At 39.1% G+C, this 72089-nt stretch overlaps 1 pseudogene; it reads right to left on the reverse strand.

Moving 5' to 3' along the window:
• Positions 1 to 24719: 24719 nt before the first annotated feature.
• Positions 24720 to 27313, reverse strand: LOC104098026 (pectin acetylesterase 8-like; annotated as a pseudogene).
• Between the last annotated feature and the right edge of the window lie 44776 nt (positions 27314 to 72089).

The raw sequence follows: 72089 nt of genomic DNA on the forward strand, positions 1-72089 counted from the left end.
TCAAATTGAGCCATGGAAGGGCGCTTAAGGTGCACTAAAATTGTGAAACAATGTCACTAGCCGATGAACCTTAATATATGGAGTGTGTGGAGAAAAGAAAAAAAGGGGAGAAAGAGAAAAATTGCAAGAGAAAAAATAGTAGTTCAAATAATGTAGTATAACACACACCTCCTAATCCTTTGAATCCGTGCTAGTGGGAATATATAGGTGCTTAATTAAAAATAGGGCTATGTTATATATGGTGTATGACAAGTGAATTGGTTGAAAAGAAGATGTGCTCGATGTGTGAGTGTAGTTTATTAAAGTGCTTAGGAGGGTTAGTCACTATTCCTAAATGTACCCTACCCGTCCCTTAGCCTACATTACAACCTTAAAGTCCTAATTGATCCTAGATTTGGCTGCCTCAAATTAGTAGAGGTATACACTACAGAAAATCTTATGGTACGACCACGGGATGTACATGAATTCTTTGTGAGAGTGAGTGAATTTTGTTCAATAGTGTGATGTCCTTAATTTATGTTCAATAGCATATTTGAAGGTATGGGCCACCTTTATATTCACTCTTTTGATTGTGGTGAGGGCACTTGGTCTCATGACGGATTGGTGATATTGTACACTCTTTTTATTGGGTGAGTGCGTAAGTTGAGGATGCTTAGTGGTAACGAGTCATCTCTTGAGGTAGGGTCATTATGGAGAGGTTGCTTGAGTGGGTTGAATAGCATCGTATATACTTGGGCTAGTTTAAAAATTGGAAGAATGTGAATTTCACGTGTTCATGCTTAATTGTCGGTATTGTCCATAGTCAAAAGGTAGAGTGTGTGATTGAGTTCAATGGGAAGTGCTATAAATACATGAAAAAATATTATTTTGGGAATTTTGACACAACTAAGACCTAAGGAGGCTAAAGAGGAGGTGGAGAAGCAAAAGCACAAGGAATTCATTATTCAATCCTCACTCAAGACAAGAGTTTGGATCATTTTATGTATTTCTTTATATTTGTGATGAATCACTCCATATCTATGGAGTGGTTCTCTTTAGGGATTGATAGATCTGGTGTATTGATATTTGTTTGTAGATATTAACTCTAGTTTTTATGTATTGAATCATTTTGGGTGTTTTAATTGTTGCATCCATATTCACACGTTCATATAATCGAGAGAGACATAACTTGTGATATCTTTGCATTATCTTGTTGGTTGAATTCATTGATTCTTCTTAGTAATCGAACAAGGCTAGTTGAATTATTGTTTAGACCTAGTTAGGAGGATATTTGATAGAGGTTCTCCTAAAGACCAATCCACTACGAATTCGTGCATATCTTTACCGAACTTAATTTGGTTCATATTGTGAGGTTGAGACTTAATCGAGAGAGGCGTTTCTACTTAACGTTTGAACTAATAATTGAATAAATTCAAGAGACTAACTTGAACATTAGAAGTGAATTATCTAGAGTTAAATCCAAGACAATTATCTTGCACCTATCCAATCAACCCTTGTTTTCCCCATTGGTGTCTTCCTTGCTTACTTTTGTTGCGATTGTCATAGTCAATTAGCTTTAGATTCTTCATTAATTTTATTATTTAATCATATAAATCTTGATTGTTGATTCTCCTAGATAGCAATCAAACTAGAAACTACGAAAATACTATTTAACTCTAATCTATGTGGATACGATATTATATTATACTATCTTTGACTAGCGAGCATATTTAGGTGTATGTTTTAAGCTAGTCAAATTTTGGCGTCGCTGCCGGGGATTAGCAATTAATAGTGTTTAAATTAGTTTGTAGTGCTAATTCCAGATTTTTTTTCTTTTTATATTATTTTATTTTTTCCTTTTTACGGTGGGTGTTCTTTGACTGTGCGCAAGTTATAGGTAAGAGTGGTGCATGACTCGATCTTCTCGGAAGGAATTATTACCATACGAGTCAGAAATTGAAAAACAACTACGACAGATGAGGAAGGAATGAAATCTCACTGAGATGTTAGAAAAGGTTGGGAAATCCTCAACCATATATATGGCCGGAAACGGTGATGATAATGTGGATTTGGCTGCAAGAGAGGCAGAAAAACAAAGAGAAACAGTTGCACGGGATGCTGAAGAAGCAGTTATTAGAGATGCGTAGTGCATTTATGAAGAAGAGAGGGGTCATGGACTTAATCAAAATCAACTTTTGGATGCATGCTACTTCAGAAACATAGCTTCCGGTGCTGGGAGACCACTTGGTGATTACGCTAGACCGGTCTACAACCAAGGTTTGCCAAGTATTCAACCACCTCCAGTTACAACAAACAATTTTGAATTGAAGCAATGGTTGCTCAAAACACTTCAAAACTACTGTGTCTTAAGAGGAAAGATGAACGAAGATCCAAACAACCACCTAATGGACTTCAAGGAGATTATGACACCTTTCAATACAATGGTGTTTCAGAAGATGCAGTTTACTTAAGGGCATTCCCCTTCACACTTAAAGATGATGCGAAGCAGTGGCTTCTAAGCTTGCTCGAGGAATAAATTAGAACATGGGAGGAGATGACCAGAAAATTCCATGATAAATATTTCTCCTCAGCTAAAACGAGCTATTTTAGAAGAGAAATCCATAACATCTGCCGGAAATATACGGAAAATATTTTAAGCATGGAAGAGATTTAAGAAGATAGTCACAAAGTGTCAACGTAGTGAAATCGAACTCCGGATGCAACTTGTCGAGCCCCGTTTTCTCGCGAAAGCGGGCCTCGACGTTGTACTCCTTTTGAATAGGAGATAGAGTGCTAAAAGAAGAAGATTCGCCACCTAACGATTTTTGAGGTGCGTTAGGGCACCTATTATGTAGATAACTCTGTTTGACTTTTCAACGCCACCAAAGATTGGGGAAGGGCTCAAATTACCTCAAAGAGAAGGTGTTAGGCACTCTTCGAGGTCTACAACTGTGGGTCCCGGCCGAACATAAGATTATGTGGATTATAATTAGGCAAGATAAACAAAGATAGGTATGGTCATAGAAATTTATTATAACACAATGAGAAATAAGGATTACAAGGATATAACTATGACGGTCTATATTAGACGGCTAAATATATAAAGAAGAGGGGGGTGCTAAGCTTTTTTAGCCTAAAGGATCACCCCGTACAACATAAATAATACTTCGCTACTCCCTTGAGGTAGGGAATTACTCATATTATTCAGCGGGCACAGACTATCATCTCCTGCTACCCGATTACTATGTTAAAGTTGTTTTCCTAAGCGCTCCAATTCAATTCTAAGTCGTGCCCTATGCGTGCACTGCCCGTCCCGTACCTATGGTCCAAGAGACATTGGACCTCTATTTAGGGTGGTTCTCGACTTTACTTAGGCTGCTAAAAATTATAAAATAGGCGACATACAAAATAAGTTGGACTTCATGTAAGGACAGTTAGGGGCTCAGGTTAGCCTCCACACTTAAACAACAAATGCACGCATAACAGGTTCTCAAATTAGGCGCTAGACAGTTTCAGAACTGAGACAAATTAAAGACATTTAAGCCCTATAGACATGGTTTCTATATGACCTTGGATTCAAACGTGTAGGCAGTTTCAGATGTAAGATGCCACTTTAAGGTTATAGACGTGATCTCTAGGTGATTTACGCAGTAGGGGGCAGTGAGAACCATCAGAAATATTCAGAATTACTCGTGTTTGATCCTATGGTCATGCTCTCTAATAGTTACATGGCTAAGCAATGAAATAACGTTTGATAGTTCAGTATTAACAGTTTAAATAGAGTGGTAATACCCTATAGGCAGGATTTATAGCGATTAACAATTGAAATTTATTTTTTTTACTTAGCCCTGATAGGCATGTTTTCTAGGTGCGTAGTATAATAACAATAGCAAATTAACCAATTAAAGTCCTATAGGCATGATTTCTAGATGAAGATAAATAGAACATAAGCTAGTATAACCCTATAGGCATGGTATCTAATAAATATGTTGTAGTTATTAAAGGAATAGTTATTGACATTTGTTTCCTATAGGATTGTTGTCTAGTAACACAGGAGTAGATAAGAACAAATAAAGCACTTATGCCTTGATAGTAGACAAGTTGTGTGAGTGTGTGATTCTCCTAATGGCATGATTTCTACCACTGTACATGGAAATTGAATAGCATATATGACAGATTGGATAACATAACAAGTAGATCATACGAACCCTATAGGCATGTTTTCTACCCTTTCATGCAAACATTAAAGTATGCCTATTTCCTCGATTTCACTAACACCTCAATTGTTTATTACAAAATTATTATAGACCAAATGATGAATGTAATTACAAAATATTATACAAGCAAAAGGAGATACCCAGTATTGCATGGGCCTTCAACAAACGCCTTCTTCACAAATAGCATACCCAGATCCCAACAGGGGACTATATTCATCAGCACAACCCAGAAACCATAGAGGAACTCAAACCAAACCAAACGGTCACATATTGATCATACGACCCAAATATTAAATCACACAAAAATCACTTAAACAAACCAGTTTGCATATTCAGTAGATAGAATGAGGAAAGAACTGAGTGTCAGAGACAGCTAAGGTCTCAGTAGTAAAGAGAGTGGCAAAAGAACCCCAAATCCTAGTGTGTCAGAGTTCACAGGGGTCTTAAATGGACCCCGAGCAGTGCTCACACTAGGGAGGTCAATAGAGAGAGTCTTAGTGGCCTTGGCTTTCAGCCCGCCAAGAGTGATAGATTCAAAATAGTATAGGTAACCTATGAGAGTGAGAGAACAGTGATTAAGGGACAGAATTTGGAGAGATGCACTTGTATTTTAGAAAACAGACATAGCAAAGTTGGCTAAAACATAGAACACGCTAGTTAAGAGGGTCAACAAAACTTAGAGGCAGGTTGCTATTACAGGTTTAACACTTAGCAAGAAGTAACATATTGGCAAAAACACATTGAGAGAGTTTGAGGAGAATCAAGTTCCCAGAGATTACAAGATTAACATACAAAGGTGCATAATACCAAAAAAGTCTAAGTAGGACACTAACTTAGAAAGTTTAAAGCTTAAGGGTCCAAATTATGCTAAGTATCCATCACAAATCAAAAGACAGAGATATTAACTTACATGGTAAAGCAAAACAGTATGAAACATGGTAGGGAAACACAAATTAAGATAGCTACACTAAAGTCTCAAATAATCACTAAAGTGATACGGAATCAAGTAAGCCATAGACATGCTGAGTGACACAATAGCAGGGGAGCACGTCAGAGATTATAACACATTACAGATATGAGGCAGTCATTGCAGGAATTTAAAGTAGAGTGGGAAATTATTCAAGGAAAGCATATTCAAGTAATGTGGACATTTAGGTAACAATACATTAGGCTAAATGAACTTAAGAGGGTCTAAATTATTCAAGGAAAGCATATTCAAATAACATCTCTCAAAACTGAAAATTTTAGGTAAAAATCAAGTGCTAAAGAGGTTCAGATCATAAGGCAAGTTTAATCCTAGCAAATTTACACACGGAGATGGTCTAAGAAAACATTAGGTCATGAAATTCAGAGGCATGAATATGCAGGACAAAAACACAGAAGAATGAAATCGTAAAGCCAAGAGACTTACCAGTTATAAGTTGAATAAACAGACAACAAGAAAGAATAAATTTCACAATGCTCTGAATGTCAACAAAGAGCAGAAACCCAGATTGGGACTGGATTGGGGATAAAAGGGTCGTTTGGATTGGGCTTGGGGATTGGGCCAAGGATTTGGGGCTTGTCTGGTCCGAAAGTAATCCTAATTTTTGGCCATATTTTAAAAATATGAAATTAAGGAAACAATAATTTAAATAAAATAATTAAATAAATTATAAAAAATGCTATTTATACAAAGTAATATTTAAAATAATAGTAGAAGACTATAAGAATGTAACATATTATTTTGACCTTAAATAAAATGACAAATGCAATAAAATTTTAAAATACAAGCTACTATTGCAAGATTGTGCAAATGGCCTAAAATTACTAATGTAATTTTAAAAAATAGAGTAAAATATCTGAAGAAAGTATTATAGATGTAAAATAATAATTTTAGGTAATTAAGTCATCACAAAATAATTGAAAGGAGTAATTAATAAATATTCAAGTAATTTAAATGCAGGAAAATCAAATTTAAAGCTCTAAAATTATGGAAAACTATAGAAAAATGCTAGTATACATTTGTAACTAAATAATGATGCCAAATGATGTTTTAAAAGTATATGTACTATTTGAGAAAATATGAGGGCAAAATTAGGTATCAACACAACTCCAGAATTTTTGGGATGGGTTGACACCGGCCTCACAGAGACATTGCAACTGGAGTTCCGTTGATGAAAAATACACCAAAGGAGATAGTCACTATTCTCGATGAATTGTCTGAAGATACAAATAAGTGGCCCTCTGAAAATGTTGAAAGAAGAAGAGCGACTAGAGTTCACCAAGTTGATGCTAACACATATGTGCATGTATAACTGGATGCCATGGCCAAGGAGATAAGGAAGCTGGCCTTAGCTTCAATACAGAGTGAGATTCACGCAACTTGTGATATATGTGGTAGACGACACCCTACTCATGAGTGTCAGGCCTCAACTGAGGAAGTGAATGATGTGGGAAATTATAACTTTAATGCAATGGGTCAGAGGCACCCCAGCTTTTCATGGAGTTCGCTTGGGGGTATAGCAAATGCATGGCAGCAAAATAGCTCTAGACCTTAGGGACAAGGAGCTCCAGCATACCAAAATCAGTAGAGACAGCAATTTTAGCCTCAACAGCCCGTTCAGCCTCGTCTAGAAGATCTAATGAAGGCTTTCATTTTCATGACAGATGAGAGGAGGGACGCTCATGGGGAATCTATCAAAGAATTGGGCACTGGTCTTTGAAATCTAGATAGACAAGTGGGATAGATTGCTACAATATTATCTGAAAGGATCCAAGGTACTCTGCGCGCTGACACTGAAAAGAATCCCAAGAAAACGGTGAATACTGTGACTCTGAGAAGATGGCAAGTGTTAGAAGATCCCACCCCAGTCCAAAAAGATGTGATACCTAAAAAAGAAAGTGGGGAGTAACTGAAAAATAAAGTTGATAAAAAAAGAAAGGCAAAAAGAAAACTGAGAAAAAAAAGAAGGAAGAGAATTCGAGTAAGGAGGATCATGAAAAGAGCAAGCACATGCCTGCTTTACCTTTTCCCCAAAAGTTGTATAGAGAAAAGCTGGACAAGCAATTTGAGAAATTTTTGGATATGCTGAAATAGGTTAATGTAAACTTGTCATTCACATAGGTGCTCTCACAAATACCAGCTTATGCAAAATTCTTGAAGGAGATCCTTACAAAGAAAAGAAAGATAGAATAGACCTTAGGAGTCAAGCTCACAGAGCATTGCAGTGCAATCTTGCAAAACAAAGTCCCACAAAAGTGTGGAGATCCATGGAGTTTTACTATAACTTACTCTTTAGGATTTATTAATTTGGATAAGTCGCTATGTGATTCTGGTGCCTCAGTTAATCTAATGCCTTTATCTATTTACAGAAAAATGGAGAATGAGATTAGAGAGATAAGGTCAGGACCAATATCTTTGCAGCTGGCCGATCAAATGACTCTGATACCCGAGGGGATAGTAGAAGATGTTTTAGTTCGGGTAGATAAGTTTATGTTTACTGTAGGCTTTATAGTGGTGAATATGGAGGAGAAGACGGAGGTCCCTCTCATCTTAGGAAGACCATTCTGAGAAACGGGTAGAGTGATCTTAGATATACACGAGAGAATACTCATGACTAGAGTGGGTGAGGAGACTATGACTTTTGAGATGAATGTAGAAACGAGGGTGAAACAGGAGAAGCCAATTGGAAGTGTTTAGTGGAAAGTGAAGAGCTCAAAAAAGAAAGTTGTAACGAGTGGAAAAGATAAGTGTGGGGTGCATCCCAAGAAGGCTGAGAAGAAGTTGTTTGCATGTATTTGTGCATTGGTTTGGGCGCGTGTAATGGAGCCCGACTTTGACTCAAACTCCGACTAGATATTCAGGGAAGTTACCTTAAAGTGTGGGGTAGGGGGGATAATTGTATGTTGTATGTATATGTGTCAGTTTTTGTTGTTTTAGTAGTTAGAGATAGTAAAAAATAATTTGGAAAAACCATAAAGATTGAAAAAAATTTTGATTGTTCCCGACGATAGATATCATTCGACGGGTTTCTTAAGGGATTAAATTCAAAAGAAAAAGACAAAAAAAAATTTTTGTTAGGTAGTGTAATAATTTACCCTTGCTTTTTCTTTGTGCCGCGGTTCTTTTCCAAAGGTTTTATTTGAACCGGGTGTAGTTTGTTTTTGTTTTGTAGAATAGTAGGAAACCTTGTGTCATGGTTTGAATTAGAAGACAATGTTTCTTAGTTGTATTATGCCTTGAGATTAGTGAGTACTTTAGTTATAACGCTTAGGCTAAGTTTTTGACTCTTGTATAAGTACCTTAAACTGTATGATCTAAACTTTGCTTAACTGTTTTGACTAGAGTGTCTTGATGGTCCAATCTTGAGTGAGTCATGTGCCGTATGTGTGAGAGTTTTTGGTGTATTCTATGCAATGTATTTGATGTCTAGAACTTGCCCCGTGTGTTTATAAAGCAAAATAGTAGTTTTATTCAGTCTTGGAAGTGATATAGGTATTTCTTTGTTGAGCCAGTTATATGATTTTACCCACCTAATTGTTATGTATCGTAGTTAACCCCTTTGAGCTTGTAATCCTGTTTCTTTGACAACCACATTATAAGCCTTAACCAGTATTCGAATTGACCATCTATTTGAATCTTGTACCTCTCGTGAGCTCTTGAATTGATTACGAACTTTGTAAAAGTTGAAGTGTGGGGTGGTTGGTATGACATTTGAGTGAAACTAATGAAATTACGATAAAGGTGCAATATATTGAAAAAGAAAGAGCCCCTTGAATTGAAAAGAAGAAGAAAAATTAATAATTGTATGATTGTGAAAAATATTCCTTGATAATGGTAACTCTTGATGTAATTGTGCTTAAAGAAGAGGGGGTTAATGTACATTGATGTGAAAGTGGAGTTATGATCTTACATAAGTATGGGGTTTTGAACAATCAAATGTTTGTATTAAAGTTTTTAGGGGGGTGTAGTCACTCTTATATCTAAATGTATCATACCCATCCCGCAGCCTACATTACAACCAATTAAAGTCCTACTTGATCCTTGAATGAATGAGCTCAATTAGTTGAGTAGTACACTACGGCCAAGCCTTTGGATCATTTTTTGTAGCATATGAATGTTATTTCTGAGAGTGAGTGAATTCGTTCTATCTTGAGTTCCTAATTGTTCTTAAATTTATGGTGTGTGGAACTACTCTATATTGTTGTAAGGGAACTTGATTCATGAAGAAAATGTAATGTCATTGACCTCTGTGTTAGAGAAAGTGAGTGGGTTATAAATAATGCATGGTGCTTTTGAGTCAAATCTTGAGGCTAGGATGTTACAGTATTATACTTAATCTATTTTAAATATTCTTGGTGTGATGAGTTATGATAGTTGTTTAAAAAGGATCTATATGAAGTGTAGTTTGATTGCTCGAGAACGAGGAATGGTTTAAGTGTGGGGTATTGATGGTAGGCTATAATCTCGTATTTTTGTCGGTTATTGCAGTTTAATTTACTGTACTTTGATTGAGTTTGAGCTTTAATCGCTAGTGTTTTGCACTAATTGTGTATTTTATGCCTTGTAGGAGGATTCCGAGCTATGTCAATATTACGGAATAAATTCGAGCGATTTAAAATTTTGAAGTCTGAGAAAGCCCAAAGGATTAAGCCAGGATCGCGTTCGGGGGTCAAACACCACGTCTGGATATTAGAAAGTCAAGAAAAAGCCGGACTCTGAGAATTGTAACGACCCGACCGGTCGTTTTGAGCATTTACGCTCCTTTCAACTATTTGAAGTCTTGAATAAATTCCTACGAGGTATTATGACTTGTGTGAATTGTTGGTTTAGGTTTTAAGTTATTTCGGAGTTAGCTTAGAAGCTTAAGTTGAAATAGTTGGCCGGATATTGACTTATGTGTAAACGACCTCGGAATTTAATTCAGATGATTCCAATAGCTCCGTATGGTAATTTTGGGCTTAGGAGCGTATCCGAAATATTATTTGGAGATCCATAGTGGAATTAGACTTGAAATGCCGAAAGTTGAATTTTTGAGAAGTTTCACCGGGGAGTTGACTTTTTGATATCGGGGTCGAAATTTGATTCTGAAAATTTGAGTACATCTGTTATGTCATTTATGACTTGTGCGCAATATTTGAGGTAAATCGGACGTGATTTGATAGGTTCCGGAGTCGTTTGTAGAAATTAGAAATTTCAAAGTTCATTAGGCTTGAATTGGAGTGTAATTCATGGTTTTAGCGTTGTTTGAGGTGATTTGAGGGTTCTCAAAATATTGACCGCAGTCAAACATAGCACTTTAAGGCCAACTTAAAGAATCAAGTATTCCGGTTTCAATCCAAACACTTCCAAATCCAGAATTAACCATCCCCGCAAGTCATAAATTATTAAAAGCACATGCGAAAAGTTTTATTTTAGGGAACGGGATTCTAAAAGTCAAAACGACCGGTTGGGTCATTACACTTAGAGTCTTTTCATTTCATTGTACTGTTAATTTTTAACCAAACAGTATTATATATTCGGTCCCCGTGATCATTCCATGTATTCAGTTAGAGTTCGTGACTCAGTACTACCAGTCTTGGGAGGTTGTATATTGTATTTATTTCCGCTGTTGGTTTATATTAAAAAAAATTACTTCAAAATGTAATTGAAATCGGCTTACCTAGTCTTAGAGACTAGGTGCCATCACGACGTCCGTGGTGGGATTTTGGGTCGTGACACATGTTTAATTTATGTTGTTTGATAGTTGGTTGTTTCATTAGTTATTTGAATTGTTATAAATATTATTGTTCGTTTTGTAGTAGGTATTGGATTTTGAATTATTATATTAGATTTTTGGTTAATTGTTAGGTGTTTGGTTGGCTGTTTTATTTGGCAGGTGGTGTAATTAAAAATACAGCAGGATTCTGCTTAAAAATGCCAAGATTTGTGACTGGTCCGACACAAATTTCACTAGGAATTAGCCAGATTTGCGACTGATTCACTCGCAAATTGAAAATTTCTAAGAATATTTAATTAATATTTGCGACTAAATCAATCACAAATGGAGAATTTCCGATATTTTTCATTAATTAATAATCAATATTTACGTCTGTTTCAATCGAATTAATTAAAAATTAATTTAAGTTTTAGTTTTTCGACATAATCAATCGAAACTTTTTATTTATATTTATTTTTTTAACTCTGGTCAGTGACTGAATCAGTCGCTAAATTTGCGACTGATTCGGTCGCAAATTGCTTAATTTCAAATGTCCCCACATATTTTAATTTGCGACTGAATCCGTCGTAATTTTTCGACTGATTCAGTCGCAAATATATTGCGACCACGTGTTTTCCGACTGACACTTATCAGTCGCAAATCGATCGAAAAAACACGATTTTCGACTGATTTGACGGTCGCAAATTTGTTATTTTTTAGTAGTGAAATCGATCACTTATTGGGTGCTATCTTTGTGAAATTATGTGTTAATGTATTATTTTATGACCCTGTTAAAAACGTTGGGTCAGATTAAGTGGGTCGAAAATAAGGTCAATGTTTTGTTTCAGCCCGAAATTGTTACGTGGCCCAATGAGAAACTGCCACATCACTAAATTGAATGCCCCCAAATTCCGTCGTTAGATGCTGGGGCAATTTTGTTAATATAATTAACGTCGTGTGCTTGAGATTTTCTCAAGGTAATATCATTTCCTTCAAGATGAAAGAGGCTGAAAAATCTGTAGTAGAAGACTAAGCTCCGCTCTCTTACAAAACTTTGGTGATTGGGGAAGAAGAAGGAAGTGAGGAGGGGTGGGTCTGATCTTGAAGACATGGTTGGGGAAGGGGGGAGTGAAAAAGTAAAAGAAAAGGGAAAAGGTGATAAAAAAATGAAAAAAAGAAAAAATATTTAAAAATAGGTTTTTATATTACATTGACACATGGCAATGATTTTAGATTTTTTTATTTTTTTTTTTATAACTTCATTAGCTGAAATTAAAAGTAAGGACAAAAATGATATATTATTTGTCAAGGCAGGGGCAAATAAATGCCCAACTATTAACGGCAATTTTGACCATTTTCCATAATATCAAAGAAAATGATCTCCGGCGCCTGCTTAAAACTAGAATGGAAGAAAATAACCTTCTAAAGATCTCTCGTAATTTATTTATAAATATTGTGTGTTATTTTTTTACCGATCTTATGTGAACAAGTTTCTATAAGAAAATATAATATTTATAATTAATTACAAGATTAGTTCTCCATCAATTTCACATGGCATAAATCTTTCTCCCCTTCTGCATTTTTCATTAATTTGTTCTTGAGTAAGGTTCTTAGTATAGTCCCATCCATAAATCCTCCAGTTTTCCCTGTATACCAAATAGCAAATTAACTCTGTTTCTTCAGGAGTTCTACAGTTTATCATTATCTGAAATAAAACTAAGAGAAAAATGCAAATTTCCAACACCACCATAATTTGCTTACAACACATTCTTTTGGTGATATATATGTCCTGCAAAATAATACTTTTATTAGTACCAATAAATATTCTGGTAACCATCTTTTCTGAAATATAAACTAATTGGCAGCTTATTAGAAGATATCATTTTTGAAGTGTAACCCACATAAAAAGGTAAAAATATCTATTGGAATTTAGGGGAGGCCTATTCTTGCGCATCCAGCAAATATCGAGTAATTACACTTGTGAATTTATAATCCACATGCCCAAATCCTTCCATTCAAAGCAAATAAGCATTCATATATTTGCTGCGGATAGTATAATAAAATAAAATATAACATCTGTCCAGAATACAAATTAGACAGGAAAATATAATAACTCTGAAAGAAACTCTGTTAGTTGCAGATCGTAATATAGAATGCTGATGAAAGTAACAGGGAGTCAAAGATAATCTGAAGATACGCTCACTTGCTTATACTGAATCAACTCTCTCAATATAGTAAGTAATATAGTTGTCCGGCCTTATAAGGCTCGATATATATAACTGCTATGCCGTAGTAGGCTCGCTCATAGGCGCTCGGCCATACAAAGCTCTGTATCTCAGCCAACTGGGCTTGCTCGTTGGCTCTCGGCCACAGTAGCCTTGATATATAACTTACCATGTGATCAGAGGTTGCCCAATAGGGGTCTGCCCACCGATTATAGCTCGATGGTGGTGAAAATTATATAATACTGTATAACCTCTGCTCTCTTGACTGGAAAAAGATAATACTCAATTGAATATAAAGTCCTGATAAGGGAGAATAATGTAACTTATGAGACTAGGATAATATATATAAATTCGGCAGTATGAACTTTTCTTTATTCATCATATTCAAACTCATGTAGTTACGAGATCATGCCAAAATAAAGGAAGGGCTTAGGCTTGACATACCTAAATCGATTCTCTTGACAATCCCTCTAACACCCGTTGATTGTGACAACACGTAACAGCGGATCGAAGTTGGGGAAAATCTGTATGCTTATAATCTCCAAATAATCTCATTCCCGAACTGATGTCGATTAGCTTATGACGAAATTGTAATGTACAAAAATGCAAAATGTAACATCTCATTTCCGAGCTTATATCAATTTACTTATGACGTACTTCCATGTACGAAAACATGGGGTGTAACAATACCGCCTTAAAATGTGCAGCAAGTGTAATATGAGTACGAAAATAACGTGTACCTAATAAGTATCAAGCCTAATCTCGAAGTGGTAGAGACGAGATAGCCGACTTTGACACTCACTATGGGTCAATAATAATAATTGGAATAAATTATAATTATTCAAATCAGCATGGTTCACAGAGTTAACAATAATTTTATTCAATTAGCAGAAATAATAAGAATCCTTCAAATGCAATAATTTTTCAATTTATTAATTAAATCATGTAATTTCAATAAAACTTCCAATTTATAAAATAGTTTTACAATCTACAATTCAATTTCAACAAATTTTTAATTTATCAATTAGTCTCATTTACAGGAATAACAATAATTCCTTAACGAGCAGGAATAATAACTCATTAAATTTTAAAGATTTTTAATTTATCAATTAACTTCGCAAGCTGAAATAAACTATTAAGGTATCGTGTAATTATTATTATTAAGAACGATTTCTGCCGAGGACGTACGGACCGATCCAGAGTGTCGTGTACACTGTCGAGGGACGTGCGGCACGATCCATAGATGCATCTATCCTGCCGAGGCATTTGGCCCGCTCCACAAGAAAGGAGGATGTTTTATTATGTACCTCCGAAAAAAGAGTATATTTTTTAAAGATAAATTCGGGAGGAAGAACAATTTCTTTTAACAAATAATTAATTTAAACAGAAAATCAAGCATATGAGATTTCCATCCTTTAATATCTTTATCTGATAATTCACAATATATTCATATATATCAATTAATATTAATTAAACAAAGAATACAATTTACACAAATAATTCATGCTTTGAGTCCTATACTACCCGGACTTTAACATTAATAGTAACTACGCACGGACTCTCGTCACCTCGTGCGTACGTAGCCCCCGCAATTAGCAACAATTATTCAATTTAATCCCTATGGGGTAATTTTTCCCTCACAAGATTAGACAAGAGAATTACCTCATCTTGCTCCAATTTAATCCACTAGAAGGCACTTTCCACGATTATCCAACTCTGTCTTACTCAAATCTAACCAAAATAATTCGATATAATCATTAAAAATTATAGGAATCAGTTCTATAAGAAAATACTATATTTTTAATAAAAAATCCGAAATAAATTAAAAATTTATTCGTGGGACCCACGTCTCGGAATTCAGAAAAAATTACGAAATATAAACATCCACTCAACCACGAGTCTACCCATACCAAAATTACTAAATTCCGATAATAATTCGGCCCTCAAATCCTCAAATCTATCCAAGAAAGTTTTCAAACTTTTCCAACTTAATTCACCAATTAAATGATAAAAATAGTGATGGATTCGGGTAATTTAACCAATATTGAGTTAAGAATACTTACCCCATTATTTTCTCTGAAAATCTCCCAAAAATCGCCTAAATTCGAGTACCAAATAGTTAAAATAGAAAATGGGACGAAGTCCCATTTTTAGAACTTAAACTCTTTGCCCAGTGATTTCTTCTACGCGATCGCGTAGCACGAATTTTACTGCCCAAACATTAACCCTACGCGATCGCGAAAAATCTCATGCGATCGCGAAGCACAGTCTCCGCAAGCCTACGCGATTGCGAGCCTCCTCACACGATCGCGAAGCATTAAGCGTGTGATCAGCTTCTGCTTCGTTTCATCTTCGCGAACGCAGCCTTAGCCGCGCGTTCACATAGCACAACTGAATCCAACCTACGTGATCGCGGACTTGCCCACGCGATCGAATAGAACAAAGTCTCAGCTGCCAAATTAAGCCTACGCAATCGCAACCTAATCCACGCGATCGCGTATAAGGAAATCAGAAGAAAATTTCCAGCAGCTATCAGCAATGTTCCAAAAGCCAAAAATGATCCGTTAGCCGTCCGAAACTCACCCGAGCCCCTCGGGACCTCAACCAATTATGCCAACAAGTCTTAAAATATCACACGAATTTATTCGAAACCTCAAATCATATCAAACAACGCTAAAACCATGAATCATTCTCCAATTCAAGCTTAATAAAACTTAAAATTTTCAACTTCTTCATTCTTTACCGAAACATATCAAAACAAGTCCGATTGACCTCAAATTTTGCACACAAGTCATAAATGACATAACGAAGCTATGAAAATTTTCAGTACTGGATTCCGACTCCGATATCAAAAAGTCAACTCCCCGGTCAAACTTCCAAACTTAAATTCCTATTTTAGCCATTTCAAGCCTAATTTAACTACGGACTTTCAAATAAAATTCCGAACACGCTACTAAGTCCAAAATTATCATACGGAACTGTTGGAATCGTCAAAATCCTATTCCGGGGTCGTTTTCTCAAAATGTTGACCGAAGTCAAACTTAGCACTTTAAGGCCAACTTAAAGAACCAAGTATTCCGGTTTCAACCCAAACACTTCCAAATCCAGAACTAACTATCCCCGCAAGTCATAAATCATTAAAAGCACATGCGAGAAATTTTATTTTAGGGAACGGGATTCTAAAAGTCAAAATGACTGGTTGGGTCGTTACATTTAGAGTCTTTTCATTTCGTTGTACTGTTAATTTTTAATCAAATAGTATTGTATATTCGGTCCCCATGATCATTCCATGTATTCAGTTAGAGTTCGTGACTCAGTACTACCAGTCTTGGAAGGTTGTATATTGCAATTATTTCCGCTGTTGGTTTACATTAAAAATAATGGCTTCAAAATGTAATTGAAATCGGCTTACCTAGTCTTAGAGACTAGGTGCTATCACGATGCCTGTGGTGGGATTTTGGGTCGTGACACATGTTTAATTTATGTTGTTTGATAGTTGGTTGTTTCATTAGTTACTTGAATTGTTATAAATATTACTGTTCGTTTTGTAGTAGGTATTGGATTTTGGATTGTTATATTAGTTTTTTATTTAATTGTTAGGTGTTTGGTTGGCTGTTTTATTTGGCAGGTAGTGTAATTAGAAATACAGCTGGATTCTCCTTAAAAATGCCAAGATTTGTGACTGATCCGACACAAATTTCACTAGGAATTACCTAGATTTGCGACTGATTCAGTCGCAAATTAAAAATTTCTAACAATATTTAATTAATATTTGTGACTAAATTAATCACAAATGAAGAATTTTTGATATTTTTAACTAATTAATAATCAATATTTACATCTGTTTCAATCGAATTAATTAATTAAAAATTAATTTTAGTTTTAGTTTTTCGATAGAATCAATCGAAACTTTTTATTTATATTTATTTTTTTAACTCTGGTCAGCGACCGAATTAGTCGCTAAATTTGCGACTGATTCGGTCGCAAATTGCTTAATTTCAAATGTCCCTGCATTTTTCAATTTGCGACTGAATTCTTTGCAATTGTTCGACTAATTCAGTCGCAAATAGGTTGCGACCACGTGTTTTTCGGCTGACACTTTTCAGTCACAAATCGGTCGAAAAAATACGATTTTTGACCGATTTGCGACTGATTTGACGGTCGCAAATTTGTTATTTTTTAGTAGTGAAATTCGATCACTTATTGGGTGCTATCTTTTTGAAATTATGTGTTAATGTATTATTTTATGACCCTGTTAAAAACGTTGGGTCGGATTAAGTGAATCAAAAATAAGGTCAATTTTTTGTTTCAGCCCGAGATTGCCACGTGGCCCAATGAGAAGCTGCCACATCACTAAATTGAATGCCCCTAAATTTCGTTGTTAGACGCGGGGGCAATTTTGTTAATATAATTAACGTCGTGTGCTTTTTTGGACAGATAGGTGGACAGAGGGTATCTGTAAACCATTTAGCAAACGATAAGGATAGCTTAAGGGATTTTATCAAGGTAATATCATTTCCTTCAAGATGAAAGAGGCTGAAAAATCTGGAGTAGAGCTCTCTTACAAAAATTTGGTGATTGGGGAAGAAGAAGGAAGTGAGGAGGGGTGGGTCTGATCTTGAAGACATGGTTGGGGGAGGGGGGAGTGAAAAAGTAAAAGAAAAGGGAAAAGGTGATTAAAAAATGAAAAAAAGAAAAAATATTTAAAAATAGGTTTTTATATTACATTGACACATGGCAATGATTTTAGATTTTTTATTTTTTTTAATAACTTCATTAGCTGAAATTAAAAGTAAGGACAAAAATGATATATTATTTGTCAAGGCAGGGGCAAATAAATGCCCAACTATTAACGGCAATTTTGACCATTTTTCATAATATCAAAGAAAATGATCTCCTGCGCCTGCTTAAAACTTGAATGGAAGAAAATAATCTTCTAAAGATCTCTCGTAATTTATTTGTAAATATTGTGTGTTATTTTTTTACCGATCTTATGTGAACAAGTTTCTATAAGAAAATATAATATTTATAATTAATTACAAGATCAGTTCTCCATCAATTTCACATGGCATAAATCATTCTCCCCTTCTGCATTTTTCATTAATTTGTTCTTGAGTAAGGTTCTTAGTATAGTCCCATCCATAAACCCCCCAGTCTTCCCTGTATACCAAATAGCAAATTAACTCTGTTTTTTCAGGAGTTCTACAGTTTATGATTATCTGAAATAAAACTAAGAAAAAAATACAAATTTCCAACACCACCATAATTTGCTTACAACACATTTTTTGGGGGATATATATGTCCTGCAAAATAATACTTTTGTTAGTACCAATAAATATTCTGGTAACCATCTTTTCTGAAATATAAACTAATTGGCAGCTTATTAGAAGATATCATTTTTGAAGTGTAATCCACATAAAAAGGTAAAAATATCTACTGGAATTTAGGGGAGGCCTATTCTTGCGCATCCTGCAAATATCTAGTAATTACACTTGTGAATTTAAAATCCACATGCCCATATCCTTCCATTCAAATGCAAATAAGCATTCATATATTTGATGCGGATAGTATAATAAAATAAAATACAACATATGTCCAGAATACAAATTAGACAGGAAAATATAATAACTCTGAAAGAGACTCTATTATTTGCGGATCGTAATATAGAATGCTGCTCACCCATGTCCCCCACAATTATTAACCACACCTCTGCGCCCACAAGGCCGCTATACATATATATATATCTGCATAATAAAATGTGCAGCAAGTGTAGTATGAGTACGAAAACAATGTGTACCTAATAAGTATCAAGCCTAATCTCGAAGTGGTAGAGACGAGATAACCGACTTTGACACTCACTATGGGTCAATAATAATAATTGGAATAAATTATAATTATTCAAATCAGCATGGTTCACAGAGTTAACAATAATTTTATTCAATTAGCAGAAATAATAAGAATCCTTCAAATGCAATAATTTTCCAATTTATTAATTAAATCATGTAATTTCAATAAAACTTCCAATTTATCAAATAGTTTTACAAGCTGCAATTCAATTTCAACAAATTTTTAATTTATCAATTAGTCTCATTTACAGGAATAACAATAATTCCTTAAGGAGCAGGAATAATAACTCATTAAATTTCAAAGATTTTCAATTTATCAATTAGCTTCGCAAGCTGAAATAAACTATTAAGGTATCGTGTAATTATTATTATTAAGAACGATTTCTGCCGAGGACGTACGGCCCGATCCAGAGTGTCGTGTACACTGCCGAGGGACGTGTGACACGATCCATAGATGGATCTATCCTGCCGAGGCATTCGGCTCGCTCCACAAGAAAGGAGGATATTTTCTTATGTACCTCCGGAAAAAGAGTATATTTTTTAAAGATAAATTCGGGAGGAAGAACAATTTCTTTTAACAATTAATTAATTTAAACAGAAAATCAATTATATGAGATTTCCATCCTTTAATATCTTTATCTGACAATTCACAATATATTCATATATATCAATTAATATTAATTAAATAAAGAATACAATTTACACAAATAATGCATGCTTTGAGTCCTATACTACCCGGACTTTAACATTAATAGTAACTCCGCACAGACTCTCGTCACCTCATGCGTACGTAACCCCCGCAATTAGCAACAATTATTCAATTTAATCCCTATCGGGTAATTTTCCCCTCACAAGATTAGACAAGAGAATTACCTCGTCTTGCTCCAATTTAATCCACTAGAAGGTCCTTTCCACGATTATCCAACTCTGTCTGGCTCGAATCTAGCCAAAATAATTTGATACAATCACTAAAAATTATAGGAATCAGTTCTATAAGAAAATACTACATTTGTAATAAAAATTCCGAAATTAATTAAAACTTTGTCCGTGGGACCCACATCTCGGAATCCAGAGAAAGTTTTGAAATATGAACACCCACTCAACCACGAGTCTACCCATACCAAAATCACTAAATTCCGATAACAATTCAGCCCTCAAATCCTCTAATCTATCCAAGAAGGTTTTCAAACTTTTCCAACTCAATTCACCAATTAAATGATAAAAATAGTGATGGATTCGGGTAATTTAACCAATATTGAGTTAAGAACACTTACCCCATTATTTTCTCTGAAAATCTCCCAAAAATCGCCTAAATTCGAGTTCCAAATCGTTAAAAATAGAAAATGGGACGAATCGTTAAAAATAGACTTAAACTCTCTGCCCAGTGATTTCTTCTACGCGGTCACATAGCACGAATTTTACTGCCCAAACATTAACCCTACGCGATCGCGAAAAATTCCACACGATCGCGAAGCACAGTCTCTACAAGCCTACGCGATCGCGAGCCTCCTCACGCGACCGCGAAGCATTAAGTGCGTGGTCAGCTTCTGCTTCGTTTCATCTTCGCGAACGCAGCCTTAGCCGCGCGTTCGCATAGCACAACTAAATCCAACCTACACGATCGCGGATTTGCCCACGCGATCGCATAGAACAAAGTATCAGCTGCCAAATTAAGCCTACGCAATCGCAACCCAATCCACGCGATCGCGTATAAGAAAATCAGAAGAAAATTTCCAGCAGTTATCAGCAATGTTGCATAAGCCAAAAATGATCTGTTAGCCATCCGAAACTCACCCGAACCCCTCGGGACCTTAACCAGTTATACCAACAAGTCCTAAAATATCACACGAACTTAGTCGAAACCTCAAATCACATCAAACAACGCTAAAACCACGAATCATTCTCCAATTCAAGCTTAATGAAACTTAAAATTTTCAACTTCTGCATTTGGTACCGAAACCTATCAAAACAAGTCCGATTGACCTCAAACTTTGCACACAAGTCATAAATGACATAACGAAGCTATGAAAATTTTCAGTATTGGATTCCGACTCCGATATCAAAAAGTCAACTCCCCGGTCAAACTTCCAATTTTAAATTCCTATTTTAGCCATTTCAAGCCTGATTTAACTACGGACTTTCAAATAAAATTTCGAACACGCTACTAAGTCCAAAATCATCATACGGAGCTGTTGGAATCGTCAAAATCCTATTCCGAGGTCGTTTTCTCCAAATGTTGACCGAAGTCAAACTTAGCACTTTAAGGCCAACTTAAAGAACCAAATATTCCGGTTTCAACCCAAACACTTCCAAATCCCGAACCAACCATCCCCGCAAGTCATAAATCATTAAAAACACATGCGGGAAGTTTTATTTTAGGGAACGGAATTCTAAAAGTCAAAACGACCGGTTGGATCGTTACACTTACAGTCTTTTCATTTTATTATACTGTTAATTTTTAATCAAACAGTATTGTATATTCAGTCCCCGTGATCATTTCATGTATTCAGTTAGAGTTCGTGACTCAGTACTACCAGTCTTGGGAGTTTGTATATTGTAATTATTTCCGCTGTTGGTTTATATTAAAAGAAATGGCTTCAAAATGTAATTGAAATTGGCTTACCTAGTCTTAGAGACTAGGTGCCATCACGACGCCTGTGGTGGGATTTTGGGTCGTGAAACATGTTTAATTTATGTTGTTTGATAGTTGGTTGTTTCATTAGCTATTTGAATTGTTATAAATATTACTGTTCGTTTTGTAGTAGGTATTGGATTTTGAATTGTTATATTAGGTTTTTGGTTAATTGTTAGGTGTTTGGTTGGTTGTTTTATTTGGCAGGTGGTGTAATTAGAAATGCAGCTGGATTCTGCTTAAAAATGCCAAGATTTGTGACTGATCCGACACAAATTTCACTAGAAATTACCCAGATTTGCGACTGATTCAGTCACAAATTAAAATTTTTTAACAATATTTAATTAATATTTGCGACTAAATCAATCACAAATGGAGAATTTCTGATTCTTTTAATTAATTAATAATCAATATTTACGTCTGTTTCAATCGAATTAATTAATTAAAAATTAATTTTATTTTTAGTTTTTCGATAGAATCAATCGAAACTTTTTATTTATATTTATTTTTTTAACTCTGGTCAGCGACTGAATCAGTCGCTAAATTTGCGACTGATTCGGTCGCAAATTGCTTAATTTCAAATGTCCTCGCATTTTTTAATTTGCAACTGAATCCGTCGCAATTTTTTGACTGATTCAGTTGCAAATATATTGCGACCACGTGTTTTCCGGCTGACACTTTTCAGTCGCAAATCAGTCAAAAAAATACGATTTTTGACCGATTTGCGACTGATTTGACTGTCTCAAATTTGTTATTTTTTAGTAGTGAAATTCCATCACTTATTGGGTGCTATCTTTGTGAAATTATGTGTTAATGTATTATTTTATGACCCTGTTAAAAATGTTGGGTCAGATTAAGTGGGTCAAAAATAAGGTCAATTTTTTTGTTTCAGCCCGAGATTGCCACGTGCCTCAATGAGAAACTGCCACATTACTAAATTGAATGCCCCCAAATTCCGTCGTTAGACGCGGGGGCAATTTTGTTAATATAATTAACATCGTGTGCTTTTTTGGACGGATAGGTGGACGGAGGGTATCTGTAAACTATTTAGCAAACGATAGGGATTGTTTAGGGGATTTTCTCAAGGTAATATCATTTCCTTCAAGATTAAAGAGGCTGAAAAATCTGGAGTAGAAGACTAAGCTCCGCTCTCTTACAAAACTTTGGTGATTGGGGAAGAAGAAGGAAGTGAGGAGGGATGGGTCTGATCTTGAAGACATGGTTGGGGATGGGGGAGTGAAAAAGTAAAAGAAAAGGGAAAAGGTGATAAAAAAAAAGAAAAAAAGAAAAAATATTTAAAAATACGTTTTTATATTACATTGACACATGGCAATGATTTTAGATTTTTTATTTTTTTTAATAACTTCATTAGCTGAAATTAAAAGTAAGGACAAAAATGATATATTATTTGTCAAGGCAGGGGCAAATAAATGCCCAACTATTAACGGCAATTTTGACCATTTTCCATAATATCAAAGAAAATGATATCCTACGCCTGCTTAAAACTTGAATGGAAGAAAATAACCTTCTAAAGATCTCTCGTAATTTATTTATAAATATTGTGTGTTATTTTTAACCGATCTTATGTGAACAAGTTTCTATAAGAAAATATAATATTTATAATTAATTACAAGATAAGTTCTCCATCAATTTCACATGGCATAAATCTTTCTCCCCTTCTGCATTTTTCATTAATTTGTTCTTGAGTAAGGTTCTTAGTATAGTCCCATCCATAAACCCCCCAGTCTTCCCTGCATACCAAATAGCAAATTAACTCTGTTTCTTCAGGAGTTCTACAGTTTACCATCGTCTCAGGAAATAAAACTAAGACAAAAATGCAAATTTCCAACACCACCATGATTTGCTTACAACACATTTTTTCGGGATATATATGTCCTGCAAAATAATACTTTTGTTAGTACCAATAAATATTATGGTAACCATCTTTTCTGAAATATAAACTAATTGGCAGCTTATTAGAAGATATCATTTTTGAAGTGTAATCCACATAAAAAGGTAAAAATATCTACTGGAATTTAGGGGAGGCCTATTCTTGCGCATCAAGCAAATATCGAGTAATTACACTTGTGAATTTAAAATCCACATGCCTAAATCCTTCCATTCAAATGCAAATAAGCATTCATATATATAATTAGAATGAAATGAAACGTAAATGTGATTTTTAATTACGTATATATAAAAAAACCTAGCTTATTGAGAACAATAATTTTGGATGAAAAATATTATCCATAAATATTACCTAGTTATATAAGTTGATTCTCAGATAAAATACCACAAAAGTTTTTCATTTAACTGGATTTATACTACAATACTGAATAAAATAAGAATATATAAAGTCATGTAGATGAAATGAAAAAAGGAACTAATGGATAGATGTTCTTTTTACTTTTCACCACTAATTATCCAATGTTTTCTTTAGTTACATTTACACTTCATTCACTTGATTTTTACGATTTTGCTTTTTAATCTATTTATTTATTTGCAAAATCATAAAATAATTCATTTTGTGAGGGTTAACAGAGGAAGTAAGTAATGAAGAAAATAAAGGTTAGAAGGGGAGGGAAAAATCTATCAAAATGGACCTTTTACGAACTTTCTCCATCGTTAGTGCTTGCTCTTATTTCCTAACGATGAGAATTATTAAGGTAAATCATAAAAAGGACAGGTTAAATAAAAATTATTACATACGTTAGGGGTACGAAATAAAAAAAATCATTAAATATATATTTCCACAAATTAAAGTATAGATATACTTCAAGAAATAAATAAAAATTATGTTCGCTTACGCAATTTACTAGTCAAGTTGTGTCTGCCAAACAATTTGGTTCTGATTGGTAATGCTTTATCCATTTTATGTGAGACAAGAAATGGATCATAAATAGGTCCTTAATATTGTAACGTAAGGTCCAACTTTATTTACTCCTTTTGGAGTTTCAGAAAAGGAGAGGAAACATTCATCGCATGCATGCGTTAATTAACCTACATTGAATGTTTTCTTTTGCTAATTGATTATTACATATGACGAAAATTTTATTTTGAATGATATAAACTTTCCAATTAGCAAATCTTTTTTTAAGGGAAAAAGGTTGTTCCACCAAAACGTTTGAAGACAAAAAATATAATTTGCTCAATCAAAACATGTTGAAGTGAAAACAAAAACAAAAATTACAATTTTGCAATAATACATGAGTAGCTTTACACTAGTTACTCCACTTGTTTACGAAAAAAAACATCTGAAATAGCTAGTAGTACAACAAGAGCAACCTCTACTGGCAATATTTGCCACAAGGATAGGGGCAGTAAACCCCTTGGAATCCACTTCTACCAAAAAACCAGTCTCCAACAGCTTCAGCAATTGTCTGTTACAATGAGTTAGTATCAAACTTCAAATAACAACACAAGAAAGCTGAAAAATTACAGTAATATAAAGAAAAAAAGAAATGAAAATATGACCTTGTTAGCTATTGTTGGAGAGTTGTTGTCGGACCAATAGCTTTGTATTTCAATGCCATGGTGGAAATGGCAAGAAGAAATGAAATAACCTCTTAATATACTTGGTCCTAATTCGTTCACTGCCTCTAAAAATGTCAACCTAAAATCTTGAAGAGTTTGAATTTGACTTGGTGAGCATTTATTTATATCTTTCTTGCATGTATCCCAAACATGTTCAGGGTCAGCAACACCTTCGGGAACCAAAATGTTGTTTATCTAATTTTCAAGAATCAATAGGCAAACCCTTAGAATTTGAAGGAAAATAAAATATATTCAGAAATGAATTAGTTATTATCATATATAGAAATTGATTTTCAAACCTGCCAAGAATCATAAGCCGAATTAATGATGAAAAGTGGCGTGCAAATATGTGGTGCTGCATACTGAGGGAAGAAGCACTGCCAAATCATTGGATTGTATACTTATTAGTTAGAAAGATCATGTTGGACAATTTATTTACACAATAAATAAATAAATAAAACTATTCTTACCAAACTTGGGTCTAAGCTCAAGAATGTGCAAGAGAGTGATAGGTTCTTGGCAGATCCCTAAAGTACACGCCAAAGAGAGTCAATAATGTTTTATAAAAAGCAATAAAGAATAATAAAAGAGAAACAATTTACTAAATGATGGTTCTTACATGCAAAGTAACAACTCTCTTAAAATACTCTTTAATATGCGGCTCACCAGTTATAGTTTTTCTGCATAAACTCATACAAGAATTAGTTAAAAAGAGAAACACACACTTGAAAGTTTTCTGGGATTCATGAACTTACGCATTAATAAAGAAACCAGCATCAGAGATGCATTTGACTCTAGCAGTCAAGGAGAAAAAAAGTCGGAATTTGTCACAATGTAGGATTGCACCCAACCCTCCTGCTGAAGTTCCACTAAGGATGGCCTATCATCAAAGTTTAAAAATTTCTTATATTTTTAGCCATATAATTAGAGAGAAATAACAGGACTATATATGAGGGGGAAATGGAACGTACATTTTCAGCATATATCATCCCTTCATGGTATAATAATTCCTCCATGATTGCTTTGAATATTCTTGCACCTCTGAAGTGGAGATTAGTAGCCTGAAAATTTTTGGTACTTTTAATTAGGAAAGTTACACCAATACAAATTCCAAGCACTAATAAGAAGATAGTCTAACTTACGGGTCAACTTTTTCAATATCTCCGGTATATGATGATCCATCGCAATATCTAACCTTGACCCGGTTCCAGTTGTAAAAGTCTAAATATATGTTGATTTTTTTTAGTACGAAAATATATGTTGACTTAAGAGTTAAGAATATCACAATATCATAAAGAAGTAAAGAGTAAAAAAAAGGGGTAAATGCATTATATATTTAACTACCTGGGTTTAGTTGAGAATCGTTGCTTAGAACTCCCATAAAATAACCAATCTTAGATATATTTTTCGAAGTTCCATATTCTTTAGTAGCACGATCTTGGCAGTCAGAAGTAGAGTCACACCACCCCCCGCCCTTAGAAATTCAGAGTTGCAGATGAGTAAAATCTTTTAACGAAAATACAAACACTAACCAAAATAACAGAAAATATGAGTTTATTATACCTGAAGTTGAATAAGCCAGTTATAAACCCCCGAGCCAGTTCCCGGATGAAAGTTGAATGCGGGAGCACTTCCATCTAAGCAAACTATATAAAACAAAACACATTAACCAAATTAACATAAACACAAAAAAATAAGACATTTCCCAATCTACAAAAGTTAAGAAAATTGATAAATATAATCGAGGGAGTTGTTCTATAAAGAAACTCATCACCTGCTCCTTTTGCAATTGCACTCTCTAGGAGTGTTGTATTGACAACGAGGTTCGCTTCAGTTGTCGCCCAAATACACAGTAGAGAAACTAAAACATAGATAATGTCAAAATGTTAGTAATAAATTAAAATACACTTTAAAAGGTGTCAATATACTTAAAATATATACGTTGAATTCCATTTATCTTTTGAGTAATAGCCATGTCCATTTGAAAGTTTTGGTAGGACGTACGTTTTTCATTCTTAAAATTTCTATATAACTTTAACAACAGAAAAGAAAAGACTAAATTAATATATTATACATCAGTGGAAAACAAGGAAAGATTACCAAGCACCGCATATGTGGCCGCCATGAACACTGAACTACAATCCATCACTGAGTTAAACTTGAAGAAGCAGAAAATAGAAGTTTAGAGATATTTGTGAGTTGCTTTGTCTACAACAGAGGCAGAGTACATGGCTATTACGGAGGCTGTGAAGGAGGCAATTTGGCTTCAGGGGTTGCTAAAGGAGCTTGGTATTGAACAAAAAAATATTACAATTTTTTGTGATAGTCAAAGTGCTATTCAATTAGCGAAGAACCAAGTTTATCATGCAAGGACGAAGCACATTGATGTTCGGTATCATTTCGTACGAGAAATCATAGAAGAAGGTGGAGTCACGGTGAAGAAAATTCATACTACGGAGAACCCTGCTGATATGCTGACAAAAGTGGTGACTGCGGTCAAGTTTCAACATTGTTTGGATTTGATCAACATTGTTGAACACTAAAGATTGAAGATGAAGACACAACCAAAATTTGTTATTGAGAGAAAATTGAAGATGTGGAATTTTGCCAAGGTGGAGATTTGTTGAAATTGGCAAAAGTACCACATCGGTGGATGACAATTTTGAATGAGAATTTCACCCTATAAAAGGAGGCCTAATGTTTAGGATTTAAATACACCTCTCATTTGCCTTTTATCTTCTTAAGGCATTTGTATCTTCTCTCTTTAGTATTATTTCACTTGTAATTTTGGAGTGGAATAAAATATTGATTGTGTCCGAGGAAGTAGGCAAAATTGGCCGAACCTCGTAAATTCTGGTGTTCTTTTATTGTTGTCTTATTGTCTTGTTTATTATTTAGTGGTTGTCATAATTTTTGGTATAGTAGTTGTGACTCATTCACACTATATACATTTGGCTTCCGCAACAATTGGTATCAGAGCCAAGGTACTGTCTAAGTATGCTCTGTGGTTGCAGCATAGTCTGATCTTCCACATCAGAAAAGATCTATCTTGGTAACTGAGTCAAGGTTCTGTCTGAGTATGCTCTGTGGTTGCAGCTTAGTCTGATCTTCCACATCAGAAAGGAAATAATCTTGATTTGTGTCGTCAGCTACTAAATAATATTTGTGTCAAAATGGTAGACAATAAACAAGAAGAATCTACATCAAGTGTCAATAATACGTCATCGTTGGCATCTTCGCTTATGACAAGAATTGTGTCAAATGCGAAATTTGCGGTAGAAATTTTTAACGGGTCAGGACATTTTGGGATGTGGCAAGGCGAGGTTCTAGATGTTCTTTTTCAACAAGGGCTAGATCTTCCCATTGAAGAAAAGAAGCCAAATGTTATTGGAGAAGAAGATTGGAAAATTATCAATCGTGTTGCTTGCGGTACCATTCGATCCTACCTTGCTAGAGAGCAGAAATATCCATACACAAAGGAAACTTCTGCAAGTAAATTATGGAAAGCACTGGAGGATAAATTTTTGAAGAAAAACAGTCAAAATAAATTGTACATGAAGAAGAGACTGTTTCGCTTCACCTATGTTCCTGGTACCACAATGAATGAACATATCACCAGTTTCAATAAGTTGGTCACAGATTTGCAAAATATGGATGCAACTTTTGATGATGGTGACTTGGCCTTGATGTTGTTGGGGTCACTTCCTAATGAGTACGAGCACCTTGAAACTACTCTACTCCATGGAAATGACGAAATTTCTCTCAGAGAAGTTTGTTCGGCTTTGTACAGCTATGAACAAAGAAAGGGAGAAAAACAGAAGGGCGGAGAAGGAGAAGCACTAATTGTGAGGGGTCGTCCTCAAAATCAAACGAGGACTAAGAAGGGAAGATCCAAGTCGAGATCTAGACCCAGCAAAGATGAATGTGCCTTTTGTCGAGAAAAGGGGCACTGGAAGAAAGACTGTCCGAAGTTGAAGAATAAGGCCAGACATAACAATGGAAAGGCCATTATGGATTCAAATGTAGCTGATTGTGATGATTCAGACTTCTCATTAGTTACAACAGAGTTATCAACATCATCAGACATATGGTTGATGGACTCGGCTTGTAGCTATCATATGTGTCCCAACAAGGACTGGTTCGTGAATTTTCAAGAAGGAGAATATGGAGTCATCCACACAGCGGATAACAGCCCTCTTACCTCATATGGCATTGGTTCAATAAGATTAAGAAGCCATGATGGAATGATCAGAACATTAATAGATGTTCGATATGTACCGGGTTTGAAGAAGAATCTCATCTCTGTGGGAGCCCTAGAATCAAAAGGGTTCAAAATCATTGCAGAAAATGGAGTGATGAGAATATGCTTCGGTGCACTAGTGGTAATGAAGGCCAATCGGAAGAACAATAACATGTACCGCTATCGTGGTAGTACAGTTATTAGGACAGCGACAGTGACATCCAGTGATGACAAAGAGGCAGAAGCAACCAAGCTATGACACATGCGCTTGGGACATGCTGGAGGGAAATCCTTGAAAGCTCTATCTGATCAAGGATTGTTAAAAGGCGTAAATACTTGCAACTTGGAGTTTTGCGAGCATTGTATCAAAGGGAAACAGACAAGGGTTAAATTTGGTACAGCGATCCATAATACTAAAGGCATTTTGGATTATGTACACTCTGATGTTTGGGGTTCTTCCAAAACACCTTCATTGGGTGGGAAGCACTATTTTGTAACCTTTGTTGATGATTTTTTCCGAAGAGTGTGGGTGTATACAATGAAGAGGAAAGATGAAGTGTTGGGAATTTTTCTCAAATGGAAGACGATGGTGGAGAATCAAACAGGCAGGAGGATCAAGTGTATTCGCACAGACAATGGAGGTGAATACAAAAATGATCATTTCAATAAGGTTTGTGAAAATGAAGGCATCGTCCGACACTTCACTGTCAGACATACACCACAACAGAATAGAGTGGCAGAACGTATGAACCGGACTTTACTGGAGAAGGTACGGTGTATGTTGTCCAATGCTGGCTTGGGCAAAGAATTTTGGGCTGAGGCAATTACATATGCATGCCACCTCATTAATCATCTACCATCTGCTGCTATTGATGGCAAGACACCATTTGAAAAATGGTATGGAAAACCTGCTGTAGATTATGACTCTTTGCACGTGTTTGGCTCAATTGCATACTATCATGTGAAAGAGTCAAAATTGGATCCGAGAGCAAAGAAGGCTATATTTATGGGGATTACTTCTGGAGTCAAAGGATACCGCTTATGGTGTCCAGAGACAAGGAATATTATATTCAGCAGAGATGTTACCTTTGATGAATCTGCCATAACAGATAAGGTGACAGTTGAAGATGTCAAACAAACTGGTGGTGCATCAAAGCAGGTGGAGTTTGAGGGAAAATTTATTTTTCCTACACAAGAAGCAGAGGAGGAAACTCATAAAGATTACCCCCTGGAAGAAGAGCCAGTAGAGAGGGAGATTCCAACTCAGGAACCTCGACAACAACTTGAATCAATAGCAACCAACAGGCCAAAAAGGACAATAACGAAACCTGTTCGTCTCATAGAGACAGTTGCTTGCGCAACCTCAATTGTAGCTGATGGTGTTCCTACCACTTATAAAGACACAATCCAAAGTTCAAAAGAAGATAAGTGGAGGATTGCCATAAATGAAGAAATGCAGTCCCTTCATCAGAATCATACATGGAAATTGGCCAATCTCCCGAAGGGAAAGAAAACAATTGGGTGCAAATGGGTATTTGCAAAGAAAGAAGGATTTCCTAACCAAGAAGATGTTTGATACAAAGCAAGATTGGTGGCCAAAGGATATGCTCAGAAGGAGGGAATTGATTATAATGAAGTATTTTCTCCAGTTGTAAAACATTCCTCCATTAGAATTATGTTGGCTTTGGTAGCACAATTGGATTTGAAACTAGTTCAGATGGATGTAAAAACTGCGTTTTTACATGGAAACTTGGAGGAGAAAATCTACATGAATCAGCCAGAAGGATTCAAAGTTGCTGGAAAAGAAAATATGGTATGCAAACTTGAAAAATCGTTGTACGGATTGAAACAATCTTCTAGACAGTGGTACAAGCGATTTGACAAGTTTATATTGCGGCAAGGGTACAAGAGAAGCAAATACGATCATTTTGTGTATTTGCGCAAACTTAATGATGGTTTCTTTGTATATCTTCTCCTATATGTTGATGATATGTTGATAACTTCCAAGAATTCGGAAGAAATTGATAAGTTGAAGATTCAACTGAAGGAGGAGTTCGAGATGAAGGATCTGGGTGAGGCAAAGAAAATTCTTGGCATGGAGATAATAAGAGATAGACGTTCAAAGAAACTCTGTTTATCTCAGAAAGAATATTTGAAGAGAGTACTACAGCGTTTTGGCATAGATAAGAAGACTAAGCCAATTAGTACGCCACTTGCTCCCCATTTTAAGCTAAGTACTACTATGTCGCCAAAGGATGAAACTGAACAGGAGTATATGTCAAGGGTACCATACGCAAATGTTGTTGGTAGCTTGATGTATGCAATGGTTTGTACGAGACCTGACATTTCACAAGCCGTTGGAGTTATTAGCAGATATATGCATAATCCAGGAAAGGAGCATTGGCAAGCTGTGAAATGGATTCTACGGTATATTCATAGTACTGTAGATGTTGGGTTAGTTTTTGAGCAGGAAGGCAATCGGTCTGTAGTTAGATATTGTGACTCAGATTTTGCGGGTGATCTGGACAAACGAAGGTCAACTACTGGTTATGTGTTTACTTTTGCAAAGGCACCAGTTAGTTGGAAGTCTACTTTGCAGTCAACAGTTGCTTTGTCTACAACAGAGGCAGAGTACATGGCTATTACAGAGGCTGTGAAGGAGGCAATTTGGCTTCAGGAGTTGCTAAAGGAGCTTGGTATTGAACAAAAAAATATTATAATTTTTTGTGATAGTCAAAGTGCTATTCAATTAGCGAAGAAACAAGTTTATCATGCAAGGACGAAGCACATTGATGTTCGGTATCATTTCGTACGAGAAATCATAGAAGAAGGTGGAGTCACGGTGAAGAAAATTCATACTACGGAGAACCCTACTGATATGCTGACAAAAGTGGTGACTGCGGTCAAGTTTCAACATTGTTTGGATTTGATCAACATTGTTGAACACTAAATATTGAAGATGAAGACACAACAAAAAAATTTTATTGAGAGAAAATTGAAGATATGGAATTTTGCCAAGGTGGAGATTTGTTGAAATTGTCAAAAGTCCCACATCGGTGGATGACAATTTTGAATGGGAATTTCACCCTATAAAAGGAGGCCTAATATTTAGGATTTAAACACAGCTCTCATTTGCCCTTTTATCTTCTTAAGGCATTTGTATCTTCTCTCTTTAGTATTATTTCACATGTAATTTTGGAGTGAAATAAAATATTGATTGTGTCCGAGGAAGTAGGCAAAATTGGCCGAACCTCGTAAATTCTGGTGTTCTTTTATTGTTGTCTTATTGTCTTGTTTATTATTTAGTGGTTGTCATAATTTTTGGTATAGTAGTTGTGACTCATTCACACTATATACATTTGGCTTCCGCAACAATTGGTATCAGAGCCAAGGTACTGTCTAAGTATGCTCTGTGGTTGCAGGATAAATTGTCATAACTCGGTTACTAAAAATATGTTTGCCTATGTGACCCTCTCTTTCTAATTTTGGAGCAGATTTAAGCTTTGCAGGACAAAGAATTTTATGGCCATGCATGTGACTCTCTGTTTCTCCCAACGTCGTCAGATGTGAGAAAGTAATAAAAAATACTTAAAATAAGGATCAAAAGTATTATCTAACCCAATTTTACATAAATTTCAACATTGTAAATTTAGTGAACAATATAATTTATGAATATCAGATTATTATAAAAGCATAATGAATATCTTGAAATCTGTTAATGTCTTAATGACCTTGATTAATTGACTATGATTTTGATATGTCGGGATTAATGTCGTTTAACAACTCTCCCAATATGGTGCCCATTACTCTTGAGTCTTCGCTTCTTATATATGTTCGTATGCAATTGATTTTCTTTTTTCAAGTTTAGTTTAATTATGTGAAAATTTTGAAATTTCTTGATGACTAAACTAATAGATGCGTTGAAATTTGTATTTGTCCCTTGACGACTAATGAGCCAGACCTGCAGAAACAGGAAAAAGAAGTTTAGCGATATGGATGCTTTTGAAATGTAAGAATACAACCTTGTTTATCAGCATACAAATCACAGCTCTATTTGTTGGGATTAAACATAATCCATTTTAAAGATGCTTCAGGAAAGTGTATGGGTCAAAATCTATCTCTAGAATACTTAAGTCAAGATGGCATTAGCGAAACATTTGTAGGCCACCACATGTCGAAGTGGCTTAAGGAACAATGAAGGTCGTGGTCGAAGAGTCAGCAAGTACTAAGATCGAGGAGTCGTTAAGGATCGAGGCCGAGGTCGAATACCTTTGACAAAATTATAACGGCTAGTTTCAAGATAAGACATTAAAAAAAATATTCTAGTGGATACTCTCTGCACTTGTACTATTAGGGTTTCTAGGAACATGTTCCCTATAAATAGAAAGAGACACAATGATACGGGACATGAGAGATTCACTTGTAAAATACATTTTGACTTTATAAAGAGAATGTAGTCTTATTACAAGCATACAAAAATAACCTTTTCACTTAGATTCTGGTCGACATTTTTCTACTGGATCCGAGAATAACTCGAATATTCAAAGGTTTATCCATCATTCATCATTGTCAGAAAAACATCCACTGATTTCATCTTTTTTCGGGTGGCTCATTCATTTTATTTACATAAATGTTATTTATTGCTATTCATCACTATTTAATGCTACATTACTTCTGTTGGGGTCCTTGAATATTGTCATTATTGTGCATCATCATAATCTTCGAAACATATCTACGCACTATTTATCATAATACCGAGAATTTCGTCTTTGGAATATTATTATTAACCAAGATTAACCCTTATTTGCATAAAACTAATTAGTTGAACCAAGATCTATATTTTTTGTCAAACAATTTGGCGCCGTTTGTGGAGATTTCTTAGTTAATGTTTTAGTTTCCTTTAGATCTACAGCTAACGCAAGTTACTAACCTCACAAACCCCAAGATCTTCTTCTTTCTTTGTACGTACTAAAACCTACATGGCAGGTAAGCAAGGAGAAAAGACAAAAGTAACAGGGGATTTCCCTAGCAACCTCATGAACGCTATCAACGAAAGCTGTGAAACAGTAGGCGAGGAAGTGACGCCTACCGCTTCCCCTAGTCGCTAGAGGTCGCCTCCCCCCCAATGTAGCATAACAAAACCCAATGGAAAAGGGGCCTCCACGTCCGCAAAAGAAGGGAAGCCCCCAGCTGTGAAAAATCTCCTCGAAGCATGGTTGACCGATACGCTAGTGAGTGTGCTCAACAAGCCCGCTCCAAGCAGTACTACAAAAACCGCAAGAGCTTGCATGATACAATGAGCAGACGAACAATGAAACCGGCCAAACCCTCCGACAATAGGTATAACTCACAATATTACTAACAGTACAGGTGACAACGCCCTCGTTGACATTGTAAAGAGGATGGAGTAAATGGAGAACAAAAAAAGCACTCCGAGACCAGATGAAAGAACACTAAGAACAAGTCAACAAGATACCAGACGATCCTAAGTTATTGCTAAAAAGGGACGCCAACAGGTTCGTAGAGCAGTCGTACAATGACAAAGTAGCCCCGCATGCCATACCAAAGACTTCTAAATGCCACCCTACCTCAGGATATACGACGGAACGACTGATCCCGAAGATCATGTGACCTATTACTTCACCGCCGTGAAAGGCAATGACCTCGCCAAGGAACAAGTGTCCTCTATTTTGCTGAAGAAGTTTGGCGAAACCCTTATGCGAGGGGCATTAACATGGTACTCACAACTACTAGCCCTCTCCATAGAAACTTTCGAGGAAATGTGTAACACCCCGAAAGATTTCAAAGTACTTAAGTGTAAGGCCTGGTAAAATTTGCAAAGAAAATAATATTTCATGGTGCCGGACTTTTTGGGTTGAACAATGCACGGGAATGAAAAGAAAATTTTTTGGCGGAAAAGTTCATTTCTGCAGTCCATTATGCGACCCCAGAACCACTCTACAGACCGCATAATGGCCGCAGAGTGAGGTAGTTAATTGGGTCAGTTGGAAGCAACTATGCGGTCGACTATGCGACCGCATAACTATTATGCGGTGCATTATGCGACCGCATAATAGTTATGCGGACCGCATAACAGTTATGCGGACCACATAGTGACCGCATACACAGACAGTTCTTTTGGATATTTTGTAACCAACTATGCGATCGATATGCGGTCCGCATATCGGTTATGCGATCGCATACCTTGTTCCGGAGCTTCATTTTTAGGTTTTTAAAACCCGACCCTATTTCATTAAATACACTCTTTGGGTAATGTTTGAGCTATTATCTGACATTTTAGAGTGAGAGAGGGTGCCCTAGAGTGAGAAAGTGTTCTCTAATATTTTTCCTTCAATTCTTGCCCATGTTTTGGAAGATTAAGAAGGGAAACTCACTAGGTCTTCATCCTAGAGGTAAGTTTTTACACCCTAACCCTCAATTTCGAATTTTGTGTAGAAATGGATAATAAGCAAGATAATTTCTGGGCAAGAGGATTGGTTATCTTACATGCATGTGTTATCAAAGGGTGTAGGAAGATTGTGAGCTAAAAATGGTAAAGATTGGGTTGTGGGATGATGGAATCCTCCATAAAAAGGGCCTCGAAACCTTAATGCACACCTAGTATTTGATAAAATGCTCAAATGAACTAGAACCATAATCATCTTCCTAATTGTGGTTCAATTTGTTATATTTCTAAAATAGATTGAAGTTGCTAAGAATTCTGGAATATTTTAGAGTTTAAGGAAGCTCAATTGAGGTATGTTGGCTAAACTCTTTTTTAAGAATTGGAATTCTCATTATCCTTGTAAGTTCCGAGATGTTGATTATAAATCGAATATTCCGATAAGTTTTGTGATGAATATATATGTTCAATTCGTATTTCAAATGCTCTTATCATATTGCATTATAAATTGAGGATGCGTCCTAAACTATTGATTACGTATCCATATATTATAATTTCTAGTCGTGCTTTATGTGAAAGGTATTATGCCAAGTTGTGTAGAGATTGTGATTGTGATACACCTCCACCCACATACATTGGGGTGAGGTGTCATGACCGCTTTGTGTAGGGATTATGATATTGTGGGACTGAACCTCCACCCGCTTACATTGAGGTGAGGCGGTACGACCGCTTTGTATACAGATTTAGTATTATTGTGGTGCCACCACCCGCATACATTGGGGTGAGGCGGCATAGCCGCTTTGTGTTAGTATTGGTATCGTTGATGCATTTCCACCCGCATACATTGGGGTGAGGCGGCAGGGCCGCTTGATTAGAGTTGTGGTATTGTACGTACACCTCCACCTGCATACATCGGGTGAGGCGGCGGGGCCGCTTTGTGTGAAGATGGTTATAGAGGATCTCATCTTAAATCCTATAAATGTTGTTGATAGCTTTTAATAAGCTTGCTATGGTTGAGACATTTATCTATATTATTCTATCTCCGCACCGGTTCATCATAATTATCTTGTATTTCTAAATTCTTAAATTGGTGTTTAGTTTTCATACTAGTACTATTCGACGGTACTAACGTCCCTTTTTTCGGGGGCACTGCATCTTTAAATGGATACAGGTGGTTCCACAGTAGGAGACATTGATCAGTAATAGCAGTACACCTTCTTCCCAGCTGACTTGGTGAGCCCCACTTCATCCCGGGGTCATGTATCTTTTATTCTTTATGTATTATAGTTGAGGTATAGCCGGGGCCTTATTGCCGGCACTATCATTATACTCTTCTTTATCTATAGAGGTTCCGTAGACATAGTATGGGTTGTGTATTGGTACTGGGAAAGACAAACTATGCTATGTTGTGGCTGTATTACTTGTCTATTTGAGACTTTAAAAATGGTGAGACTTATGGTAAGAAATTGGTAATTGCAGACATGACCACTTTATTGTTTAATTAAGGAAAATATATGTTCTCTTTATTCATGAATGAGTTTTGGTAGAAGGAATCTAACAGGCTTGCTCGGTCGGGTTCACTCGATTGAGCGCCAGTCGCGCTCCTCGATTTTGGGGCGTGACAAAATACCGATAAGTTCGTAACTGCACATGTTAGAGCATAGAAGGCCGAAACAAGAGTAAACGACATATTCACTGTCAAGAAGTACTTGGGAGAGGGACTGGGGGACTTCCTCGCCCGATTTAATAGGGTAAGGATGACTCTGCCAAACGTGTCTGAGGGGATGGCGGTCGCATCTTTCCAGAACGGGTTGAGTAGAGATGGCTCAAGAGCAACTAGAAAGCCGTTTAGCCGATTGATGAAATATCCTCCAACAACTTGGGATGAAATCCATAATGCTTATTATGCCAAAGTCCGAGCAGATGAGGAATACCTCAATGGACAAACTCATCGGCTCATCTCGGTACAAACCAAATCCATAAAAGAACGAAGAGACAACATCAGAAGGGATCATCCGTTCTCACGACCCAACAAAGAACGACACCAGCCATACGTCAGGCCGCCCACCACACCTTCCCTCCGCTATGAAGAAGGCCCATCCAGGCCGAGGATAGGGACTCACCGGAATGAGAAAGCTATGCCCCCTTATTATCTGCTCACAATTTTTGTGTGTCACCTACAGAAATAAACTATCCTCTTGAGAAACTCGGAACAAAGGTAAAGTGGATGCCAAAGATGAGGTCCGATCCGAACACCAGAAAATCTGACGCCCTCTGTGAGTTCTACCAGGAACGTGGACACAAAATAGAAGATTGCATAGCCTTCAGGCAAGAAGTCATAAACATGTTGCGACAGGGACACCTCAAAGAGCTGCTAAGCGTCAAAGGGAGAAATAACTTCGCCAGAGGACGTGAACACCAAGGTCTGCCAAATACGCCATCACCATCTTGTACTATCAACATGATCATCGGAGGCAGTGACGACGCCTCTATCAACGGCGTGAAGTTCACTACCACTCACAAGCTCAAGCGATCTATCACCCGTGAACGGTACGACGTACTCGGAGATGCTGACGGTTTGACTTTATCTCATAATGATGCCCTCGTCATTACTTTACGCATTTTAGATACTAATATCAAATGTATCATGGTGGACGATGGAAGTGGAGCGTGTATTCTCCATCCCCGAGTCCTCACCCAAAATGATCCTCGAGGACAAGATAGTGCCACGCTGCATCACGCTAACCGGTTTTAATAATGCAATTGAGAGGATATCATGGGAAATTACACTCCCTGTCTTGGACAGCGGCGTGACTCTGGAGACGACATTCCACATCATGGACAAGGCCACCGCGCACAATGCCATAGTGGGACGACCATGGATACATCCCATGAGGGCCATCACCTCCAGCCTATACCAAGTATTTAAATTCCCAACACCATGGGGAATATTCAACATACGCAAAGAACATCGTACGTCCCAGGAGTGCTACCGCATTACCTTAGACAGCACGTCAACCCAACAGAAAATAAAAATAAGGAAAAAGAGGTATAACCATCAACGGGGCCATGGTCGAAGCAAGAAGAGACCGGGGAAGCAATCGTGGATCCCGAAACAGTCAAGGCTGCGGATTCGACCATAGAAGACCTCAACCCCGTTCAATTGGACCTCAATGACTGTAGCAAAAAGGCCTACATCAGCTGTAAACTCCGGGAACCAGGTAAATTCAGTCAATTCTTAATAACTAATGCAGATTTGTTTGCCTTCAGCCATGTAGATATACCGTACATCCCTAGGGAAATTGCCACATACAAATTAAACGTTAGCCCATTCTACCCCCAGTAAGGCAGGTCAGGTGTAAATACAACCCTGCCATCAACGATGCCGCCCGTGAGGAGGTGAAGAAACTATTAGAAAATAGCTTTATCAGGGAGTTGAAGTACCCCAAGTGGATCGCCAACGTAGTGATGGTCAAAAAGAAAAATGGTAAATGGCGGATGTGCATCGATTTCACGGACTTGAACAAAGCATGTCCGAAGGATTCATTTTCGTTGTCTCACATCGACCCAACTTATCGGCGCAATGGTCGGGCATGAGCTATTGAGTTTCTTGGATGCGTACTCAGGCTATAACCAAATACTTATGGAGGAAGAAGACCAGGAGAAAACCACATTCATCACCCATCAAGGAACGTATTATTATATGGTCATACCATTTGGGCTGAAGAATGCAGGGGCTACATATCAAATATTGGTCACGAAGATGTTCAAAGACCAGCTCGAAAAGACCATGGAAGTATATTAGATGATATTTTGGTCAAGTCCGTAAAGGTAGAGGATTATATCGATTATTTGAAGGAAGCTTTTTGCATACTAAGACGGTACAGAATGAAACAATATCCGGAGAAATGCGTGTTTGGCGTAGCCTCCAGAAAGTTCTTGGGTTTTTTGGTGTCACAGCGGGGGATCGAGGTCAATCCAGACCAAATCAAAGCTATCGAGGGGATACCGGAACTCTTGACTACCAAGAAACAATTCCAAAGGTTGAGTGGTTGAATTGCCGCCCTATCGAGATTCATCTCGCGGTCGTCTGATAGATGTCATAAATTTTTTGGTGTGATCAAAAATGTCAATGGTCTCGAATGGACTCCCGAGTGCGTCCAAGATCTGCGGGAACTGAAGGCATACCTATCATCAACACCTCTGCTCTCAAAACCCAAACCGGGGAAACACGTCCTCGTCTATCTAGCCGTCTACAAAGTAGAAGTAAGTGCAGTCCTGATCCGCGCAAACAGAGGTACACAATATCCCATCTATTACATTAGAAAAACACTCGTCGATGCCGAAATGAGGTACACGCACCTCGAAAAATTGGCTCTGGCATTGGTCGTAGCTTCACGAAAGTTTAGACCCTATTTCCAGTACCACCCTGTCCCGGTCATTACAACCTTTTCCATGAGGAGAATTTTGCATAAACCCGAGCTATTGGGGAGGCTGGCAAAGTGGGCCATCGAGCTAAGCGAGCATGATATCACATACCAGCCGCGAACGACGATAAAGTCGCAGGTGCTCGCCGACTTCGTCGTAGACTTCAGTGCAAAGATAATGCCTGAAGTCTAAGGAGGCCATCGAAGCTTTCCTCCAAACACAGGACCTCTGGGTCCTGTACACCGATGGCGCATCCAACGCATTAGGATCCGGACTAGGACTCGTACTCGAGGTCCCTACATGCGAAGTAATTTGCCAGTCCATAAGGTGCCTGGATATGACTAACAACGAGGCCGAGTATGAGGCCGTAATTGCAGGGTTGAGGCTAGTACTAAAGTATCTGGCGTAGCTGTTTAAACTCCGCTGTGATTCCTAGCTCGTAGTCAACAAAGTCATACAGACTTTCCAAATCAAGGAAAAAAGGATGTAAAAATATCAGACCAAGATCTATATGCTACTGCCTGAGTTCGACGAATGCTAGCTCGACCAGATCCCAGGTGCACAGAATGCCGAAGCGGATGGCCTCGCCAAACTAGCCGTAGCTACCAAAAGCATCACAACCGGGGATAAAAGTGTAGTCCACCTCATCAACTCATCACTAGACCAAATCGAGGTAAGAACCATAAGCTTAACTTGGGATTGGCGCAATAGTATTATCGCCTACTTGCAGGACAGAACACTCCCAAACAAGAATGCAAGCAGCCAGATACAGTCTACTCCATAGCGACCTATATATGAGGACTTACGCTGGCCCTCTTGCAAAATGCTTGGGTCCAAACCAGACCCAGCGCGTCCTCGAAGAAGTCCATTTATAGCCATTGCGGTGCTCACTCCGGCAATCGAGCACTCGTCAGATGCCTCATACAGGCGGGATACTATTGGCCCACCATGAACAAGCACACCTCAAACTTCGTGAGGAAATGAGAACAATGCCAAAAGTACGCCCCAATAATTCACTAAGCAAGCGAACACCTCCACTCGGTCACCTCTCTGTGGCCGTTCATCAAATAGGGAATGGACATCGTGGGCCCCCTCCCAGCAGGGCGAGGTAATGTAAGATTCCTTTTGGTTTTAACTGATTATTTCTCTAAATGGGTAGAAGCAGGAGCATTCTCCCAAATACGAGAACAAGAGGTAATCACCTTTATATGGAGGAACATCATCTGACGATTCGGCCTACCCAAGGAGATCGGCTGTGACAGCAGACCCTAGTTCACGAGAAAGAAAACCGCCAAATTCTTAATGAAATGGCATATCAAGAGGATACTTTCATCCCCATATCACCCAACGGGTAACAGACAAGCAGAGTCCTCCAACAAGTCCATATTAATATCATGAAGAAAAAGCTCGAAGATGCCAAGGGACTGTGGCCGGAAATACTGACTGAAGTATTATGGGCATACCGAACAACTACGAAGATGAGCGCAAGAGATACGCCCTACTCTTTGGTCTATGGGACCGAGGTAGTAATACCGGTCGAAGTCGGAGGACCCATCCTAAGGTACTCCCACGAAAGCGGGACGAGTAATGATGTGAGTAGAAGGTAGGAACTCGACAAAATCGATGAACGAAGAGATATGGCGTACATAATAATGGTCTCCCAAAAATCGCAAGCAGAATGCCATTACAACAAGAAAGCAAAGGTTTGATCGCTTAAAGTGGGTGACTGCGTGCTAAAAGACAAAACTCAAGCGAGCAAAGACCCACGAGAAGGCAAGCTGAGAACAAACTTGGATGGTCCGTACAAAATCACAGCCAAAGCAAACAAGGGTTCATTCCAATTAGACATAATGGAAGGAAATCAATTACCAAACAATTTGTCCCCCAAGGGTACTCTTTTTCCCTTACTTTAGTTTTGTCCCATTTGGGTTTTCTCAAGGAGGTATTTAATGAGGCGGCGAAGAGAACACATCGAGTCAAAGTATGCGAGGGAGGGACTGTTTTACTTTTTCATTGCTCGACCCCTCGATACTCTACAAGTCAAACAAGGAAGGGACTAGGCAGACTGGGACTGGGACTGGAAGACCCGCCAATACTCAAAATCTGTAACTCTTTCCAAGTATGTAACCAAAGCAACAACGTCGAAATAATAAGAAACTTATATTTATCAAGATACCATTTTTGTGTTAAGGTTATGTTCGACCATGCTCGAACAACACCTATCGGCCCTCGACCACGATTTAACAAAACATTATGTTTGACCATGCTCGAACTACACCTATCGGCCCTCGACCACGATAATAAAAGGTTATGTCCGACCACGCTCGAACAATACCTATTGGCCCTCGGCCACGACTACGAAAAGGTTATGTTCGACCATGCTCGAATAACACCTACCGACCCTCGGCCACGACTATGAAAAGGTTATGTTCGACTCCGCTCGAATAACACCTATCGGCCTCTAGCCATGACTAAGACAAAGTCACGTTCGACACCGCTCAAACAACACCTACCGACCCTCGGCCACGACTATGAAAAGGTTATGTTCGACTCCGCTCGAATAATACCTATCGGCCTCTGGCCACGACTAAGACAAGGTCACGTTCGACATCGCTCGAACAACACCCACCGACCCTTGGTCGAGATTAATAAAAGGATAAGTTCGACCAAGTACGAACAACACCCACCGGCCCTCGGTCCAGATTATTAAAAGATATGTTTAACCAAATACGAACAATACCTACCGGCGCTCGGCCATGATTTAAAGAAATAAAGATTCGACCAAGTTTGAATAATGCCTATTAATCCTCGGCCTCGTTCCGATAAACTTTGATATATACAAGGATTACGACAAAAATATGAAAGAGCAAAATGCGGAAAGTACAAAAACAAACTTGAGCCAATAAGAAAGGAACAAATAAAAGCAAAAGCCAACTTTGATATTATGAACAAAGGTTTTCTTACAAAGGCTCGTAAAGACGCCAACAAAAATACACAAAAGCTTCAGAAAAAGAAAAAAAGAAATATTGTTGATCACTACCATCACGACTCGCGACACCCTCATCGGTATGACCCTCAACGCCTTCTCCATCCTCGCCCAGAGGATATATGGAATCATACCAGGCCTCATCCTCGAGGAAATCTATAGCATCCTCACCACCCTCACTTCCTCACCGGGATGAGGAGTAGTCAGATCATAGCCACAAGCAATCCGAGCCTCGTGAGCCTTAATGGATTTGAGTCATTTGTGCTAATTGTGTCGTGTGAAGGCCGTGTACACGAGGTGACGAGTACGTACTTGGGCTTAATTGTGGAAATTTGACCGTTTAGGGCCCTTAGGTTCTTATGTTCATTAGATATGAAGTTGTTTTATCATGTTAAATCCTCCATTTACTAAATTCACCCTTACATGTCTTATTTGGAATTAATTGATTCATGTTCTACCCTTATTTCTAGTTAAACTCTTATGTGCCTTAACTGAAGTCGTTGCCTCTTTTATTGTCATGATATCTTTTCCATAATTGCTTAACCTTAATTAAAGTTATTATTATATCTTTCGTAATTGCTTAACCTTAGTTGGAGTTATTAGTATCTCTTCCGTAATTGCTTAACTTTAATTGATATTACTATTATCTCTCCCGTAATTGCTTAGCCTTATTTGGAGTTTGTTATCCCCTTCATTGTTGACGTATTCTTATTTGGGGTTATTGATTCATTCTATCTCTCTTATTATCGAATTGTACTTCTATGGAATCATTGTTACACATTATTTCTCCCTTGGTGAGCTATTCTTGTTGAGACTAGTATTCCTTGTTGTGTCTTCCTTTGTGAGCTCGTTCTTCTGTATCCTTGTGTTCTGAAGTTTCTGAGTTGATTTACTTGTCGTATTCTCATGTATTATTATTGTTGGTGTTTTACACAGTGTTGTTGAGCCGAGGGCTATGCGTGGTTGTGGTATCGAAACTGTTTTGAGGAAATGTTGTGGCATATGGGCACATGTTGTGAAAGTCATTTTATTGTGTTGTTATGTTTTAGCACACGTGCTATTGTTGTGAGGATTGTCGGGGTGTTCGCACACGAGTTGTCTGCTCTGTTATTACTATTGATATTTGCACATGCGGCATGACAATGCGGGCTATATATATGTGTGGGTTTGCGCATGTGGCGATACAAGGTGGTAATATTATTGTACGCGTTCGGCGAGATAAGGCGGGTATTTACTTTATTATTTCGCACGTGGCGAGACAAGGTGGGCTATGTCAGGAGTGATTTATGATGACTTGTGATGGCCTAGGGGCATTGTTATTGTTGATATTTGTGTAGTGGTGTGCCTACCTTGTGTGAGTTATGCCGTGTACATTTTGGGGTGACCGTTTCTTATGTGTCATTCATTGTCTCTACTCTTACTTGTTGACTTGAATTGTGATAGAACACTTGCACAAGCATACACGTAAATAAATCACCCATATCGGTTTAAGAAGATAAATCCTGATGTTATTAACCATTTACATGTACTCCCGTGTACTTGCCTTCTGTGTGAGAGTTATGTTGGCACGTGAGTTGTTTGTTATTGTTGGCATGTGAGTGGTCCATGAGGATATTAGATATTGTCACTCTCTTGGCACGTGAGTCATCCATGCAGTTATGAATTGTAATGTGGGCGCAAGATGCCAAGTGATTAGGGTTCATGAACTAGGACCCGTGATTATGAGGTTTGGTACCTCGTGGAAATTCTTGAATAAATCTGGTGTAAAAGCGGTTGTCCTTAGTGAGTTGTTACTTATTTTCCTTTATTTGGTTCCACCTAACTTAGATTGTGTTCAGCTTACTCTACAACATTATTACTTGTTTGCTTCTTGTTGCAAAATTGTTGTTTCTAGTGTTTCATTGCGAGTGTTGTTTTGTCTTCCTTACAATACTTAGCTTTATATTAACATTATTTTCCCCGTTAGTTAAACTTCATAATTGTTCAGTTTGTTTAGTCCAGTAGGTGTCTTGACTGTCCTTCATCACCACTCCACCGAGGTTAGTCTTGATATTTACTTGGTATCGCTGTGGTGTACTCATGCTACGCTTTCTGCACATTTTTGTGCAGATCCAGGTATGTCGGAGTTGGTTGATCAATAGCTAGTTGTTCAGGTTTTGCTGTGGAGACTCAAGGTAAACATGTCGTCGCGTTCGCATGCCTCAGAGTCACCTTCTGATAGTGTACATATAATGTTTACTTCTATTACGAAACAGTTGTATTTAGGGATTTTTACCTGCAAACTCAGTAGAGCTTATGACTTGTAGTAACGGGTTTGGGACTAATGGTTTTGTATAGAAACTCCTACTTTGTAATTAACAGTTGTTGGTTAAATTTTTTCATTAATTCAGTAAGTGTTAGGCTTACCTAATCCCCAAGACTAGGTGCCATCACGACATCCTACAAAGGAAAATTGGTGTCGTGACAAGAATCTTAGTTAAAAGGTTGTTCTTGTAAGCCTTTAATAAGACCACATTCTCTTTATAAAGTCAAATTGTATAATACAAGTGAATCTCTCATGTCCTCTATAATTGTGTGTCTTTCTATTTATAGGGAACATGTTCATAGAAACTCTAATAGGACAAGTAAAGAGAATATCTACTAGAATATTCTCTTTAATGTCCTATCTTGAAACTAGCCGTTATAACTCTGTCAAAGGTATTCGACCTCGCTTTGATCCTTGTTGTCTCCTCGATATTAGTCCTTGATGACTCTTCGACCACGACCTTCATTGTTCCTTAAGCCACTTCAACATGTGGCGGCCTGGGAATGTTTCGCTAATGCCACCCTGACTTAAGTATTCTAGAGATAGATTTTGACCCATACAGTTAGTTCCTCCGATTATTGAGGCCGACTTTGCAAGCGAGTTCGATGAGCGGATCATGTTGTTGGTGGTCAAGCTGATAAAGCATACTACATTGTGGCGAGCAGGTGATGTGGCCCTATATGGGCCACATATTTCAAATGCTTCGGATTTCCTGGGTGATTTACTATAGTTATGTTGTCCACGTGTAAGGATGATGCCATGATGTCATGCGTCATTACGACTCATATTCCTGATACGTCGCTTCGTTTTGCGTGTGACCTTTGATTAGACTTGCCGCTTCGGTTTCGGTGCCAATCATGATGAACCGTTTTCGATTTTGATGCCATGAATTTTATAAATAGAGATCATTCAACCCGATTTTGGATTTTAGTTCCTCTAACATTGCGAAACACCATACCTTCCTCTTGCTCTCGTCTTCTCCGAATTTATTTTCCCTGTTTCATTGACCTATATTGTTTTTCATTCCCTCTCGTTTGTTACTCTCCTCCATTATGTTGAATCATGTCTAACGCATCTCCTGATGTTGGTGAGGGGAGTCATGTTGCTCCCTTAGCACTGGTGTTTCCCTCCAATGCGGAGATCGCTTCCGCTATTGTTGAGGATGACACCTTCCCGTCGGTGGAGGAAATAATCTCGCGTAATCCCAAATCCAGGCCCGAACTTACAAAAGTATTGGATGTCGCACTTGGAGTCTTTCAATTATTGATGACATTTAAGGAATTGATGGAACTTAAGGCCAAATTCGGCCTTCCAAACCACGTTGCGTTGATCCCAGCTAAGGGGGGCGTAGTATAGGTCCATCGTCCTGGGTATTGCGCTCTTTATGCCAATCCCTTCTTCATCGGCTATTCTTTACCCCTCCTCCCACTAGTGGAGGAATTTTGTCATTATTACAGCGTCTGCTCGGCTCAGCTTGCACCGTACGTCTATAAGGGGATTAAGATGCTGACCAAAATCGCCGAGCTGGTCAGGGTCGAGCTAATGCTATGACACATGATACATCTATTCGTCCATGGCTTTTATAGAGGGGCGATATTGAACCTTTGCCACTGAGGAAGCAAATGCTTGGTGGTGAAGATGGACGACAACGCCAATCATTAGTTCTGGCTTAACTTCTTCTTTGTCAGGATCGAGGACATCGTGGCCAACATCAACAACTTTCCTAAAGCTTGGAACTACACTTGTGAGTGCCCTATTTATTTCTGCGTTTGTTTTTGGTTCCGAATTTTGATGTTTTTACTTTTTTCTTTTGCAGCCAACGGCCAGCCTCCTCCTTTAGTCTCTCATATCACTGACTGGGTCGAGCTACTCGTCCCTCACATTGTAGGGATCCGTGATTGGCCAAGTTTTTTCAAGAAATTCAAGCTTGTTGTCCCTTCGACTGGTAATTTATTTTCTTTGATCATGGTCGCTCCATTTCCTATTGTGTATGGACTTGTTTTGCTAAATTAATGTTATCTTTTTCTCAGGAAAGGGTTCTCGGAGGAGTCGGGCACCAGTGCCCTCTTTTTGAAGGGCCGTTGCTGCATCTTCGGCTTCGACTCTTGTTGCGACAACTATGTCTTCCATATCAATATCAACCTCAGTTGTCGAAGTTCGGGAGCCCTTCTACATTCTATCTGCAACTTATGCATCCCAACAGTTTTCGCTAGTTGATGAGGACAACGTCTCTCCTGATGACTGTGGTCTAATGCATCGTAAGAGAATAGTCGTTGATACGGGGGGAGAGAGGCTGGCAGCCGTTCATATGGAAGATTGTGGCTTTGTCCTTCGAGAAACGGCCACAGTGCATATTGGAGAGAGCCCCGAGGCAAGTTCTGAGGCCCCTCACTTAGAGGAAACGATCATGCATCATATGAGGGACACAATCGAGGGCGTGGTGCATAATTATGGCCCTGCACTTCCGAGGCGCGAGGAGGCCTCATCTTTCGGGGTCGTCGCTGAGGAGGACGTTGGATCTAACTCCGACGTGGATATAGATGAGTTGAGGATGATCGATGAGGGACTCTCTCAACTCGAAGTTCGATTGGAAGGAGGTTCAAGGACTATTGTAATCCCGATGGATCGTAACCTACTTGTAAACACCAAGGAAATAGTCCCTGCTTGGTCCTCTTTGTTTTAAAATTGAGGGTACGACCCTCGAGATAATAGATTATAGTCCCACCGTCCGTTCTTTTCTTTATGTTTTGCTTTCTTTCGTAAGCTCTAATTTCTTTTCTTTGTTTTGCAGACGGTTATTTTGGAGATCGAGAGTGCTCATCGGGAACAAAAACGTAAAGATATTTACGTGAAGTTGAAAGACAAAAATTTTAAATGCGGCGATGTACGCCAGCTGAGGGAGGATTTGAAGGAGCTAGACGAGGAGTTAATTCGGGTCATGGAGAAATGCAACATCTTGGATGGGACGTTGAGGGGAAAAGAGGAGGAGCTCGATCTTAGAAGGGGCGTAGAAGCCCAATGCAGTGATCTCCAAGCCCAAGTGCTCCTGCTACGAGGCCAAATTGAAGACTGTTAGTTTAGGGAGTAGGCTCTTAGTGGCGAGGTCGCCGAGAAGCAAGAGGAGCTAGGAAAGGCGGAATCCGCTCGGTGGAAGGCAGAGTCCCTTGAAGTGGTGATCCGAAATCTTCGTTCTGAAGAAGAAAATGACTTGTCGATTGCAAGGCTTAAAGAAGAGCGGCTTGATGAAAGGATTGGGGAGTTGGAGAAAGAGACCTTTGACCTTTATGATCGGGTTGCTACTCTGGAGGCCGAGAAAGCCAAACTACTTGAACAGCCTTCTTCATCTGTGGCTTCTGGCTTCCCCAACATTCCTTGCGAGTTGTATGAAGAGTGGATTCATGACGAGGCCCTACTGGATGTGCTTCGTGAGTTGCATGTAGTGGGCTCCATTTATGCTACGGACTTCTAGGATGTTCATGCCCACATGAAGTTAGGCAAGATACTTACCTCAAAAGAAGCTAGACTGATACTCGAAAATGACCTTCTTGAGTGAAACAACCTCCGGACGGCTCAAATCTATCCAAAATAACTTCAAATCCTAAATAAAACTCATAGAAAATAAATACGGATAATAAAGCTTTGATCTTTAATTAAAACTAAAAAGTCAACCCAAAATTCAACCCCTGGGTCCACACTAAGGGACTCGATAAAATTCACTAAACCTGAACACCCATTCCGATACGAGTCCAACCATACCAAAATTATCAAATTCTGATATCAATTCGACCTTCAAATCATCATTTTACATTTTTGAAAGTTTTTCTCAAAATCCTCTTTTTCCCCGACTCATACCACTAATTAAATGATAAAAATAGAGATGGAATCATGAAATATAATCAATTTCGGATAAAGAATACATACCCCAATCTAACACATGAACAACCCTTCAACAATCGCTTAATTCCAAGGCCTTTAACTCAAAAGTTTAAAAATGGAACAAAACCCTCGATTTTGAAAATTATATCTGTTGCCCAGGTATTTGCACATCACGATCGTGGAAGTAATCATGCGATCACATATAAGAAACACCACTGCCCAAAATAATGCACCACACGGTCACGAAAATAGGGATGTGATCGCGTAGAAGACATCACACTGCCCTACCAAAAGCTCTACGCGAACACGTAAAAATGAATGTGAACGCGAAGAAGTAGAACCCATACGTACGCAATCACAGAGCTCTCAGTGCGAACACGAAGAAGGAAAAATGGTCACTCAAAAAATAAGCTACGCGATCGCGATCGCGAAGAAGGAAATCATGCACAAGCAACATCAGTCCAATAACATGGAGAAATGGCTCGTAGCCCATCCGAAACACACCCGACGCCCCCGGGACCCCGTCGAAACATACCAACAAGTTCCATAACATAACACGTACCTACTCGAGGCCTCAAACTACATCAAACAATGCCGAAACTATGAATCGCACCATGAATCTAACTTATGTATTTCCAAATCTTCCAACTTCCAAAACCAGTGCCGAAACATATCAAATCAACCCGGAATGAACCCAAATTTTGCACACAAGTCCCAAATGACATAACAAAGCTATTTAAACTCTCGGAATAGAAATCCAAGACCGATATCAACCAATTCAACTCCCGATCAAATCTCTCAACCTTCCAAAACTTCAACTTTCACATTTTTGCCAAAATGCTTCAAATTATCCTACGGACCTCCAAATCCGAATCTGGACGCACGCCTAAGTCCAAAATCACCATGCAAAGCTACTTGAATCATCAAAACGCCATTTCAGAGTCGTCTACACAAAAGTCAAACTTTGGTCAACTATTATCGTTTAAGCTTCTAATACGCAGCTGCACGAGACCTTAAGCCGCCAAACAGGATGCTAATTCTCAAAATGGCCGGTCGGGTCGTTACATTATCCCCATATTGAACAAACATTCTTCCTTGAACGTGCCAAGGATTGTTTTGAAGTCCTCAAATCACTAAATGTACTCACCATACATATACTTGCGGGTGGTCCCACATCACTTCAATCCACATAGGCCCGACGACACCATCCCAACTGAAAATTATTCCTTCCACCCACACGGATAACCTTAGAATCAAATTTCTCACCATCCGACCGTCTGCAAAAAGCCCGATTCCTACATCAACGCACGACATCAGCCTCAACTAGCTATAACAACTTATTCCTACACCCATATGGTACAGCCACACGATGTAACACACCACACATATGTCCATAACAACATCACTGATCACCATGGCTGCCCATAATCAAGTCTAACATCGGTAATTACCCTCATCTCAGTAAAAACTTCATTCCAAACCTCCACAACACCAACAACGATACAAAAAACACGAAGATTTCATAAATATTCACAAGAATCAACAAATCACACCTAACGCCACCTGGGCACACACCTCGCAAGCTAAAACCTAATAAGTACAACATGAATATGATTGAATATACAAGGAAACACATGAAAGAACTATCAAACAAGCCCGATAGGCACCACTCCCTACCAGTACCATATTACGAATCAATTCCACAATGGATAATCAAAGTATATGAACAAATCTAAAGGATATCATCCTAATATAACTCCACCACGACCCGCAGCGGTCACTACTCGGAATTCCCACCTTGGGGATTGTGATGGCACCTAAAGTTTCACTTGCTAAGTAAGCCAACATTAGAGAAATTCTTAAGCCATTTTTTTTGAACAACTCAAATAATTAAACAAATTGAATTGAAATGAAACTAAAACGAAGTGCAAAGTGACATAATACCCAAAAATATCTAAGTACAAGGCGGATCTGGAATCATAAGTGCATGAGCTTCTAGAAGTGCTACAAATAAAGTCTGAAATAAGTACCATTGTCTCGAATGAAATGACCAGTAAAAGAGGAAAAAGGAAGGGACTTCAAGGTCTACGGACACCAGCAGATCTACCTCGAGTCTCCAAATATGCCAATCCAGGCTGATGCACCTCACGTACAGTTTGGACCAGTACCAAAATCTGCACAAGAAGTGCAGAGGGTAGTATGAGTACAACCGACCCAATATACTTCATAAGTGTCGAGCCTGATCGCGACGAGGTAGTGACGAGTCTATGACAGGACACTCACGTAATTAAACATGTACAAACGAAGACACATGCACATCATAGTAACAAATAAAGACATAATATGTAAAATTGGGAGGGGGCATGTGAAAGGGAAACATGATACGATAACTATCACAGATATGTCAACATAAAGTAGTCAAATAAATCCTCAACTAATTAAACAGATAAACATAATGAATAATAATGGCACGGCATCACCCATCGTGCTTTTACTCTCAACCTTACCATGAAATGATAATAATGGCACGATATCACCCTTCGTGCTTTACTCTCAACCTTACTAGGAAACGATAATAATGGCACGACATCACCCTTCATGATTTTACTCTCAACCTCTCTATGGAATGATAAAATATGATACCACATCACCCTTTGTGCTTTAACTCTCTTCCTCACTATGTATTAATCAATAAATGAAGCAATAAACGGAACGACATCACCTTTCGTGCTTTAACACTCTCCCTTACCATATAGTAATTAAGATAAAATAAGCAAGAATAAACCTTAGGTCAATAATGGTTCCGAGATACCAATCCTCAATTTCAAAGAAACACTCACACGTCAGAATTTAATTCATAAATGCGGGAAGAACGATCAAATAAGGTATAACTAATCTAAGCATGAATATCATAAGTAAAGAAGGCAATAGATTACAAGCAACAACTCACATCCGCATGCTTTAACCCAACAATAATGCATAAGTACTCGTCAACTCACATACACATTGTACCCAGACATTTAAACACGTAGCAATTAAGCAAACAAGTCCTAATCCCTCAAGTCAAGGTTAACCACAACACTTACCTCACTCTACAGTCAATTCAGAGCTCTACTAGGACCTTTCCACTAGAATTCGTCTCCAAACCACTCGTATATAACCATAATCGACTCGATAATGTCAAATAATGCTAAAGGAATCAATTAGAATACAAAATATAGGTTTTTTACACTTTTACCAAAAAGACAAAAAAGTCAACCTCGGACCCTCTTGGTCAAAACCCGAGGTTCGGGCCAAACCCCATTTACCAATTCACCCCTGAGCCCGATTATGTAATTAGTTTTGAAATTCGACCCCAAATGGAGGTCTAAATCCTAAACTTTGCAAAAATAAAACCCTAATTCTTCTTAAATCCCTAGTTTTCTACCATGGAAGAACAAAGATTAAGGCTAGAAATCAATAGGTGATGTTAGAAATGGAAGAAAATGAGTTAAAGTGTACAAACCTATTAATTGTTGATGAGTTTCCCTTTCTTAATCACCTCTAGGCCGAGCTCTAATGGAAGGTTTATGAAAAAAGTGGAGAAATTTCGTTTTTGAAACTTTTAAATCACTGGGCGTCAGGTGTTCATCGCGTTCGCGAGACACTTGATGCGTATTCGAAGGGCACTGCCTCGATGACTTACGCGATCGCGAGTATCTCCACGTGTTCATCAAGGTACAACTCGCCTCACCTCTGCGTTTGCGAGCTTGGGCTCGCATTTGCGTAGAGTAACCTCAACTCCCAGCCCAGCCTATCTAATACTACGCGTTCGCGATTGACTGGTTGCATTCACAAAGACCAGACACCCCAATGCTCAGTGTTCGCGACCAAGGTCTCGTGTTCACATAGAACACAATCCTCCCTAGTCCTAGATTCCCCTTCACGATCGCAAGAAAGGCTTTGTGATCGCGGAGCACAATACACCAAATGACAACTAAAGGTCAAAAACCAGATTTTTCTAAGTTCAAATGGTCCGTAGGCTATCCAAAACTCACCTGATCCCTCGGGGATCCAAGAATAACATGCACACAAGTCCAAAAATATTATACGAACTCGCTCGCATCATCAAACCACCAATTACATTTTAATCACATTTTAATCATGTAATTTCTTTTCACACTGCTTGGTATTTGCCAATGACAATTGGATTTACATACACTGATAGGAGAAGGAAGCATTCAACTTATTATGTTGTAATAGCTAGTTCATTAGATTTTAGCTTTTCTATCTTTTTAATAGCTAGTAGTTGCATGCAATTTCTATTTTGGTTTGGACATCTTATAAGCTTTGGACCCATTTTGGGATTTTATTTATATATTAACCACTAGGAAAGTGATGCCGAATGGTATGGTTGCTTAAAAATAAATCAACTTTTCACATAAGAGCCTTCCAGAAAAGAAACAGACTGCTGATAAGTAGGGATTTTGACTTCTTATTAGCGCCTTTTAACTTTTATTTTAGTCTAAAAATGTTTAATTGTGTTCCCGAAAAATGATAATATGCGCAGGAATATTGGAAGATGAAATCCCGAGATGAAATCCAACTCAAGAAGGAGTAATATGAACTCAAGGACATAAAAGGCATAGAAGCTCAGAAGTGCGGACCGCAAAATATCATCTGCAGCCGCATATTATGAAGGAAAAGTCAGCAGAGTTTGGTGCAAAGTGCGGTCCGCACAAGAATTGTGCGGCCGCAAAAGCTGGGCCAGAAGCAAAGAGTAGAGAATGTGCATTCCAAGTCCATTAAAATTACGGACCGCACAAGAATTGTGCGGCCGCAGAAAAAGTGCTATGCGGCCGCATGAGTAAAAGCGTGGGGCGCAAAAGATCAAGTGCGGATTGCAGAAAGAGTAACATGCGGCCGCAGATCAGAATTATGCGGCGTAGACTTCCAGTCCTGAGAAGTTGAAAAAAGTGCGGACCGCACATGGAATTGTGTGGCCGCAGAACCTCCCGAAGGGCATTTTTGTCCGAAATTTCTAGCCCTTTATAAATAGACGAGTTTCACATTTTTAGGTTAACTTTTGACATCAACTGCTGCAGTAGTCATTTCCTTTTACTTCTTCTAGTGGTTTTTCAATATGAGTACAATTTGCATTTCTTCTTCTTCTTTTTCTTCCATTTCGAGTATGAGTAGCTAAATTTTCACTAGGGTTGTGACCCAATCCTAGTGTGTAAACTTAATGGGTGTTTAATATAATGCTTATTTATGGTTGGGTGTTTATTATTTAGCCTTATTCATGCTTTATTGTGTGGAATTAATGGTTGCAAACATTAGTTCATGCCTATTTGACTTAGTCTCTACTTGAGAAAGAGGGACTTAGTCTAGGAAAACTTGGCTAACAAGAAATTGGGTCAATCGAGAGATTGATAATCCCAATTATAGGGTTCAACCTAGAGATAGCAACAACCCGACTTGAGATTTTATCAACCATTTTTTTCTATACCCATTTGGACTTGAGAAAGCCAAATTAGGCAAAATCACTCTCTGATTGAGAGGTATTGAGTGGGTAATTGAGTGTTGATAGCTGTAATACACCCCGATCAATAAAACAAGCATTAAGGTTTATATCCCAGTAGGCAAACACCTAGGTGAAGTTCATTGCCCTAGGCTTTTTATAACATTTGAAAAACAACAAAAACAATCTCCTAGTTTTATTTCTCAACTTGCAATCATAGTTTAAATTAGATTTTAAAACAACTAAATTTTGCGGAAGTGTAAATTGAGATAGTCAAATTCACACTCTATAATATATACTATTAACTCCCATCTATAGCTCTTTGTGGAATTCGACCCCGACTCTTGTTGGTTACTATTATTGCATAGACCGTTTCATAACCTTGAATTGAGGTGTGAAATTAGACGAGATCAATTTTTGGCGCCGTTGCCGAGGAGCTAAAAATGGTGTTAGCTATATATTTAGGTGTGTTTTTGGGAATATCTTCTTTTCCTTCCTTGTTACTAATGAGTTGAGAAATTATAGGTGCAATCATGGCAAACAATGAGCATGGAAACTTACCTTTGGGGGATGCGGACATTGAGGTTGATCAAATGGATGAGGTCCCTCTTGAACCTCATGCAAATAGACGAGGCCGACCGCCTCATGACAATGTACCCTCTCAACCCTCACCTCCACCAAGAGCGGCTCCACGTCGGGTGTTTCCGGATGAAGGGTATGCACGTGCTATACTCCCTCCCCGTATTAGGGTGGGCAACTTTCAAATAACCAACGTGATGCTCACTTTGCTAGAGCAACGAGGGTTCTTCACCGGTGCACCGGGTCAAAATGAATGTAAACACTTGAAGGGGTTCATAGATACGTGTTGGGGAGTAAACAAACTAATGTCTCCGGGGATGCTTTCAGGCTAATGCTTTTTCCCTTCTCTCTACGGGGGAAATCTTTAGATTGGTTGGAACGTTTGCCAAATTATTCCATTCATACTTGGGATAAATTAGCGGAGAAATTTATTTTTAAGTACTTCTCTCCCGGGCACATGGTTATTCTTCGGGATGAAATTCTAGCATTCAAGCAAGAGCCCAATGAACCACTACACAAGATATGGGAAGGGTATAGAACAATGGTGAAAGAGTTCCCCAACAATGATATGACGGAAAACATGATTCAACAAAATTTCTATCGGGGGATCAATACAACCAACCAATATGTAGTGAATCAACTTGCTAGTGGGAACTTCATGAAGACGCCTTATGCGGAGGCATGTGATATCTTGGTTGAGATGGCGGATACTTCATCGGCGTGGCAATCTCGGGTCAATGTTCCACAAGGTGATCCCAATGTGATTCTCCTTTACAAAGAGTTACATGATTATGGACAAGCCATAGTTAAGTTGACTACCACCATGAACCAACTGGCAAAGGCTCAACTTCAACAAGTGAAACACCCGAGGCATGTCAATGCAATGGAGGGAGTAGGTATGATGGTGAACAAGCGAAGAACAAGAAGTCCGTATGTACAACAAAGAGTGGACAATATTATGCAAGATGATAGTGGATTTGATCAAGATAACTCTTACAATGACCAAGAAGAAGAGGTCCAATATGTGAACAACTTTCAAGGGCAAAGAAACAACTTCCATGGCCCTAGCCAAAAACAATGGATACCTCACAAAAATCAAGGTGATTGGAATTCTCACAACCAAGGTAATTGGAGTGGTGGAAATAATCAAAGCAATTGCAATAACAACAGTCAAGGCAATTGGCGTGAAAGCAATAATCGAGGCAATTGGCATAACAACAATAACAAGGGCAATTAGGAGGGAAAAAATCAAGGCGGGTGGAGTAACAATCAAGAAAATCGGGGCCGGGTTATCAAAGGCCCCCGATATATCAACAACCGAGCAACCCGCCTCCTTACCCTTCCCATGGTCCTAGCTCTTGTAACAATGAAATGGGCCGTATTTGGAACATGTTTAAGAAGATGATGGAGAAGAATGTCGGTTCCTGATGCCCAACTTGCTTCACACAACACATCGATCCGCAACCTAGAAGTGCAAATGGGAAAAATCTCTCAAGCTTTAAATTCTCGTCCTAAAGGAGCACTACCAAGTGACATGGTGGTGGACCCAAAAGGTGGGAACAATACGGGGCATGCCATGGCCATTACTACAAGAAGTGGAAGAGATGGGAATGCACCCACCTCAAGTCAAAAGCAACTTGTGGATGATGGGCAAGTGGTAGAAGAAGCGGAGATCCCCAACAATGTGGTCAAGAAAATGATGAAGTGCAGATTGATATTAATGACAATATGGGAGAGACTCAAGAGGAAGATCATGTTATTGACATACTAGAACCGGTAGTGCTAAAGGCTAGGGCCCCATTGCCTAAGCCACCTCCTCCTATCGTCAAAGTCTTGCCAAGCAAAACGGCGAGAATCAATTCAAAAGGTTCATTGACATGATGAAGAGTCTCTCAATAAATGTGCTATTAGTTTAAGCCTTGGAGAAAATGCCCGGTTATGCAAAGTTTATGAAGGATTTGGTGACAAAGAAGCGGTTGATGAATTTTGAAACTATCAAAGTCACTCATCAAGTGAGTGTAATTGTTCATTCGATGGCTCTTAAATTAGAAGATCTCGATGCGTTCACAATTCCTTGTACCATTGGTAGCGCCGAGTTTGCTAAAGCTCTTTGTGATCTGGGGGCGAGTATCAATTTGATGCCCTATTCATTTTCAAGACTTTGGGAATTGGGAAACCAAGACCCACATCTATGAGATTACAAATGGCCGATCGTACAATGTAGAGATTGGGAGTGATCGAAGATGTATTGGTTCGTGTTGATAAGTTCATTCTTCTGGCATATTTTGTTATTCTTGATGGTGAAGTGGACTATGAGGTGCCGATTATTCTTGGAAGACCTTTCCTTGCTACGAGGAAGTCTCTTGTTAATGTGGAAGCCGGAGAACTCACTTTCCGGGTGGGTGATGAAACGGTGGTGTTCCACGTGTGCAAATATATGCGGCAACCAAATAGCAATGGAGTGTGTTCTTTCGTGGACTTGGTGAACGATTTGATTATTGATGATACAAGTGCCACAATTAATGTTGGTGATATGTTGGAGGCCGTCTTGCTCAACTTTGGTGATGACGAGATGGATGGCTTCATGGAATGTGTGAATTCTTTGCAAGGAATGGGATCGTACAACTATGCACCCCGGAAACTTTCTTTGGATCTTAAGAATTAGAAAACTCCTACTACAAAGACTTCAATTGAAGAGCCTCCAATCTTGGAGTTGAATCCATTGCCTCCATATCTTAGGTATGAATTCCTTGGCCTTTGTTCTACTTTACTAGTTATTCTTTCCTCTTGTTTGACTAACGTCCAGGTTGACTCCACATTGACGGTACTTCACAAGAGGAAGAAAGCTATTGGGTGGACTTTGACTGATATTCGGGGAATAAGCCCCACATTTTGCATGCACAAGATTAACTTGGAGGAAGATGCCAAACCATCCATAAAACATCAAAGGAGACTCAATGAAGCCATGCAAGACGTGGTCAAAAAGGAGATCATCAAGTGGTTAGATGCTGTGGTTGTCTACCCCATTTCTGATAGCTCGTGGACTTCTCTGGTGCAATGTGTACCAAAAAAGGGGGGCATGACGGTGGTCACCAATGACAAATAAAAGTTGATTCCCACATGAAAGGTGACCGGGTGGAGAGTGTGGATAGACTATCGCAAACTAAACAAAGTCATGCGGAAAGACCAATTTCCACTCCCCTTCCTTGACCAAATGCTTGATAGGTTGGCAGGCCGTGCTTTCTATTGCTTTCTAGATGGATATTCGCGATACCATCAAATCCTTATTGTCCCTGGAGATCAAGAGAAAACAACTTTTGTTTGTCCCTATGGCACGTTCGCTTTCAAGCGGATGATATTTGGCTTATGCAATGCACCGACAACTTTTCAAAGGTGTATGATGGCAATCTTTACGGATATGGTAGAGGACTACCTTGAAGTCTTCATGGATGACTTCTCAATAGTCAGGGATTCCTTTGATGATTGCTTGGCAAATTTGGATTGGGTATTGGCAAGGTGTGAAGAGACGAACTTGGTATTAAATTGGGAGAAATGTCATTTCATGGTCGAGGAAGGCATTGTCCTTGGCCACAAAATTTTAAAGAATGGTATAGAGGTCGACAAGGCAAAGATAGAGGTGATTTCTAAACTTCCACCTCCAGCTTCGGTGAAAGGCGTGTGAAGGTCAGGCGGGGTTCTTCCGGCGCTTCATAAAGGATTTTTCTAAAGCGGTGAACACATTGTGCAAGCTCTTAGAGAAAAATGCTAAATTTCACTTCAATGATGATTGCATGAGATCATTTGAATCGCTAAAGTTCAAGTTGACAACCACCCCCATTATCACCGCTCCTAACTGGAGTATTCCTTTTGAGCTGATGTGTGATGATAGTGATGTAGCGGTTGGAGCAATTTTGGGGAAACGTCTCAACAAGATTTTTCATCTGGTCTACTATGCTAGTAAGACCATGAATGATGCCCAAGTCAATTACACTGTTATAGAGAAAGAGCTCATTGCTATTGTGTTTGCAATAGAGAAGTTTCGCTCATACTTGATGGGTACAAAGGTTATTGTTCATACGGATCATGCGACACTTCGCTATCTTATGATCAAGAAAGATTCAAAAGCTCGGTTGATGAGATGGGTGCTATTGTTGCAAGAGTTTGATATTGACATCCAAGATCAAAAAGGGAGTGAAAATCAAGTAGCGGACCACTTGTCTCATTTGGAGGATGAGGGGAGGCCGCATGATGTTCTTGAAATCAATGACTCCTTCCCCAAAGAGCAACTCTTGCCTATTTCGATGAACGAGGTGCCATGGTTCGCCGATCTAGCAAACTTCCTTATGTGTGGAATCATCCCGGATGAGTTCTCTTCAAATCAAAGGAAGAAGCTCAAACGGGATAGTCAAGATTATTATTGGGATGAGCCATGCCTTTTTTGGATTTGCACGGATGGGGTAATTAGAAGATGTGTACTAGACGAAGAGAAAAATGTTATTCTTGAGGCCTTGCCATTCTTCGCCTTATTGTGGTCACCATGGAGCAAGAACGGCGGCCAATGTGCTAAGTTTCGGTTTCTATTGGCCCACTCTCTACAAGGATGCAAGTGATATGGTAAAAATATGTGATAAATGCTAACGGGCCGGTGGAATCTAGAAGAAGAATAAAATGCCTCTCACTACCATTTTGGAGATTGGTATCTTTAATGTATGGGGTATTGACTTCATGAGACCTTTTGTGAGTTCTTGTGGAAACACCTACATCTTGGTCGAGGTTTATTATGTGTCTAAATAGGTTGAGGCCATTGTTATTCCCAACAATGAAGGAAGAAGTGTGGTGGCGTTCCTGAAGAAGAATATTTTCACAAGATTTGGTACTCCGCAGGCTATCATAAGTGACGCGGGGACGCATTTTTGCAACAAGGCTTTTGACACTTTGCTTAGCAAGTATGGTATCACTGATAAATTTATGACTCCTTATCATCCACAAGCTAGCGGTTATGTGGAAGTCTCTAACCGGTAGATAAAGAGTATCTTGTCCAAAATAGTGCATGCTAACCAGACGGATTGGTCAAAGAAGTTTGATGATGCACTATGGGCTTATCAGACTGCTTTCAAAACTCTTATCGGGATGTCTCCATACCAGTTGGTGTTTGTCAAAGCTTGTCATCTTCCGGTAGAACTTGAGCACAAAGCCATATGGTCTTAAAACAAATTGAATCTTGATTGGGATGCAGCCGCTAACTTGCGGGTTGCACATTTTAATGAATTGGATGAGTTCTGGTATCATTCATATGCAAGTACGTCCTTTTACAAAGAGAAAATAAAGTACCTTCATGACAAATACATCCGAAATAAGGAATTCAAGGTGGGCGATCTTGTGTTGTTGTTCAACTCATGATTGAAGATATTTCCTAGGAAGCTGATATCTAAATGGAGTGGTCCCTTTGAAATTGTCGGTGTGACACCTTTTGGTGCATTGGACTTGGAAAACAAAAATGATGAGGAATTCTGACTCAATGGTCACAGGGTGAAGCATTATTTGGGAAAGGTTAATGATGTCCATGTGGTGGCAGTTATTCACTTGAAATGATGGTAATTTGCGTCGTGCCGCGACATTAAATCAGGCGCTTCTTAAGAGGCAACCCATGTTTTCTTTTTCTTTTTCTTTTTCTTTTTCTTTTTCTTTTCTTCTTTTGTAGATAGGCGTTATTTTTGTGCTAACTAGATTTTAAGTGTGTTGCAGGGATGAGTGTACTTTACAGGAACTGTGCTTAGAAAATTGGCTCAGTATGGAAAGAAGTGCGGACCGCATGTATATTGTGCGGACCGCACAATTGTGATTGCTACAGCAAAAGGGAACTGCGGCCGCACAATTGCAGTGCGGACAAACTCTCTGAAGTTTGGTTTGTAAGAGAAATGGCCAAAGTGCGCCCGCACACCAAAATTCGTGGTCCGCAGCAAAAATCTGCGGTCGAACCACAAATTCTACGTACTGCAGATCAGCAAAGGCTTTTGAGTCCCAGGTAACAGAGTGCGGACCGCAGAAGGAATTCTTCGGCCGCACTCATCACTTTGTCCCTCAGGTCTGACCGTCCAGTATAAATAGTAACCTTAAGGTTACTGTACATTTTTTCCTTCTCCGAGCACTCACTGATCTAAAATATTGAAATCTTCTGTTAAATCATCTGCCACACACAATCATCATCTGTAATCACTCATCTGCACTACTTCCTATCTGGTATGCCTAAATTACTTGTAGAAATTTTTAATTTATAGTTTAATTTACAATTTGTTAGATAGTTTTAGGCCAATTGTCAGTAGATTTCAATTTTACTACCATGTGGGGTTTAATCTGTAATGGGTCAATTGTTAATTTCTCTATGGGGAGTGGGTGAATTGATTTTCACGCATAATACCATGTCAAATTTGTGAAAAATTGAAAACACTAAAATATCTGATAGATTTTGTTTTGAAATCTATGGCCGCACAAGAAATTATGCGGTCCGCAGAAGTTGAGATTAGGGTTCATTGATGAAGCCTGATTCGACATCCTCACTAAAAATTGTGCGGACCGCAGAAATTCTATCATGCCGCAGAAAAGTGAGTGCGGCCGCAAAACAGCCCAATCTCTGTCATCAGAGATTGGGCATTTTTGGGATATCTAATGTGCGGTCGCAATGTAAAAGTGTAGACCACACTCCAGTTTTGCGGTCGCACTAATAATTGTGCGGGCTGCAGATCCAGTTCTGCAGTCGCAAGATCAAATTGTGCGGTCCGCAAAGTCCAACCTGCGACCGCACTTATAATTGTGCGAACCGCACTTCCCCACCCTGCAAGCATGTTTTACACTATATGTTCACTGTCTGTTTGTAGTTGAATTACAATTAACTCCTGATGCTGCTTGTCACGAAAAATGGTTAGATCTCGAGGTCGTGGAGGTACGTCAAAAGGAGAAATGTAGAGCACTCCAAATCTAGTTCTTTTGTCCCATCTAGGTAAGTATCATAGGGCAACTCGGCTCAGGAGCTGCCAGCTGTCCAATCAAAACCATCAGGAAGGTATCAACTCCGGAATGAGCCTTCCTCCTCACATAGCACCTCCAAGGGTCCGGAGAGTGCCAGTCAGACTTCATAGCCCTTCTCTACACCTGTCCCAAAGGCACCAGCGACTACAGTTGATGATATTCCGGATGATGGACGAGGAGGTGATACTACAGTTACCCTCCTTGAGAGGTCGAAGAAGAAAGAGGTCTGGGAGGACCGGTTCATCAGTCTAGCTACCTTCACTAGCTTCCGTGAGTGGTGGCCAGTGAGACCGCTCACTATTGAGTGATAGTTCCAACTGAATGACCATGACAAGTATAACCCAGCAGTCTTGAGAAAGTTCGAGAGCGAAAAAGGTGGATGTGGTTTACCCAGAGCGTAGTGGACGCAAAGGAGTATCTGGTTCGAGTGTTCTACGCTAATGTGGCGCACATAAATAATAGGACCAAAGTGACCAAAGTGAGGAATTTAAATGTGCGGTTTGACCAGCACACAGTGAACTCCTACTTGGGGTTTGAGGATGTGGAGCATATACTGTACTTGGAGAAGCTGGCAATGGGCGATGCAGCTCGCCCATGGCTAGCTGAGATTCTTGCAGCCCTAGGGCCACCACCACCATGGATCACTGCAGTGGTTCCTATTTAGCGTAACACCATTAACATCGAGGTGAAGGGATGTCAGACCTTTGTCTGCACCAAACTAGACCTGTGCCTTAATGAAACAAACCTTCCTATCCCACGAGTAGTTCTAGTCGCCTCCATCATGGCTGGGTACCCTATCAATGTGGGTGTCATGATGTCGGCCAACATGACTGTGGTCGCCAGGAAAGCTGATACCTCCTACCCATATCCCAACACCATCACTGAGTACTTACAGATGCAGGAGTGGAGCTGAAAGATTTCGATACAAAGGTTCGGGCTAAGAAGCCCTTCTCATGATATTCTCTGATGGATGCACACAACCTGAAAAGAAAGGGTTAGCCCACTACCACCGTAGGCCAGTCTGATAAGCCATCGGTGGTAGCTGCAGAGACAGCCAATATGCCATCCTCTTCAGCAGAGCCTTCAGCCAGTGCAGCTACCATACCCCCACCTTCAGCCTCAGTGCCTTCCAGCTCGGCTTTGAAGTCGGTACCTATTCCCTCTGCTTCACTTTCTGTGCTACGAGTCTCCCAGACACTGGTGAGCCTCAACAACTGGATACAGACAACTACTGCAAAGTTGTATGAATATCCAGTCATATTGCAACACGGTCATCTATACCGGCACTCCAAAGTCCCCCCCACAGTTGAAGAAACTTTGAAGAAGCTCCTAGAAAATCATAACACAATCATGGCCACTTTAGTGCAGCATGGGTCAGTGATCGAGGATTTGGGTAAAGAGGTAAAGTAGATGAAAAAGTGACAGGACTCTAAGAAGTCAGTGGACGAGCTTCGGAGTCAGGTTATGAAGATTGCGGCAGCAGGAGATATTCCATTTGACATGTTTATTGACCTACACCACCCAGACCCACATCCTATAACACATAAAACACCAGCTGGCCAGTCTGAGGAGCCAGACATGGCTGCTAACACTACCGAGGCAGTCCGTCAGATGTTCACCAACCCAGCCACTCCCAGACTTGAGGATGATGAGATCCAATTGGATAATGCTGAGGTCGGTGCCACTGCTGGGGACGAATAGATGGCCACAAAGCCATAGGTAGTTTTCTTCACTCTTACCCTTCCTTTACTCTTATTTTGTTAAGTATTGGGGATAATACTTATTTTTATTCGGGGGAGTAGAGTTTCTTTGACACATTTTGATGATTCTGTATTTTGATAACTATGAGACATTTGGCCTGTAATTAACTTATTACTATTTTCTTTTTCTTTCTCATTATGTATATATTCTCTCTTATCTCCCATTATGTATATTTATTACGCTTTCAATAATTTTTTGCTTTATAGCTTCTTTATCTTTATGTTTGTTTTCTTTTTGAATTAGTAGCTTCTTTTTGATTTAATAGCTTCTTTTTATGTTTTAGTTTCCAAAGGTAGTTTTTGTGTGAACCAGGTGACTCTTCCCAACGATGGATGGCGTGACAACCTTCTTAAGGGATTGAGTCCATTTTTGGTATTTAGGTAATAATAGTAGTAGTAATGAATAAAAAGACCTAGTCGAGTCAGGCTCGAAGAGTCAAACATGCTTCACTTGGTACCAACACTTAATTAGGTGCTTATGGTTAAAAACAAGGTTTTTGGAATGAAATAGCTCTAGTTAGTGACCTTGTGACTCTAGTGTTGACTTAGGCTATCATCGAGTGGTTTAATCGAACCATAGTGATTTTCAATCTGGAATATGGTTGTTGTGGGCCTTCGACTCTATCCTCTTTAACAATCCAGCTGCGTGAGAGGTGAGATGTTTTTGTTGCAAGTCCAAGTACCCGTGCGAATGGTCTACAACTTACCCCGAATGTGCTTCTAGGCGAAAGTTTAAGTTTTGCTTGGCTTGAGAAGTGATTTTTGGCTCTCCTTGACCCGCTTGAAGTTTTCCATTGCACACCAATGTTGTTATCCCTAGTCAACCCATTTGAGCCTAAAATGTCTTCTCATTTGATAACCATGTTACAAGCCCTTACCCATTTTGTCGTGACCCTCTCTTGGCACCCGAGCTTTCCTTAACACTCTTGTGAAATAATTGGCTAAAGACATAAGATTGGGGGAGAGACGAGAAACTTGAAAGAGGTATCAATACACAAAAAGAGAAAAGAAAAAGCAAGAAAAAGAAAGAACAAAAAAAAGAAAAATGCAAAAAGAAAGTGAATAAGTGGAAGAGTTGATGGGTTTCAAAGAAAAGTAATGATGCAAAGCATGGAGAAATTAGAGAGGGAGAAAATGAATATCATGATCAAGAAAGAGTGATGTTAGGTCTCTCTAGTCCCTTAAAGAGTTGGCAACGCATGAGCCGAGAACAGAAAATGGAGTGCTTAAGGAAAGATGAACCTGTTCTATCATAGCATATCCAACCTTAGTCCATAATGACTCACTTTTGATTAGCTGGAATGGCCCTTAACTTATGGAGGTGGGAACTACTTTATTTGCTTGAGTACAAGCAAAAACTTAAGTTTGGGGGAGTTGATAAGTGGGGATTTGGACAACTTATTAGCGCCTTTTAGCTTTTGTTTTAGTCCAAAAGCGTTTAATTGTGTATCAGAAAATTGATGAAATGTGCTTAATTTCAGGAATATTGAAAGATGAACTCCCGAGATGAAATCCAACTCAAGAAGGAGTAATTTAAACTCAAGGACATAAAAGGCACAGAAGCTCAGAAGTGCGAACCGCAGAATATCATCTGCGGCAGCAGATTATGAAGGGAACGTCAGCAGAGTTTGGTGCAAAGTGCGGTCCGCACATGAATTGTGCGGACGCAAAAGCTGGGCTAGGAGCAAAGTTAAGAGAATGTGCATTCCAAGTCCATAAAAAGTGTGGACCGCACAAGAATTGTGCGGCCACAGAAGAAGTGCTAAGCGGCCGCAGAAGTAAAAGCGTGGGCCGCAGAAGTAAAAGCGCGGACAGCAGAAGCTCAAGTGCGTCCGCACTTGTAAAAGTGCGGACCGCAGAAAGAGTGTCATACGGCCGCAAATTAGAATTATGCGGCAGCAGACTTCCAGTCCTGACAAGTTGAAGAAAAAGTGCAGACAACACAAGGAATTGTGCTGCCGCAGAACCTCCAGAAGGGCATTTTTGCCCGAAATTTCCAACCCTGTATAAATAGAGGAGTTTCACATTTTTAGGTCAACGTTTGACATCAGCTGCTATAGTAGCTGTTTCCTTTTACTTCTTTTAGTAGTTTTTCATATTTTGAGCTATTTTAACATAAATTTTATCATTTTAATTTAACAATATGAGTTTAATTAGCATTTCTTCTTCTTTTTCTTCCATTTCAAGCATGAGTAGCAAGATTTTCACTAGGGTTATGACCCAACCCTAGTGTGTAAACTTAATGGGTGTTTAATTTAATGTTTGCTTATGGTTGAGTGTTTATTATTTAGCGTTGTTCATGCTTTATTTTGTGGAATTAATGGTTGCAAATATTAGTTCATGCCTATTTGACTTAATCTCTACTTGAGAAAGAGAGACTTAGTCTAGGAAAACTTGGCTAACAAGAAATTGGGTCAATAGAGAAATTGATAATCCCAATTAAAGGGTTCAACCTAGAGATAGCAACAACCAGACTTGAGCTTTTATCAACCGTTTCGTTCAATACCCATTTGGACTTGAGAAAGCCAAATTGGAAAAAATCACTCTCTAACCGAGAGGTATTGAGTGGGTAATTGAGCGTTGATAGCTATAATACACCCCCGATCAATAAAATAAGCATTAAGGTTTATATCCCATTAGGAAAATACCTAGGTGAAGGTCATAGCCCTAGGCTTTTTATAACATTTGAAAAACAGATAAAATAATCTCCTAGTTTTATTTCTTAACTTGCAATCGTAGTTTAACTTAGACTTTAAAACAACTAAATTTTGCGGAAGTGTAAATTGAGATAGTCAAATTCACACGATATAATATATACTACTAACTCCCATCGATAGCTCCCTGTGGAATTCAACCCCAACTCTTGTTGGGTACTATTATTGCATCGACCGTTTCATAACCTTGAATTGAGGTGTGAAACTGGATGAGATCAACTGCTTACACAAACCAAGGAAGGCTAAAAGGAGCCATTTGAGGTTTCGAAACACAAAATTAAGCATTAAAACCCTATATAACCTATCGGGTCATAACATTATCTACCTCTAAAACAATCGTTTGTCCTCGAACGGACATAGAAAAGTACCTGGACTGGTGAAAAGGTGTGGATATCTACTCCGCATGTCCGACTCAGACTCCTAAGTGGCTTCCTCAACCGGCTAACCTCTCCACTACACTCAAACTGAAGGATAACTCATAGACCTCAATTGTCGGACTTGCCGGGCTATAATAGCCACCGACTCCTCCTCATAAGTCAAATCCTTGTCCAACTGGACTAAACTAAAATCCAACATATGGGACGGATCACCGTGATACTTCCGGAGCAAGGACACATGGAATACCAAATGAACTACTGATAATCTAGGTGGCAATGTGAGCTTGTAGGCCACCTCATCACACCCTTCATGGGTGAAACCCGGAGCAATGCCCTCTCTCCGACCATGAATGCAACATCACAAACTCTATGGTCGGCATAACTCTTCTGCCTAGACTTAGCTGTGCGAAGTAAATCCTAAATAATCTTGACCTTATCCAAGGCATATTATACCAGATCTGTACCCAACAACCGAGCCTCCCCCGGCACGAACCATCCAAGTGGCAAACGGAACTGTCCCCCGTATAATGCCTCATAGGGAGCCATCTGAATGCTCGACTGGTAGCTATTGTTGTAGGCGAACTCCGCAAGTGCCAAGAACTGGTCCCACGAACTCCCAAAATCCATAACACACGTGCGAAGCTTATCCTCTATTATTTGAATAGTGCGCTCGGATTGTCCATCCGTCTGGGATGAAATGTTTTGCTCAACTCCACCTGCATGCCCAACTCACATTGTACTGCCCTCCTGATGTGCGAGGTGAACTATGTAAATCGATCAAAAATGATAGAAACAGGAACACTGTGAAAGCAGACGATCTCAAGGATGTAAATCTTAGCCAACCGCTCTGAAGAATAGGTAACTACCACATGAATGAAATGCGCTGACTTGGTCAGCCTGTCCACAATGACACATACCGCATCAAAATTCCTCTAAGTCTGTGGGAGTCCAACAACAAAATCCATAGTGATACGCTCCCACTTACAATCACGAATCTCTAACTTCTGAAGTAAACCACCAGGTCTCTGATGCTCGTACTTAACTTGCTGACAATGTAGACACCGAGCTACATATGCAACTATATCCTTCTTCACCTTCTCCACAAATAATGCTGCCGCAAGTCCTGATACATCTTGGCGGCACCCGGATGAATAGAATACCGAGAACTGTGGGCCACCTCAAGAATCAACTCACGAAGCCCATCCATATTCGGCACACAAATATGACTTTGCATCCTCAAAACCCCATCATCTCCAATAGTATCTTGCTTGGCACCACCATGCCGCACCGTGTCCCTAAGGACAAGTAATGAGGGTCATCATACTGCCGCTCACTGATGCGCTCAAACATGGAAGACTGAACGACTGTACAAGCTAGAACATGACTAGGCTCTCAAACATATAACCTCACAAACTGATTGGCCAAACCCTGAACATATGATGTAGGGGGTCTCTCACCAATTGGAATGTACGGAAGCCTGCCCATACTCACGGCCTTCCTATTCAAGGTATCGGCCACCATATTGGCCTTCCCGGGATGATACAAAATGGTGATATCATAATATTTCAACAACTCCAACCACCTTCTCTGTCTCATATTGAGATCCTTTTGCTTGAACAAATAATGTAGACTCCGATGATCCGTGAATACCTCACACGACATGCCGTAAAGATAATGCCTCCAGATCTTTAGCGCATGAACAATTCCTGCCAACTCTAAGTCACGAACAGGGTAATATTTCTCATGAACCTTTAACTTTTGCGACGCATATGAGATCACCCTGCCATCCTGCATCAATATTGCATCGATCCCAACATGAGATGAATTGCAATATACCATGCAAGATCCTGAACCTGTGGGCAACACCAACACTGGCGCCTTAGTCAAAGTAGTCTTGAGCCTCTGAAATCTCAACTCACACTCGTTTGAACATCTGAACGGAGCACCCTTTTGGGTCAATTTGCTCAATGGGGCTGTTATAGAGGAAAATCCCTCCACAAACCGACGGTAATAGCCCGCCAAACCTAGTAAACTCCGGATCTCTATAGCTCAAGTGGGTTTAGGCCAGTTCTGAACTGCCTCAACCATCTTTAGATCCATCTTTATGCCCTATGCTGATACGACGTGCCCCATAAAGGTGACTTAGTTCAACAAAAATGCGCACTTTGAAAACATGGAAGATAACTAGCTATCCCTCAGTGTCTGAAGTAAAATCTGAAGATGCTGCTCGTGCTCTTCTCAATTGTAGGAGTAGATCAAGATATCATCGATAAATACAATCAAAAAGGAATCTAGGTAGGGCTTGAACACCCGGTTCATCAAATCCATAAATGCTGCTAGGGCATTTGTCAGTCTAAATGACATCACTAGAAACTTATAATGCCCATACCGAGCCCAAAAAGCTGTCTTAGGGACATCAGATGCCCTAATCCTTAACTAATGGTATCTGGACCTCAAATCAATCTTCGAAAACGCCTTGGCACCCTGAAGCTGATTAAATAAGTCATCAATCCTCGACAATGGATACTTGTTCTTGATGGTGACTTTATTCAACTGCCGATAGTCTATGCACATCCTCATCGATCCATCTTTCTTATTCACGAACAACACAGGCGCACCCTAGGGCGAGACACTAGGTCTAATGAAGCCCTTATAAAGAAAATCTTGCAGCTGCTTCTTCCATTATTTCAACTCTAGCGAGGCCATAAGGTACGGCAGAATAGAAATGGGCTGAGTGCCCAGAGCCAAATCAATATAGAAATCAATATCCCTGTCGGGCTGCATCGCCGACAGGTCTGCAGGAAATACCTCTGGAAACTCACGAACAACAGGCACTGAATCCATTGAAGGAACCTCCGCACTAGATTCATGGACATAGGCCAAATAAGCTAGATACCCCTTCTCGACCATACGTCGAGCCTTCATATAAGAGATAAATCTGATGGTAGAATGGCTAGGAGTCCCCCTCTACTCTAATCGAGGAAACCTTGGCAAGGTTAAGGTCACCGTCTTAGCGTGACAATCCAATATAGAATGATAAGGTGATAAACAATCCGTACCCAAGATGATATCAAAATCTACCATGTCAATAAGTACGAGATCTACACGAGTCTCCGGACTCCCAATAGTCAACACACACGAGCGATAGACACGAACTACTACAATAGAATCTCCCACAGGTGTGGACACATATACAGGAGCACTCAAAAAATCACGAGGCACAACCAGATATGAAGCAAAGTAGGATGACACGTAGTAATAAGTAAAGCCTCGATCAAATAGAACTGAAGCATATCTATGGCAAACTGGAACAATACATGTGATAATAACGTTAAATGACTCAGCTTCATGCCTAGCTGGGAAAGCATAATATCGGGGTTAGGGCCCACCACTCTTAACCGTATCCCTAGGACGGCTTCTAACTGGCCGGCCTCTACCTCTAACGGCCTGGCCTCCACCTCTAACGGCATGAACTCTACCTCTGGCTGCCTGACCCCTTGCCTCTAGCTGGCTGAGCGGGCGGTGGAGCAACCGGTTCTGAAACCATGGCACGAGAACCCTGCTGGTGTGTGTTGCCCGGTGCCGAGGGAATAATCTAGCAATGTGCCTCGGATCACCACAAGTATAACAAGCCCTCGGCTACTGTGACTGCTGACCCTAGAACTAAACCTGTCAACCTGAGTAGCCACCCTGAAAACTCTGGAGCGGAAGTGCACTAATAAGAGCTGGTGGTCAGTATAAGATACATAAGGGCCGCGACCAATTGTAGCACTATGTGATGCTTGGAGCGCCGACTAAAACGGCATGGGAAGATGGCCCCTAACAAAAGTACCCCTGCCTCTAGACGAGGCACTGTTGAACACACTGAAATGATGATGCTTCATATCAGACCCCTACTCCCTCTCCCGAGTAAGAAACATCTCGATCAGCTTAGTAACATTTGTAGCCGTTTGAAAGGAAATATCGCTCCCAGACTCCTTGGTCATCTATAGCATGATAGTGTAAGTGATTCCATCAATAAACCTCCTCACCCTCTCCTTCTTAGTAGGAAGCAAGATGAGGGTATGACGAGCTAGATCCACAAAACAGGTCTCGTACTGAACAACAGTCATACTGCCTTGCTGGAGATGCTCAAATTACCTGCGGTAATCCTCTCTTAGTGTGATAGGGAGGAACTTCTCAATACATAACTGCGAGAACTTATCCCAAGTAAGTACAGGTGACCCAGCTAGTCTAGTCAATATATAATCTCTCCACCACCTCTTGGCAGAACCCATCATCTAAAACATAGCAATATCGACACCAATTGTATCAACTATACCCATGTTCTGCAACATCTCATGGCAGTGGTCAAGATAATCCTATGGGTCCTCAAAAGGTGCACCACTGAAGTGAACTGGAAAGAGCTCAGTAAACCTGTCCAATATCAATAAAGCCTCAAAAGACATGGCGGGTCCCTCATCGGCCTGTGCAGCAAGTACCGGCTGAACTACCCCAACTAACGGGGCTGCTGGAGTCTGATATTGAGGAACCATCTGCTCTGGAGTGTGATTAGCGGGATTCTGTGCTCATCCCCCAGTCCGAGAGACGGCCAATGCCACCGGGAATGTACCGGTCTGAGCCACACTCTTCATAAGGCCCACCAAACGGACTAGAGGAACTTGAAGAACTGGAGTGGCTATGCACTTCTCCGGGACCCGACCTGGTCCAACAGGTACAGTCTGAGTTGGAACCTCCTCATCAAAATCTACCTGAGGCTCCACTGCTGGTGCTGCTGCTCGA

This window comes from Nicotiana tomentosiformis, chromosome 12 (assembly GCF_000390325.3).
Source record: "Nicotiana tomentosiformis chromosome 12, ASM39032v3, whole genome shotgun sequence".
Lineage (NCBI taxonomy): Eukaryota > Viridiplantae > Streptophyta > Magnoliopsida > Solanales > Solanaceae > Nicotiana > Nicotiana tomentosiformis.